Below are 55,573 nucleotides of genomic sequence, written 5' to 3'. Positions count from 1 at the left end.
AATACAAGAGTTGGATTTGAGAGATGATGAGGAAGGTTTGGATGAAAACAAGATCATGGTAAGAAGAGAACTCCTGAGGCAGTTACAGGTTATAAATGAGAGAAATGAATCCCTATTACAACAAAAGTCAAGAGCGTTATTGATTAAGCAAGGGGATTCGAACTCTAAATTCTTTCATGCTTCTATCAAATGGAGAAGGATGAGGAACAAAATAAAAGGTGTTAATTGTATTCAATCTGGGAGTTGGGTGGAAGAACCAAACAAGGTAAAAGAGTTGGTCTTGGAATTTTACAAAAACAAGATGTCGGCAATCGAAGATATCGGGGTTAGGTTGGACAATGTGGTTTTTAAGGAGATATCCGATTCTGAAAATAGGTTCTTGACTGATCCGTTCGATGAAAAAGAAATAAAGGAAGCCATCTGAAATTGCGATAGTCATAAAAGTCCTAGCCCAGATGGGGTAACCTTCAGCTTCATTAAAAATAATTGGAATATTTTAGAAAAGGACATGATGGGAGCTGTAAAATTCTTTCATAAAGAGGGGATGATTCCAAAGGGTTGCAATGCGTCCTTTATAACGTTGATCCCAAAATCGGAGAATCCCCAATCCTTTGAAGAGTATAGACCTATTTCTCTTGTTGGTTGTTTGTATAAGATTTTGACGGAAGTGCTAGCTAATAGGATTAAAAGGGTCATTGCAAATGTAATAGATGAGTCTCAATATGCTTTTCTGTCTAATAGAGGTTTGTTAGACAGTGTTCTGTATTGAATGAGGTTGTGGACGATCTGAAAAAAAGGAGAAAGAGCGGGGTGATAGTGAAACTTGACTTTGAGAAGGCATATGATTCGGTAAGTTGGGAGTTTTTATTTTATATGAAGGGAAGACTAGGATTCTGTGGGAAATGGGTTCAATGGATTAGAGTCTGCCTTGAATTAGCTACAGTCTCGATTTTGGTAAATGGTAGCCCAACAAAGGAATTCAAACCAACTAGAGGCCTTAGACAAGGGGATCCGCTGACACCGTTCTTGTTCCTGATTGTGGCACAAGGTTTAGATGGTTTAGCAAAGCAAGCCACAAGAAATAACCTGCTTTCGGGTATTAAAGTAGGGGGCAAGAAGGTGGAGGTAAATTTGCTACAATTTGCGGATGATACTCTTTTCGTGTGCGAACCAAACGTGCAGAATATCATGTGTATCAATGCTATTCTAAGATGTTTTGAACTAAGTTCAGGCTTCAAAGTTAACTTTCACAAGAGTAAGATTGGGGCAATCAAAGTAGATAGGTACGAGGTGAAGATGTATTATGAAATTCTTCATTGTGGTTTAATGAATATCCCGTTCACCTACCTAGGTTTACCTATAGGTGGCAATCCATCTAGGTGTTCTTTCTGGGAACCAGTGTTATTAAAGATAAGAAAGAAGCTTTCTGTTTGGAAGGGTAGGAATTTATTCTTTGCGGGAAGAGTGTGCCTTATAAAATCTGTTATCAACGCCGTTCCACTCTTTTATCTATCCTTCTTTAAAGCCCCAACTGGAGTGTGTAAGGAAATTATTAAGATACAGCGAAAATTTCTGTGGGGGTGGGGAAAGGAAGGGAGGAAAATTGCTTGGACTAGTTGGGAAAATATCTGTAAAGCGAAAGAGGAGGGAGGTCTTGGCATTAAACATATTGATTTGTTTAACAAGGCTCTCTTGGCAAAATGGCTGTGGAGGTTAGACTCCACTAAGTGTGGACTTTGGAAGGAGGTCTTGGAATCTAAGTATGATTTGAGGAGGTTGTTGAATTTATGTACACCGAATCGAAATAAGTTCACATCTAGATGGTGGAATGATTTATCTAAAGTTGGCCTATCGGACCAAGGCGACAATTGGTTCAATCAGAATACAACTTGGAAAGTTGGAAAAGGGGACAAGATCAAATTTTGGGAAGATGAATGGCTAGCTATTGGCCAACTCAAAGCAAGGTATGATAGGTGATAAGTGTCTAATTTCAGTAATATTTCATATTAAAATATAGACACTTATGAGGATTTATTGCTAATTTACATATAAAAGAATCCCTAATTTATGAATTTATATCTTTTTACATTTTTTATGATCTTTATTTGAATAAGAGTATTTTATTCCCAAATTTGGTGTTAATTGCAGATTTCTAAGGAAGATTGGAGATTTGGATTAAAGATGAATGATTTGAGCTAAAAAGATAAAGATAGAAGGTCCCAAAATAGAAAAAGATGCAAAGAAAGATTGGGCCCTTTTTATGTTTTATCATTTAGCCCATTAGCGCGACACAATAAACAACCTAACCCTAGAAAACTAGGATAAATAGAGGGCTAGAGGCTCAACCTTAGTGTGCCAGATTGAGAGGAAAACACCATAGAGTGAATTGTAACCCAATTGGGAGAGTGGAAGGTGATAGAAGTATGCGTGGCTAATTCTACCCTTTGGGATTGGGAGTAATATGCTCAAACTCTTATGTATTGACGTGATATTTTATATATTAATATTCAGTTCTTGATTGATTATTGGTATTGTTGTTTTACTTTTAATTTTCCGTGACAAATTGAGAATCTTAAATCTGACCGGGAGGTATTTTTAGGGTTCAGACTTAAACAACAATACTTAACATATTTAAGTGCTAGGAATAGACTTGAAATGTTAATTGCTATTAACGTTTGAGCTTCGTTCTAAGTTGTTCTTATAATTATGCGAGAGATCGATAGTTAGGGAACATTCTTAAGAATTTTATATGCGAGGAATCGATATAAATGATTTTTATACGGACATCAATTTCAATTAAAGAACTTAATATTGACATGCTAATCAAAATACATGAGAGTGAGAGAGATGAAACCTAATCCCTATTTTTCCAATTGAAACAATTAATTCTTTGTCTGTTTTCTTATTGATCATCGCCAACACAACCACTTTCAATACACTTTTAATTGTTTTGTTCTATATTTAGCGATTATTGTACTTGATAATTCACTGTTCCTTGTGGGATCGATATCCGTCCTTAGAGACAATTATTACTTCTGACAAACGTGGTGCACTTGCCGTAAAAAGTCATCAATAGGTTGTACAACAACTCTGAGCTCAAAGATAAGACTATCAAAAGTCTTGGCAGCTGGAATACAGGTGGGTGAGAGTGGAAGTTCAATTGGAGAAGAGAATGGTTTGAATGGGAGAAGACTTTGGTAGATGATTTCATGTCAGTAATATCATTGACGTCATTTCAAGCAGATAATGAGGACGTAAGGTTATGGAATGACCCTCCATCATACACTTTCTCGGTTAAATCTGCTTATAATAAGCTAGTTAATCACAGGCAGGGGGGGGGGTATCATTGTTTGGTTCTCTCTGGGATCTGAAGGCAATGCCCTCAGCATTGTTCTTTGTGTGGAGAGCTCTCTCGAATCGGATTGCGACTAAACAGAATTTGCATAAGAGGGGAGTGCCACTAGGGGATACTTTATGCGTGTTTTGCGGAAGGGAAGAGGAGACTTCTTCGCATATCCTCCTCTTATGTAGGGAGTCCAGTAAAGTGTGGAATATGTGCTCTAGATGGTTGGGAATTAGTTCGGTGAATCACAACGTGTTGAATAACCACTTCGAACAATTCTCTAGCATTTGTTTTAATAAGGAAGGTAATAGACTTTGGATGAGTCTTTGGGTGTCAATTATATGGACTATTTGGAAGCATAGAAATAGGGTTACCTTTAATCAAGAAAAGGTAGATGCAGAGGAAATTTTCACTATGGCACAAGTACAATCATGGGTTTGGATGAAACATAAAGATAAGAGAGTCACTTTCTCATTTTCAGACTGGATTTTATCTCCTTTAACCTGCGTAGATGTGGTAACAAGGTAAGTGCTGTAATTTTGTTCTTCCAAACTTTTACATATTCCTGCTTGAAAACCATAGGAATCCGGACAATCTTCAATATTAGAATGTTTTGGTTGGACGTTTTTTAATATGCTTGTAGAAGTCCCTATCTTGTTTATTGTTCTAGAATTGTGTGGTGTGAAGGTTTGGTGCAGGTCCAGCCGTGGGGAGCAGAATTTTTTCAGTAAAAGGGAGTACACAGAGACAAAGCACTTTAAAGGAAGAGGAGCTGTTTTTACGTTTTTAATTATTAATGTTATTAATGTTTTGTAAGGTTGAGGTTGAAAGAGTCTTTACTTTGTGGGGAGGCTTTGGCATGATGCTGAAGACTAAGCTGGAAGTGGTTTTAAGCTTAGGTTATAATGAGAATCTCCGTAACTGGTGTAGCCATGATGGATTACCTTATTGTATGCTTCGGTGGTAGGACTGAGACTGGAGTTGCAATCCAGTAATAAAGACCTATGCTGCACTGGTGATGAAATGACATCTTATTTTTTACAGCTGAATTTTTAGTTGGGTTGATAGAGTAGAGTTTTTTTTCAGGGATAAAAGAGAATGGTTATGGGTGAAGCGTGTATTTTGTTTTGGGTAACAGGGAACCATTATGTTGTGTAAGTTTATCCTGCAGGTTGATGGGGGTTGTTTTTTGTTTTTTGGAGCCAAGGTGTGCTTGGTTAAGTAGGTTTCTTAAAATATTAGTTTTTAAGGTTCTTGTATAAGGGTTGAGACACTCCTAAAGTGTCCCTAATTTAATTTAATTGATTCTTTGCTGAAAAAAAATAAAAATTCATTACATTTGCACGAAATCAATTTCAGGCATCTATTAAAACCATTCGCGTTGACAACGGACTGGAATTTATTTCAATGAATGATTTTTTCTCAAAAAAGGTATTGAATGTCAACGCACTTGCGTCTACACTCCTCAACAAAATGGAGTAGTAGAACGCAAACATAGACACGTTTTAAACACAACAGGAGCCCTCCTATTTCAGTCCAATTTACCATTAGAATTTTGGGGAGAATGCGTTTTAACTACCACATATATCATTAATAGCTTGTCATCACCTTTACTAAAAAATAAATCACCTTTTGAGCTACTGTATAATCAACCACCTTCACTTTTTCACCTAAAAACTTTTGGTTGCCTCTGTTATGCAACTGTTGTTTCACCTAAGCAAAAATTTGATCCGCGCGCCTGAAAATGCATCTTCATTGGTTATCCTCAAAGTCAAAAAGCATACAAATTATTTGATATAGATGCAAACACTTTTTTTACAAGTTGGGATGTCATCTTCCGTGAAAGTGTTTTCCCATTTTGCCAACAGTCACAAACACAATCCTCACCTCCATTACAAGGTATTTTCCCACTATTGACATTGACTTACCCACTCTTGTCCAACATTCACCATCTTCTCTTACTCATCACAATGCACCTGAACCTCCATCCAACCAACCTTCTTCTCCTACTCGTCACAATGCACCTGAACCTCCATCAAACCAACCTTCTTCTCCTACTCGTCATAATACACCTGAACCTCTAGTAGACCAACCTTCTTCTCCCATGCCAAGAAGTCTAGCACCCATTACCAAACCTTCTCCAACCGACCTTCTTGTTCGATGATCCAGTCGCACATCAACCCCACCTTCCTGGCTTCAAGACTACGTAATGGGATCCCAAGCCAATCATTCGAGCACTGCCCAAGATCGGCCGAATGGAACCAGGTATCCTATGCATAATTTTCTTTCTAATTCACGATTTTCTTCTAGACATAGTGCATATCTTACTAACATCACAGCCACCAAAGAACCTCACACTTATGCTCAAGCTATCCTTGGTCCAAATTGGCAAAAAGCAATGGACGAAGAGCTTTCTGCCTTGCAGCTAAATCAAACGTGGACCTTGATCCCGTTACCCGTTGGGCAGAAACCCATCGGATGCAAATGGGTCTATAAAATAAAGTACAACTCAGATGGTAGCGTCGACAGATATAAGGTGCGCCTTGTCTCAAAGGGGTACACTCAGATTGAAGGTGTCGACTATTCTGAAACTTTTTCACCAACAACAAAATTAATAACTTTGAGGTGTCTCCTCACCATTGCAACAGCTAGAAATTGGTTTACTCATTAGCTAGATGTGCAAAATGCCTTCTTACATGGCACATTGCATGAAATTATTTACATGGACTTGCCACCCGGGCATCATCGATAGGGGAGCACATTGTATTTCGACTCAACAAATCCCTTTATGGTCTCAAACAAGCATCTCGAACATGGTTTTCAACATTTTCTCATGTGATTAAATCTATAGGATTTCAACAGTCCAAGACATATTACTCTCTATTCACAAGACAAAATAATTCATCATTTACTGCCCTTTTGATTTATGTGGATGATATTCTTTTGACAGGAAATGATTTGACAGAAATTCAGCGTGTTAAAGATTATCTATTACAACAATTTTGCATTAAAGATCTTGGAGACCTAAAATATTTTCTAGGGATTGAATTTTCCCGTTTCAAAGCTGGTATTTAAATGTTCCAAAGAAAATATGCGTTTGATATTTTGCATGATACGGGACTCACAGGTGCTCGTCCAGACAAATTTCTAATGGAACAATACCTAAAACTCACAACAGACGATGGAGAGTTATTAAAGGATCCAGTCAAATACAGGCAACTCGTGGAACGACTGATATACCTCACGGTTACTCGGCCCGATATACCTCACGGTTACTCGGCCTGACATAGCATTTTCGGTTCGGACCCTAAGTCAATATATACAGGATCCACGAAAACCTCATTGGGATGCCGCAATTCGAGTCCTAAAGTACATAAAAGGATCACCAGGACAAGGATTGCTATTGCCATCCGAAAATAATGTGACATTGACAGCTTATTGCGACTCAGACTGGGGAGTTTGTCAGACAACTCGGAGATCAGTATCTGGGTATAGCATTTTTCTTGGTTCTTCTATTATCTCACGGAAGTCCAAAAAACAGACAAACACATCAAGATCATCAGCGAAAGCAGAATACTGCGCGATGGCCAATACTTGTTTGGAGATAGTTTGGTTGCGATATCTGTTGCAGGATTTAAAGGTGCCATGTAACTTGCCAGCTCAACTTTTCTGTGACAATCAAGCGACATTACAAATAGCAACAAACCCAGTATTTCATGAACGAACAAAACACATTGAGATAGACTGCCACATTGTGCGAGAAAAATTACAAACTGGGATAATCAGTCCTTCATATGTACCGACACACAGTATCAGCTCGCAAATAATTTTTACGAAGGCACTGGACAAGGAACGATTTTTGACGCTACGACACAAGTTGAGGGTTCATGATCTTCACCTACCAACTTAAGGGGGAGTATTAAGGAAATAATAATTATCAAATTATATGCAATTATTGTATGCAATATTGTACGATATTGTACCCAATTATATGCAATGTAATTAATTTAATAATGATAGAATCTCATGATTAATATCCTACCTAATTAGATTGTAATTTAGGGAGAGAAACTCCTTATATATTTCTTATACCCATAAGAGAATAATAAACATCTATTCTTCTTACCATTTTTTATTATTTTCTTATAACTATAGCAATATAAAAGCGATATAAATGAATCGGAGAAAAAAAAAAGAGGATGGATGTATAAAAGATGTAGAAGACGAAAAAATGCTAAAGAATAAAACAACATAGTATAAAAACATTTCTATTCGCGACCTAATATTACACACAAAGAACAATGATTCTAATAAAATTTGATATTATATATAACATTTATCATACCTTATGATTTTGCGTCAACCAATATAGTATACACAATGTTAATTTTTTTTTTTTCACAATCATCCCTATTTTGTAATGTTTTCAATTAGTCATCGATGGAACGATTTAAAACTATGCACAGAATGAGAATCGTGTAAATGTGACTAGTATTGAGTTTGATTGCCTTGCATGGGTTTCTTCTGATTCTTGAGCACATGTTAGTTTTAAACTCCAATCATATAATTAAAACTATTTTAGGCTTTTAAAATAGCAAAACATTTTTTGTTCAAAAATAAATAAATTAAATGAAAGAAAGTAGCTTACATCACATTGTTTCCACCGTCTTGTACTAAAACTAAAAGTAAAAGTAATGGGTGTTGTTTAAGTAGAACTTCATCGAAACTGTTAATGTACATTAATCATGCAATATTTAGACAAACACTAAGCACCAACTTTTGTGAGGGGTGGGGACATAATAATTTTTGAGACACTCATATTAGTTTGTTGTGAACGATGATAAAATTTATACGAATTGCATTCCTTTATTCGTTTGTCATTTTTTGGTGGAAGTTTTTTGAGACACTCATTTTTTGGTCAAATTAAACTAAAGCCAACAGAAGCAAAAGGATACCACAAATTACAGAATGATCACATGGGTTCAATGCATTGGTCATAAATAAACAAGAACAAAATCTAAGTATTTAATCTTACATATATCATAAACAAATCTACGTTTCCAGATAATTAAACACTGATACTCCCACCAGCTCAACACTAGCTAGTACCTGCAACAACCCACAAATTTTTTCACTTCAATTAAACCAAAAAATTCCATAGTTATAGTGAACCAAATAGATCTACTTATATAACTTTAGCTTATGTATATAAAACACGAATTTAATTTTCATATATACATGATCCATGCAAAGTATTTTATGTCATTAACTATATTGAGAAATATTTTGAAAAAAGAACTTTGAAACTATATTTGTATATAGTATAAATAGATCTTTTATTTAACTGTAAATAATTTGTTAATTACTTATACAAGTTTAATTTTAATTTATAAAAAGGTGAGATATCGTGTGTAGAGCTTATATATGTCCCTATAATCATTCTTCACGTCGCGAGTTTCGAATATAATATATAAACATGTAATATACCTGTTACTTGACTCGTTTATTTATTAAGTTAGTTTTTCTTAATTGAAGTGTAATTTTGTAAATTGTAAATAAATTATAAACTTTTTTAAGCAGTCGACTATAAATTTAACTCAACTTTATAAAACCGATTTATAAAGTGAGATTTGTACTAACTTATATACTATGAACTGATCTTATCTATAATCGACGTAGCATCTTTAATACATTCTCTTACGTCGAAAACTATTAACTCGTGCGTGAGAGATTGTATATATTTATGAATGATCTGATCTGATACGGATAACACGATAAACCTAACACACTCTTGTTAGAATAAGTTCTAAATTGCTCTAATACCATCTTAAAAACTAGTCTTTAAATTTAACTTAACTTTTAACAAAATGATGTTTTGACTCACTTATATACTATGAACTAAACTTATTTTTGGTCAATAATATATGATTTCTAATTATTTTTTTATCAATACATTAATTAGAAATTAGATATTTCGTCTTCCTTCTTTTTCATATCGAACTCATGCAAGAATCATGTAGTTACTTTTAAACTCATTCTTTTCATATCTAACTCATGCAAGAATCATGTAGTTAGTTTTAAACTCAATTATAGCTATATGATAAGAAGAGTGTCAATACAAAACCGATTGTCTTTGACAGCTGACAAGTTGATGATCATGTGTATGTCTTTATGTATACTCTTATATATTTTCATCAAATCCTACAATTATAGCTACACATAATTACATGTAGTCTCTGTAAAATGAAATGATATTTGTATAATTTATAAAAAGGAATATAACAATGTGATAGAAAAAGATAAAACACAAAAAAATAATATTATATAAATTATCTTATAATTTTATTGTATAATAAATGCACGATTTCCTTTAATCAAATTAGTTAACTAGTTGCCTTGTTTTTTAAAAAAAAATATTAACTAGTGTCACTTTAAACTAAAATTCCTTTTTCTAACATTTCTCTAAAATCGGGGGTTGTTTTGAAGAGATACCAATAAAAGTTAATTAAGAAGATGATGAACACAATTAGAGTTTTGAAAATTGTGAATAAAAAAGTAGAATAATAAAGAGATAAATATGTAGTGTGGCTTTTGTCCCCTCTTTTTCCCATTGGATTGGCTGGCAAAAGGTCACAACAAGAGAAAGCAATTCGTAATTGCCACTTTTTAAGATTGATGAGAAGATGTTATTTTGACTTCCATGCTTGGACTTTTCTGGGTTATTTTGTAGGAGGGACCCAAACTTAACAAATAATTGGTCCATGACTATCATTTGGAAAATGACCTCCTTGCTTTAAAATGCATGCATACATCTCTCTAGTACCATATGCGTGGCTGTAAATTCTATGCCATGATTTGTTAAATCGATAAGATGTGGTTAAAAAAAAGGTTTTACATGCATGATATTATTTATGGGTGGTAATACGGGCTGATCCATCCCGCATAGACTCATCCCGTGTTCGACCCACAAAATGTGAGTTGGGTTGGTCCGTCCTGAGAATGGAGTGAAGATTTATTTCATTGCCTGTTCTGTATAAGAGGTAACTTCCAGACTTGTGAGGCAGCACGCATAAGGATTTCTTTTTTAAATTAAAATTTTATTAATTATAAAAAACTTATTCCTACTGTTGAAAAATTAAATTTTTTTATCACTGTTTCAATTCATTCAATTAAGATAAAAATGTAAATTCAAGAATGAGGGTTGTTAGAAGGTTTGATTAAAAATAATTAAAGTTTTGCTTTGCATATATTTTTCCTATATATGTATGTAAATGTATAAGAATATCTTATCAAAGTTTTGCTACAAAATATTTTAATGAAAATGACTAATTTTTAACTATCCTATTGAAATCTCTTCTTTATATTATTTTTTATTAACAAATTTTAAATGTAAGACTTTACTTAAAATTAAACCTAGTGTCACTCTTCATACTAACTCCATGGCTAAACTAAAGACATGCTCTAAAGTTCCTTCTGCTTGCTTTTTCTTTTATGATCTGGATCCCCTGACCTGGTTTGGTTGTATTCGATTAAACATAATTGATTTATTTAGGTTTGTCAAACTGTACTGTTCTAGTGGGAAGTTAGTAACAAACTTTTGGGAGGAGAGGTTATTCATTTCTATGTTATTTTGTACATGGATACCCTAAAGTGGTTCTTATTTATTTATTTTTTATTGTTTATAAAAAAAACTAACTCTTTTAAATGATTAAAAAAAACATTATTTTTTTAGTACATTAAATTCAATTTTTTCTTAAATAAAATAAAATAAAATAAATGTCACAATATAATAATAAGTAAATGGGATATGATTTTTTTTTAAAATAAAATAAATTATTTTTTATTTATGCGAGCCAACGGATCAACCCGTTCCGCCCCATTATTGGCCCACGTGGGCTCTGGATTATGCGGGACGGGTCAAAGCGGGTCAGCGGGCTAAATTAGTGAACCCACTCTACACTTTTTGGTAGCGGACTGCGGGTCAACCCGCATTGTCCGTCCCGCATTGACATTCCTAATATTATTGTAAGAGTTTTTTTACCTAACCATTTGTTGTAAGGAAAATATTAATTGTATATGAACAATTAAGTGATTAATATAATTTTAAAATTATTTCATTTTAAGAATTTTTTTTCTCCATCTAATATGGTAAAATATTCTCAATACAATATTGTTAAAGTATAAACACTCTTATATTAAGAGTGTACATAAAAACATATGTGTATAAAGAAGAAAAAACAATAGTAGAAAGTGTTTGTCATAAAGTTTTTTCTGATTGACATATATATAGTGTTTGACTGAAGAAAATTGATTTAATAATACACAGATTATGAATTTAGCCTTAAGATGATATACTGATCTGTACCAACGGATAAATATATGATTATTAAAGATTAGATTCACAAAGCAGAATGTCTATACTATTAATATACAGATTGTTATTAGAGAAAAACGTATGCAAAGTTGCCAACAATTAACACTCTACCCTAATCAGTGAATGTGAGTAGCATCACTCACCTAAAATCATCTTATTACGAAGTTAAGGTCAATATTCTTTCAGACTTAGAGAATTAATTGTAAGAAATCCTATGTGGAAACGTTGAAGATTAAACATTAATTATCTATTCGTGTTCCAATCCATAAACAGAAATATTGGTATATTTTTACTTTGTTTAAAGATATTTTTATAAAATATTTCAACTTCAATTAATATCTAACATTTAGTAATAATAATATATACTTTTTTTTATTAAAGAATATATATTAAGAAATTAATAAAAATTTAGTGATGAGAAAATAAAGCCTTTATTTTTTTTTTCCATAGATGAGGAACACTCTTAAACTGGATGCAATCCATGATTTACTGCAAATCTTTTGCTAATAAAAGGCATTGCAGGAAAAGGGATTTTGGAACTGCCATACCTTAAATTGAAAGGAAATAACTTGAGTCATTGCCTTCATTCATGTGATTATCATCAAGGTTTAGTCCTGCTGCACTCACTTCCTGACCTTCTGGTTTGTGATTCTTAACGTCAAGATCAGGGTGGATTTTCCTCTTCAACATCTTCTTCATCAGCTACACAGCATTACAAATTTTACTTAATCAAACTAATTCAAGCAAATCTGCAATCTGTGGTTCCAACACTACATACATACATACACATAAATTCCAAGAAACAACCAAAAGTTTTACATTGTAATATATATTAGTTCAATGCAGTAAAAAGTCTGTGCATTGTAAAAAATGTTTTTTTTGTTGAATAAGAAAGTGTTATAGGGCATGATTTTTTTTGGGTAGTAACTTACTTTTTTTATATCTTTCATTGGATGGGGATTCTCCTTAACGCGGGGAATGAGCTTCTTGGCAAAAGAGAGTCCATGTTTTGCTTTAAGGTTTGGTTTTTCACTTGAAGCAAGGTGGCAGACTTTGGCAGGGTTAAGCTTTATCTTGACATCAGAATCAGCTAAGAAGAGATCAGCCAATGTGATTCTCTCTCCTTTCTTCTTCTTTTCATCAGCCTCCACATCGTATGATTCCATCACTTCATAAGAAATCACAGATGGAGCCACAACGATTTCGTTGAAACTCCTAACCACATCCACATCATCATAGTTTTCACTAACAATATTCTCAAGGCTGTGCTCAAATGTGTTGTATATCAATGGATTCAGTTCCTCCTGCTCATCCACCATGATGCTGTCCTCTCCTTCACCATCTTCTTGTTCAACTTCAATTTCCAAAGCAAAGTATTCTTTGTGAGGGTTGATGGACTTCAAGGGATCATAGCCAAGAGTGCCAATGGTTAGAATTCCGTCTTCCCATCCACCAAGTGATTCAGTAAGGGCAACTTGTTTCAGCAAAGCTTGGCTGTCCGCGTTGTTAATTATAGGTTCAGTCTTTTTCATGTTTGAAGCAAACCCATCTGAGTGAAACCAAAGGATTCATTAGAAGAGAAGATGACACTAGTCAAGGTTGATTAAGTATGGATCATATAATCCCATTGACTTGGTTAAACAAAGTTCATCAGAGAAGAAAAGTTGCCACTCTCTTGAAAAAAACAGAAGAAAAAGAACTAACAACCTATATATAATCATGAAGATTTGTTTATAATGAGGCTTGTGAAGGATGAGATTTGTTAAATTGCAAATGAGAGAAGTTATAGAAAGAGGGTCAAACCTTTCAGAGAGTTATGATGAAACCTTTTCTGCACCCAATTGAAGATCTGTGACAAAACAATTCACGAAGATAACATGAATACCTATAAGAACACTACATATGATAAACTTCCAACCTCCAGATAAAGGACTAAAGGAAAAGTAGTACAATAAGTTGAAAATATGCATGAGGAACAAAATGGTTGTGTGCATGGTTTCAATTCAATCACCTTCATCGTTTTTTCTCGTTCAGAAAAGCTGGCCAGAGAATGGGGCTGTGCTGGGTAATATTGAAATGGAGTGAGGGAGTGTGGAGGTCAACATAATAAGGAACAGGAATAAACCCGCAAAGAGGACCAACATTGGTGGTTGAACTAGGCTGTGCCACGTGGTCACTGGCCCCCATGTTGTTCAGCCATGTTCATATGTCCGTAGCATAGTATGCTTGAAGAGTCATCATGTTAGTCTTCTCATCAGTACTTGTTCACCTTCACGTTGCACATGCTGATGGGAAGTTTTCATTTACAGAAACGTTTGGTGTTGTTTGTTTGTTTTAGATTTTCGTGGAATTGGTTTTGCAGTACTATTGATGACATATAATTGAGAAATGTTTTCAAATTAATTTTAATCACAAATTTGATATTGAAAGCTACGTTACGGTGTGGGAAATTATATTGATTTTGGTATAGAACTAGTAGGTCTCTTCCTGGATGATTAGTTTCTCTTTGTTGCCAACGTTTAACCCAAAATTTGCATGGGTCATTTTAACAAGCAGTTGGGATGCAATCTAAAATCCAGCTCGTATTGGTCCAGCTCATTTCCTAGTAATTGTTTCCTGTGTGTATTCATTAAAATTGGTTTAGTGATAAAACAAAATTGAAACAGTTGTATAAGATACTAAATTCGATCTTCATTATTGTAAAAAAGAAAGAGAAAAAAGGTTATTAATGAATGATAAAATCAAATGACTCCTTAATTCAGGAGGTTAAATTCATATTCTACAAAAGAAATTTGTTATGTGATTTCCTAAAAAAGAGAAATTGTTAAGTAGTATGTATACAAATTTGAGTGATAGTATCAATTATGACCATGTCTTTTCCTATTATATTTTTATGTTTAACTTTGTAATCTGAGTGATGATGGGAGCATGACAGGCAGAGACACACGTACATTCACTTTCTAGCTTCTTTCCCACATCCCATTTTCCTTTTCCCCCTTCAAAGCCTACCTAATCTTCACTCTCACTAATTTGTTAGACATGTACAGTCTTCCTTGCCATGTTAAGTATAATTGGTACACTAGCTTGCAGTTTGGATCTTCACCTAATTGGTTATATTGTGGGGGTATCTTTGTTCTATAATAATAAATTAAGCATGTGAAAAAGTGCCTATCCAAACAGCTCAGAAAAGAAACAACTGTCTAGACTAAGTTCGTTGAAGGGTTCAAAGATTCAGAATGTTAATTCTAGTAATGATTCAAACATGCATATACTTGAAACCCCTCACCCCACAATTAATTAAGCCTTATAATTAACTTATGTGTTATACTTATCTACTAGTTGAATAAGACATTAGAAAATCAAACATGGAACTCTGAATTTGAAAAGGTAGGTTCTTTTGTTTCAAGATGCATTGTCCTTATATGATTTCTCAATGGTGATTAGGTTCAATGGTCCATTTGGGATGCAAGTCATGTTCGCATAATTGACCATATAATAAATGAAAGGCAAAACACTTTCTTAATCCAACTTCATTAGCTTTAACTTAAAACTTCATGGTCCAAAGTTCTTCTAGTATACCACATGAAAGAGAGTTTTAAGGTTATCTCTAAAGGACGAGATGACACATAGTCAATGTTTCAACCTCTCAACAATGTATCTCGCGTATCATACCTAAACTAAGACAAAAAAAAATGAATTTTCTTTAAAAAAACCTCAAAAGTTTAGATTTTACATTCCATTCGAACTTCATTCTACTCGAATTTGGGGACAAGTGTACTACCAGACTGCTGAGTAGTCAACAAACATGTCGTGTCAACAACTCTCTCGACCTCTCAGCATGTCTTACAAAACACACAAGAGATCTTAAAACGTCTAACACTCCAAATAATCTGCAAATCATGATTAATAAGTAATTGGCCCGTTTTGCGTCCTACGCGCAAGCCCATACCAACAAAAGTCCAACCAGAAGGTATAAATAGAGAGACACCCAAGAGACAAAGATAATGATCAATCAATCGTAACATTTACAAATTATACTTGGACTAACTTGAGAGCATCGAAATATCTTTATAGGTACCCCACCACTGATTAAAACTGAAGAAGAATGGAAGAACTGAATAACTAAAATACCGTGAAACCTAAAGACCGACGAAAGGAAATAAGCACTCGTGAAAAAATCCGACTTTATAAGAACAAAGTTAATGTCACAATTGTCAAATAGATGTGTCATATGTCATGTTTGATGCATATGCAGTAAGTTTTTGTCAAAACGCAAGACCCACTTGAAAGTAATTGCTTGAAAATTTTGGATAACCATTAGGAGTTATAAGCTCATGCCATTAGCATCCAAAATAAGTGGTAAGGTTTTCTCTTTTCAAATGAGAGGTCAAGGCCTCACTCAATCAATTCATAACGATTGGATTAAAATGCTTAAATATTTGCTAATAGAAGTGAGCTTTTCTTTCATACACATCACCATTTAAAGTGCTCCAAATTTGACTGTACATCAATTAAATTTTAGTTTAGATCACTAGCCTCTGCATGCCTAGATAATCAGGAATTTATTCTACCTTATCTTCCTAGGTATATACTTTCAAATGCTGTCAATTCAGAGACAAAATAACACTGAGTTTTGATGAGTAAGGTTGATAATTAATAGTTACATATTTGAATAATTCGTCGCTTTTCCTTCTTCAGTCCCCCCCTTTCACCATAATGCGACAGTGATAACCTTTTCCTTTCAGTACCATTCAAAACTGTTCAATCTTACAACTATAATTCATATAATCCACATAAAACCCACTAATTTGAGTTATATAATAGCATTATGACGTGTTTGAAACACATTTTTCACAAGAATGTGTAATAGAAAAAAAATTTAATTTCTGGATAAATTAAAATTAACTTACGCATAAATTAATTTCAACAAACTTTTTTAACCAGTTTTACAGACTTGTTATTTTTCATTTGTGTATTAACTAATGTTGTTATGTTAACAAACGTACCGAGTCAACTATTGTTTAATCAAAACAAGTAATCGTTTTCTTATGTACTTATGAGATATGCTGTAATTCTATTATCCTTAATTAACCTTTTACGACAATAATTTGCTTATATGTTCATATAGTTTGTTTAAAATAAAAAAGGACAAGGTAAAATAATAACAAAATATAAATTAGAGTTGAGTTGCAAATAGTGATAACAAATGTTAGGACCAATCTTGTTCCATGCAAACCTTAGATTTACTATAGGAAAATGTTTTATTAACTCACTCTGCACATTACACACTTTTTTTACGCTGCCCACGTGTACAAACATACAGAACACATGGTACTGCACAAGACAACGTCGATTTTTAGTGAAAATCGATGTAAGTGTTAGTATATGCGAGGGTAGAATGGTGATTTCAGAGTTTTTCTTTGTTGTGAAAGCGGAAGAATTTGGGGCGAAATCCTCCAAAGAAGGGCATAGTCGTCGGTGGTGAAAGAAGGGTACGTCCGTCGGAGTGAGGGAAGAAACCGTAGAAGGTGTCATCTAATCAGATAACAAACATTGGTACCGTTGTCGTCGACATTGCGGAGGGAGGGAGAACGGTAGAACCTTTAATTGAAGGTAAGAGCATATATCTGTTGTTGTATGGCCTTCGACATTGAGGTAAACGCAAACCGAAATCGAACGTTGATGAATTGTTGATTTGTTGTTGTGTGCATTAATGGTTGTTTGTTGGTCCATGGTAGGATCGTGGGTGGGAGTGAGTTTGGGTTTGTGGCACATGTTCATGCTGTGAATAGGTAACCAGTTTTTTGAACCTGGGTAACCACTTTTTAGAACTTGGGTAACTACTTTTCCCGTTCAGTGAACTCCAAAAAGAGACAAGGCAGCGACAATTAATTTCACCTACATTTGAAATGTTACAGCGGTTATCACTACCAACCGCCATAAAGCACCAGTGGGTTTGGGTTTGGTTTTGTGGCACATGTTCATCCTGTGTATAGGTAACCAGTTTTTTGAACCTGGGGGTAACCACTTTTCCCGTTCAGCAAACTCCCGAAAAGAGACAAGGCAATGACAATTAATTTCACCTACATTTGAAATGTTATAGCGGTTATCACTACCAACCGCTGTAAAACACCAGTGGGATTGGGTTTGGTTTTGTGGCACATGTTCATCCTGTGTATAGGTAACCAGATTTTTGAACCTGGGTAACCATTTTTCCCGTTCAGCGAACTCCAAAAAGAGACAAGGCAATGACAATTAATTTCACCTACATTTGAAATGTTACAACGGTTATCATTACCAACCGCTGTAAAGTACCATTGTGGGTGAGATTGGGTTTGGTTTTGTGGCACATGTTCATCATGTGTATAGGTAACCAGTTTTTTAAACCTGGATAACAACTTTTTTGAACCTGGGTAACCACTTTTCCCGTTCAGCAAACTCCAAAAAGAGACAAGGCATCGGCAATTAATTTCACCTACATTTGAAATTTTACAGCAGTTATCACTACCAATCGTTGTAAAGCATTCCACCGAAAACTTTTGCCATTTCACCACCACGGCGCTACGCCTATGCCACTTATGCAGCGTCAAAAGTGTGTAGGGTGCAGAGGGTGTTAATATATCGGGACCCTTTACTATATTTGATTCATACTACTCAGTTATTATTTCATTCATTTAAATTATTAAAATGTAATCCTTTAATAAAGGAACTCCGCATAGTTATAATTTAATAATTAATTGCTTAATCCTTAAACCACACTCTTTAATTCACAACATGAACTTAACCAAGTGAAAATCCTAAATTTGTTTCTAGCATTTAGAAATATTGGGTGAATCGTTTCAATTGATATTTGTTGTACATTTTTGTTGCTTTGATGTTTGAATAGTTTGAGAAAAGAGTATGTTAAGACTTTTTTCTTGTTTGTAGAAATGCAAAGTGGGTTTCTACTACCTTTTTATAAATTCAATTACGACCTACATTAATATAGTTATACTTATCATTATAATTATTGTTATTAATATAACTAATAATATTATTAGTATAATTAATAGTATTAATAATATAACTAATGTATTATTAATATAATTAGTATTGTTATTATATTAATTAGTATTGTTATTAATATAATTAATATTATTATTAATATAACTAATATTATTATTAATATAACTAATATTATTATTAATATAACTAATATTATTATTAATATAACTAATATTATTATTAATATAACTAATATTATTATTAATATAACTAATATTATTATTATTATAATTAATATTATTATTAACATAATTAATATTGTGATGTTATTTTTAATATATTTATATTATTTATATTATTAATAATATAAAATAATATTAATAAAAATAATTATAATAATAAGTATAACTATCATAATAATATTAATTATATTAAGAATAATATTAATTTTATTAATAATAATAATAACATTAATAATTAATAATAATATAAATAATACTTATATTTTTAATCGTAATATTAATTTGAATATTATTAATATTAATTACAATAATAATGTTTAAAAAATACTAATATTAATAATATTATTAATAAAAATATTATTAATAAAAGTAATAAGATTATTAATATTTTTAATATTACTTACATATGCGATATTATAGATGTGAATCCATGAATAAAATGGATGTGAATCCGTGGATAAACCATGTGAATCCAACTTTCAAGTAAAGTAATGTTAAAAATATTAATAATTATAATTATAATAATAATAATGAAAAATATTAATAATAATAATAATAATATTGATAATAATATTAATAATACTAATAATATTATTAATAACATTAAAAATAACAATAATATAAATAATACTAATATTATTAATCATAATATTAATAAAAATATAAATGTTCGTATACTATTAATTATAATAATAATAATAATTTTAATGACAGTATTAATCATTTTAATAACAATATTAATAATATTAGTAAATATATTAATAATATTCAGTATTATGTTGATTCTTTGGCAAGTCTACATAGTCAAAGTCAAATGTAATTTGGAGTCAAACCCACAAGAATATAGAAACATTTTTTCTTAAAGTTTTATTTCATAACACTCACGTAGAAATACGTACAATAATTTTATTCATTATATATTGATAGTTTGGAGTGAATTTAGCTTGTAAAATTAAACAAAAACAAAGTAAATGATGATAAGAGTTCAGTTAATAAGATTGAGATTAAAGTTAATATTTCTCACTTGTTTGTATTTTGGATAAATAAAATCATATAATGCTTTGAACTACTTGATATTGAATAAAATAAAGAGTCATTTACACTGATTTCTCAAATATGAAATTCTTAAGAGCATCTCCTAAGTAATGATTATTCGGCTATTTAACACTTAGTACGAAGAAAAGATGTTATGAAGCATTTGATATATCAAAACTTATTCCTAGCATCAAAATATATCAAGTGTTTGCATTTAGGTCAGTTTCTCATAAATATTTTCAGTCAAATCCAAGGATCTTATTCAAGAGTAGAATCAAACCTTAAGCATAAAATGAAAATACCATATTAAGTAGGAACATAATATCATATATAAGTAACATCAAAATACATAAGAGTTTAAAAAGATTACATTAAATATCAAAGAAAGGAAACTAACTACTCATGGTAGTCATTACAAGCACCAAAAGATAATGGAAATAAAGAGAAGAGAGTTGAGAGCTTTTCTCCTTCATGTACGATTTCTAGGGTTTTCCAATACTCCCTTTTTTCTCTATTTCTTCTATATAACCCTTTTTTTTTGTCTTTGGATTAGTGATCAATCGAGCAAAATCCCACTTAAGCAAAATCCTTGAACCAAAATCCCCCTTTTTTCTGGAGTATTTTCGCTTAAACGAGACATGCGCGAAACCTGAGCACTTGGGTGAGCCTGCATTGGAACAAGGGTTGTATGTGGAGCATTCTCACTTAGGCGAGAATAATATCACTTGAGTGAGTCTTGGGCGAAGATCAGGCGAGCTGGGTCGAGCATGCACTGGAACAAGGGTTGCCTTTACAACATTCTCACTTGAGCGAGTCTTGGGCGAAGATCAGGAGAGCTTAGGCGAGTCTAACACTGAAACAAGGGTTGCCTTTAGACAATTCTCGCCTAAGCGAGACTGGCTCACTTGAACCGTCTGAGCGAGATTTCTTGAATGTCCAAGGCCTTGTTTTCTATCTTCTAAAGCTTTTATATTCATCCTCTAGCCCTTTGCTCAATCTTTCATTAATTTCTTGAAAATAACACAAAATTGGGATCAAATGGTTTCATTAATCTTAGGATTCAAAAATATATTGCTAAATTCAATGCTTCACAAATTAGGGTTGGGTGATAACTTGATCAACAACTAAAATCATAAGTGTCTAGCTTTTTTAATGAAATTTCACTAAATAATGACATTTATCATATTATTAATATTATTATTGTTTTTATTATTAATAGTATTATTAATATTATTATTGATAATAAGTGAGTAATAATTTGTATGTAATGTTCAATTTTTTTACAAATATAGATTTGTGGGAAATGATGAATCTACATACAAATAGAGATTCATGGATAATAATATATGAGTAATATAGAATTTACTTACGAATATAGATCCGTAAGTAATGTTGAATTTAAATATGGATACAATTATGTGGATAAAACTGAATTTTTGTAGTGTCTAATAGGTGTTAGTTATGATTGGAGATCAAAATTTGTTGGACAATGTAGAATCTAGATAAGTTATGTAAGATGGTAGTATCAAATGTAAAATTTGAAGTTTTTTTTTAGAAGTTGTGGAGTGTTTAGGACTTTTTTTGTGTGTTTTTTGATAGATAATAAATAATTATAATTATTATTACTTCACTTTGTGAATCGTTATTATAGTATGATTGTGATAGTATGTTAGCACATGAGTAAATAATAGTTTAAATATGAGGCTAAGATAAGATAGAGAGACAAATCTCTTAAAAAATATGAAATATTTTATTTTTCAACTTCTATTCATATTTTGCTCAATAGTAAAACACAAAATAATTCATTGTTTCTTCTCTTTCTCATATTTTATTTGATTTACGAATAAAAAAAATGATACACAAACTCATTGTTTCTCACCCGTTTTTTCTATTAAAAAGAGGTTATTGCATCATTTATTTATTTATTTTGATCAGCAATAAAATAAAAAAATAAATAGGAACCACTTCAGGGGTGGTCCAACCCTTATACATAAATACCTGACAATAACTCTTATTAGAACGCCTGCCTACCCGTTTGTCAAATGGGCTACCAAACCAACACTACCCAACATTACATAATCAACCTCATACAATCCAAAAGATTTATAACCCAACTAGAATACATGAAATAAGAAAAACGAGATTTTGCATGAATTCAAGACCATACCTTAACTTGCATCGAAGCGAACACCTCAGACACATCTGCCATTCCACTATTAAAGATGACCGAGTTCCTAATATTCCAAATTTCGCTCACAATGCCAACCCAAATTGAACCCCAAACGTCGTTAACCGAAACAGAAGCCTGACTCATCCTGAATTGTTCAAAATTTGACTTAGGGTCCTTGTGAAAAACAAACGACACTCCAAGTCACTCAAAGCACAGACATCAGATACGCTAAGCAAACCTGCAAACAAAGAACAAGTGACACGACTCCTCCTCCTCCTCCTCCCCACACAAACAACACAAAGAATTTTCCACTGCCACTCCACGCCTTACCAAATTAACCTTTGAGGCAATCCTATTCTCCACCACCCTCCAAGCAGTGAACAAAGCAGAAGGCAAGGCTTTATACCTCCACAACTTACAGTGCTCAGGAGAAAATTCCCCTCCTCTACCCCGCCTTACCTAAACATAGGCAGAGTTGACTGAGAAAGTTTGACTTTCCCCAACCTTCCAAACCCAACAGTCTACCTCCCCCAAAGTCAACTTCGCCTCTTGCAATAACTGAACTAGCTGTTCCACCAAAGACTTCTCCCAGTTGAAAAAGGATCTACGCCATTCCAGATTCCACACCCAAACACCATTATACCAATATCCAAGCTCAGCCACTTTTGCGTCTTTGGCCGAACTTATAGAGAAAAGTCTTGAAAAAACTCCCTTCAAATTCCCGCAGCCCAACCAATTGTCCTCCCAGAAAGATATCTCCTTACCGTCCCCCACTTTCCACTTAACCCCATATTCAAAACTTCTACCCCAACCCTCTGAATTCCACACCTCCTTTAGATCTTTCCACCAGAGAGAACCCCTATTAAACTTGTTGTCTTCTCTCAGACTTCTCCAACCTCCGTACTTAGAATCGAGAATCTCTTTCCACAAACCTCCTCTATCCATGCCCAGTCTCCAAATCCAGTTTCCTAACAGTGCCAAGTTAAGAATCCTAAGATCAATGATTCCAAGACCTCCAAAATCCTGAGGCTCGCACACCTTATCCCAAGAAGCCCAAGCAATCTTCCTTCCATCAGAGCCCCACCCCCAAAGAAAATTCCTTTGGATCCGAACTAACTTGTCTACCACCAAAGAAGTAGTTTAAATAAAGACATAACAAATAACGGGATTGAAGAGAGAATAGACTTGATCAAACATCCTCCCTACAATCGACAAACACCTGCCTTTCCACCTAGCTAATTTACTCCGGACTTTCTCTACCACCCCGTTCCAACAAGCGCTGCGCTTATGACACCCTCCTACCGATAAACCCAAGTAAACAAAGGGAGTTACCATCACATTACAATCCACCCAATCTGCTTTTCAAGAAATTCACCTTAAGCCCAGAAGCAAGCTCAAAACAGAGTAAAATCGCCTTAATGTTGAAGATACTTTTGGTGTTAGCTTCACAAAAGAATAAAGTATCATCAGCATATTGCAACATATTCACCTTCACTCTAGCTCTTCCAACCTCCAAACTATCAATCAAATTCTTCTCCTTTGCCATCCTGGAGACTCCAACCAACCCTTCTGCTACTAAAAGGAAGAGAAACGGAGCTAGTGGATCATCTTGGCGAAGTCCCTTTCTAGGAGTAAATTCCCTAGTTGGGCTACCATTCACCAACACAGAAACTGAAGCGGATTCTAAGTAACATTTTATCCACCGAATCCATTTAGCACAGAAACCCAACTGATCAAGCATATAATAAATAAAATCCCAACTAATCGAGTGATATGCCTTCTCATAGTCGACTTTGAAGAACACACAACTTTTCCTCTTTCTTTTATATTCCTCCAGCACCTCATTAGCTACTAACACACTGTCCAACAAACCCCTACCTTCAAGGAAAGTCGACTGTCTCATATCGATAACGTTACTAATTATCTTTTTCAAGCGTAGTGACAACGCTTTTGAGATAATTTTATACAAACAACCCACTAACGAGATAGGTCTGAATTCGCCGAGTTGCTGAGGGTTTTCTACTTTCGGGACAAGACAGAGAAAAAAAGCATTTGAACCCCTAGGCCAATGACTTTTGGAAGCAAAATCCTTCACTGCTGACACCACATCCAACTTTATAATTTCCCAGCAGAACTTTAAGAAACCAAAATTGAATCCGTCAGGACCAGGACTCTTTGAACTGTCACAATTCCACATCGCAGCTCTTATTTCTTCTTTAGTGAAGTCACCAACCAACAACTCGTTATCAGCTTCAGAGATAGAATTAAACCTTACATTGTCCAATCTAACCGTACAAGCTTCGTTCCTGGCGAACCTATCTTCGAAATAATCCCTGACTTTGTCCTTTATTACAGCTTTATCCTCGCATCACCTTCCATCAACAAACAGCCCATGTAACTCATTCCTCGCCCTTCTCCATTTTACAGACGAGTGAAAAAACTTTGTATTAAGATCACCTTGTTTCAACCACTTCTGTCTTGCTTTTTGATAGAAGACTGCCTTTTGCTTACACTAGTGCAAAAAGATTAAAAGAATACTCCTTATTAAGTGCGGGTTTGCGATTAAACGCAATTGTAAAAAACGCGGTGGCATTTTTTAAATTAATTTGATTTACAAATGCGGTTCTAGAGTAAAACCGCATTTGTAAATCATTGGCATTGATTTAAAAATGCGGTTTTACTCTAGAACCGCATTTGTAAATTCTTTTTACCCTAAAATTTGAAGCGCGCCACTCAGTTTCAGACTTTCACTTTCTTCTCCGCTCTTCGTTTCCATTGTTCTTGCGCTCGCGTCCTCTCTGCATTTTCACCATTGTAAGTTTCGTTCATTCATTCATTCATTCATTTTCGTTCCTTACTTCGTTGGCATTGGCATTTTCGTTCCTTACTTCGTTGGCGCATTTGCATTTTAGGTTACTGTTCCATTGGTCTTCGCTGGTCTGTCCCTGCTCCGCCACCGCCACCGCTTCCGCCGCCGCCTTTGTCGCGTGCTTCTGCCACTCCGATCACCAGCAACTTGGTTCACGGAAAGGTTGGTGTTGTATTTAATTTTTTTTGAATTTTTATTTAATATTTTGAATTTATATTTTTGTGTATTATAATTTATATATTATTATATATAAATTTGTATTATATAATTTGTATTTTCTTAAATTTATATTATATATTTAGTTAGTTGTTAATTACATTTTAATAAAAGTTTTATGTTATGTTAGTTGTTACTTTTAGAATAGAATTATCGTGTTTGGATTGAGTCCGGGGGTGTTCGACCCTCGGCAAATGTGTGAGATAGAATACTAATTATTAGAAAATCCTAACTATTCCAGAATATATAATGGATCGAGGTTGGATTAATGTTGTTCGTATAAGTGATGAGTACGAAAGGGGAGTAGAGGAATTTATACAATTTGCGCAGCATAACGCGATTATTAGTGGTCATGATGGAGCAAAGATCAGGTGTCCGTGCGTTAACTGTTTGAATGGAAGGATACTGGATGTGAATATCATGAGGGAACACCTGCTATGTGATGGGTTTCTTCAATCTTATACAACTTGGACATGGCATGGTGAATTATTAAATTTACCACGTGTTTCCGTAACTGAAGAATATGTGGGTTCTATCATGGATGAAGCAGTACACGATGATGGAGATGATGATCGATTGGAGGACATGATTCGTGATGTGGGAGCTGAGTGTTTTTGAAAAGCGCATGGATATGGAAGTATGTCAAGAGATGCAGAGACTCATTTGTATCCTGGATCAACTAACTTCACACGATTGTCGGCGGTGTTAAGATTGATGAATTTGAAGGCAATAAACGGATGGACTGATAAAAGTTTCACGGAATTGCTCCAGCTATTGAAGGATATGCTTCCAGAGGGAAATACTCTACCTAATCGTAATTACGAGGCCAAAAAGATTCTTTGTCCAATGGGTATGGAGTACAAAAAGATACATGCATGTCCTAATGATTGTATATTATACTGGGAAGATTTTGAATTGTTGAAAAGTTGTCTGAGGTGTGGGTTATCACGTTATAAGTTGAAACAAAAAGATGATGATTCTATTGATGAGATGGAAAAGCATGGACCCCCAATGAAGGTTATGTGGTATCTTCCCATCATTCCAAAGATGAAGCGTTTGTTTGCAAACCCAGACGATGCTAAGAATCTTAGATGGCATGTAGATGAGAGAAAATGCGATGGCATGTACCGACATCCAGCTGATTCTATTCAATGGAAGAAATTTGATGATGACTTTCCAGAGTTTGGTAAAGAATCAAGAAATATGCGACTTGGTTTAGCTACAGACGGAATGAATCCGTTTGGTAATATGAGTACAAATCACAGTTCATGGCCTGTATTACTAGTTATTTACAACTTACCGCCTGGATTGTGCATGAAGCGAAAATACATGATGTTGTCTATGATGATATCTGGTCCGAAACAGCCAGGGAATGATATTGATGTTTATCTAAGTCCCCTAATTGAAGATTTGAAGTTAATGTGGGACCAGGGTGTTGAAGTATTTGACGGATTTGCTAATGAAACTTTCAAGCTTCATGCCATGTTATTTTGCACCATCAATGACTTTCTGGCATATGGTAACTTATCAGGTTATAGTGTTGATAAGTGTCTAATTTCAGTAATATTTCATATTAAAATATAGGCACTTATGAGGATTTATTGCTAATTTACATATAAAATAATCCCTAATTTATGAATTTATACCTTTTTACATTTTTTATGATCTTTATTTGAATAAGAGTATTTTATTCTCAAATTTGGTGTTAATTGCAGATTTCTAAGGAAGATTGGAGATTTGGATTAAAGATGAATGATTTGAGCTAAAAAGATAAAGATAGAAGGTCCCAGAATGGAAAAAGATTCAAAGAAAGATTGGGCCTTTTTTTATGTTTTATCATTTAGCCCATTAGCGCGACATAGGAAACAACCTAACCCTAGAAAACTAGGATAAATAGAGGGCTAGAGGCTCAACCTTAGTGTGCCAGATTGAGAGGAAAACACCATAGAGTGAATTGTAACCCAATTGGGAGAATGGAAGGTGATAGAAGTATGCGTGGCTAATTCTACCATTTGGGATTGAGAGTAATCTGCTCAAACTCTTATGTATTAAGGTGATATTTTATATATTAATATTCAGTTCTTGATTGATTATTGGTATTGTTGTTTTACTTTTAATTCTCCGTGACAAATTGAGAATCTTAAATCTGACCGGGAGGTATTTTTAGGCTTCGGACCTAAACAACAATACTTAACATATTTGAGTGCTAGGAATAGACTTGAAATGTTAATTGCTATTAAACGTCTGAGCTTCGTTCTAAGTTGTTCTTATAAGTATGCGAGGGATCGATAGTTAGGGAACATTCTTAAGGATTTTATATGCGAGGAATCGATATAAATGATTTTTATACGGGCATCAATTTCAATTAAAGAACTTAATATTAACATGCTAATCAAAATACATGAGAGTGAGATAGATGAAACTTAATCCCAATTTTTCCAATTGAAGCAACTAATTCTTTGTTTGTTTTCTTATTGATCAGTGCCAACATAATCACTTCAAACTCTTTTTTATTGTTCTGTTTGTTATATTTAGCGAATATTGTACTCGATAATTTACTGTTCTTGGTGGGATCGATATCCGTCCTTAGGGACAATTATTACTTCTGACAAACGCGGTGCACTTGCCGTAAAAAGTCATCAAGTGTTAAGGGTCACAAAGTGTGTCCAATATGCGAAGAAGACACTGCTTCTCAAAAATTGAAACATGGAAGGAAAACGGTATATCTTCAGCATCGGAGGTTTCTTAGAAGTCATCATCCTTACCGGAGGTTGAAAAAAGCCTTTAATGGACATTAAGAGGGCAGTGGTCCACCAACTCCATTAACTGGTGTTGAGGTTTACGAAAAGGTAAATAACATAGACCACACCTTCGGTAAGTAAAAAAAAAAAGTCATTTGTGACAAATATTTGGAAGAAGAAATCAATCTTCTTTGATCTTCCGTACTGGTCGAGGTTAGAAGTCAGACATTGTATAGATGTAATGCATGTTGAGAAGAATGTGTGTGATAGCTTAATTGGTACACTTCTTAACATTAACGGGAAGACGAATGATGGTCTAAATGCTCGTTTAGATTTGATTGAGATGAACATACGCGACGAGTTGACACCCATAGAAATCGGTAAGCGTACATATTTGCCCCCAGCCTGTTACACAATGTCAAAAGATGAAAAAATTAGTTTTTGTCAATGTCTAAAAGGTGTGAAAGTGCCACAAGGACATTCCTCAAATGTGAAGAGCCTAGTGTCAATGCAAGATTTGAAGTTAATTGGGTTGAAGTCTCATGATTGTCAAATCTTGATGCAATAGTTGTTGCCGGTAGCTATCCGTGGGATCTTACCAAAAAATGTTAGACATACCATAACCCGTTTGTGCTCATTCTTCTCTTCCATCTGTTGTAAAGTCATTGATCCCTCAAAACTAGATGAACTTCAAAATAAAATTGTTGTTATCTTGTGTGAATTGGAGATGTTTTTTCCTTCGTCTTTTTTTGACATCATGGTTCATCTAGTGGTGCATCTGGTAAGAGAGGTTAGATTGTGTGGACCAGTGTACTTAAGATGGATGTATCCTTTTGAGCGGTATATGAAAATTTTGAAAGGTTATGTGAAAAATCATTATCGTCCAGAGGCTTCAATGATTGAAAGGTACATAGCTGAAGAAAGTATTGAATTTTGTTTAGAGTACATGACAAAAGCAAATCCAATAGGTGTTCCAGCTAATTCATGGCACCACAGGCGTTCTACAAGTAAATGTTTACGTGGTGTGAATATTGTAAGCAAATCTCGATCAGAAGTCTTGCAAGCACATTTGTACATATTGAATAACACAGATGAAGTTGTACCTTACATAGAAGCTCATAAAGCCATTGTGAAGGCAAATAACCCAAGACAAGCAGAGAAATGGGTCTTGATGGAACATAATAGAACTTTCATGCCTTGGTTTAAAGACGAGGTGTTCAAGGATTCAACGGCATCAGAGACCTTGACCTGGTTGGCTGCTGGATTGAAGTTTGATGTGAATAATTGTATTCAGCGTACGAAGTGAATAATTGTATATTTTACACGAAGTCCATGGATGAAAAGAGTACAATTCAAAATTCTGGTGTTACTCTTAAAGCCGAGTCAATGCAGTTTTCGACTTCGAAAGATACAAATCCACTACTTGGATCAATGGCATACTATGGGTTTATAGAAGAGATATGGGAGATTGACTACACTAAGTTTTCCATTCCAGTTTTCAAGTGTAAATGGGTTGACAATAAAAGTGGGGTTAAAATTGATGATTCAGGATTCACACTAGTGGACTTTCGAAAGATAGGGTATCGAGATGAGCCATTTATAATGGTTCAACAAGCATCTCAAGTTTTCTACGTGAAAGATCCTGCGTCAGAACATTGGTATGTCGTTTTACACGGCAAAAAACAAGGGGAGACCATAGATGATATTGAAAATGGTGACCCCTGTTCATTCACACCAAAGATAATTAATAAAGATGACGATGTAGTTGATGATGTACATGCAACCCGTAAAGACCACAGTGAAGGAATTTACATATGAACTTTCAACCCCCATGCAACCTGTAAATAAGCATTTTAGATTTAGATTTTTATGTATTATTTTTATAAGATTTTAATTCGATGCAGATTAACTAATGTTTGTTACCTAATTTTTTTAACAGAGACATGGATGACGATCAGACCCCACTCAAACCTCGATCCGGACGAGGCAGCAGAGGACCTACTAGATTGAAGCGTCTCGCATTGAGACGTGCTGCTGGTGAGAAGACACGTGTTGACATTGACGTCAACACTGGAGTGGCTTTTGGTCCTAAGGCAGATGAGTTTATGAGCTATCTTGGAGTTGTTTCTCGTGAGAGGCTCTCCATTCTGATTAATTCATGGGATGAGGTGTCAGAGGTCGACCGTAACATGATCTGGGAGGATGTTCTGGTAAGCTTTACATTTTGATATAATGCTTTTAATATTCATTGATTAATTTTAATTTGCTAATGTTATTTTGCAGGCAAACTTTGAAATTCCTGATGTGGAACCGCTTCGATCAAAGATTATATCCAATATCGGACTCAAATTTCGTACCTTTAAGTCAAGACTGACTTCGAGATACACTTTTGGCGACCTTAAAGACGAAAATTCATGTTTAAAGTACAAACATATTGATGAAGAGACATGGTGTCTTTTTAAAGAAAGCCGTGAAAATGAGGCTTGGATGGTAGGTGAAGTAACTTTTTTGTTTATATAACATTAATAAGTTTATCTTATTTACTTCAGTTTGTTTATTTCAATTATGACAGGATCGTCAAAAGAAAGCTCAAGAGATAGCTTTGAAGAATCTTACCCCGCACGTTATGTCTCCTTCGGGGTATCGAAAACTTGAGCAAACACTGATGGTGGAAAAGGAGAAATCTAAACAGGGGACGTTGTCTGAGAATGTTGAAACAGGGGTCACTTCTCCTCCATCACCACCTTTTCGCCATGTAAAATGGAAGAGGGCCCGAATTAAAAAGTCAGGTGCACCAAGTTCTGAGCAATCCGGGGTTATCATCGAAAAAATTGTAAGTTATTTTTAGTTTTTTTTTCATTTATTTTAAAGCATTAATTATATTAATGCTTGAAAATATGATTTTTGTGTACTCTTGCAGGATTCCTTGGAATCCGACGGTAAATTTTTTGCTGAAGGTCGTCATGATATCCTAGTTGAAGCAATTGGACGACCTGAGCTCCCTGGTCGTGTTCGTGCAGCTGGACAAGGGGTCGGAATTAAACTATATTTTGGAGTTTCAGAACGACAGTCATCCACCTCCTTTAAAGAGAACGAAACTCAAATGAAGACTAAGATACGTGAAGAATTAATGGAGGAGATGAGAAAGGAGACTGATTTGATGTGGCTAAAGATGAAAAAGGAGAATGATCGAATGCGACAAGATTTTCTATCGTAACAAGTTTGTGCTGAGCCGATTAAACCCCTAGTTAGTCCCACTCTCAAGAGCACAAAGGGGAGTTGTGTGGCTCCTCCAACATCAGGGGATGATATCAATGGGCAGACGGAGGATTGTGAGCTACTGGTAGTGGGTGGCAAACTTCCTCGGGTAGTGGCCCTTGGGAAAGTCTATCAAAATGCCACCACCTTACATAACGTTCCTCTCTCCCCTGATGTGGCAAAGGTAACAGTTGAAAAAGTACGATTTCCTAATGCTCGTGTTCCACTACCTTCAGATGAGGTAACCACTGTGGCCGATGCATTTCAGACATTCGTTGCCTGGCCCAGAGAGCTCATTCGATCTATGCCCAAACCTCATGTAATAATTTCATTTCATTATATTATTTTTTATTTATATTTATATATTACATGTAATTTAATACAAATGTTGTTGATCTTGTAGAAACCTTTTCGGCCACCAAGTCCGAAAAAGAAGCGTGAGGTTCCAGTTGACGATCCTCTAGCTTCCTTACGTCTCATTGTTAGTCAGATTGACAATGAATATTTTCCAGTTTCGTGGGATGATACATTTTTTCAAATAAACACTGAACTGCCACTGATGATTTACAACACAGATTTATCAGAATTTATATTTGGGAAACAGGAGCTCAATATAAGTATAATTCAATTTTTTATGATGTAAGTATCTTTACCTATTATTCAATTTACTTTATGTTAAATTATTATTGATTATGCTTTAACTAAAAACTTATAGGTTTTTACATAGATTCTGTATCACTGAGGGGAAGGAAAATATGTATGGATTCTTAGATCCTGCATATACTAATCTCGTTGGACCAAACTCATCTGAGACTCAAGCATACATCACTAACACCCTGGAAAAAGAGGGAAAACAAATTTATTTATGCCCTTATATTAATGAGTAAGTTTAATTATATGTCATCAATTATTATTATTTCATGTTTTAAATATTTACTAACTCTTTTCATTGATGATATAGGTATCATTGACAGTTACTTGTCTTATCAATGGTTGATAAGACTGCTGTGTGGTTCTGTTCCCTACACAAGAAGATTCCCACAAAATTTAAGGATATCATTGATACGTAAGTACATTATAAACTGAACTTTGTATATGTTACTAATTAACCATCTACTAACGAAGTTTTTTGTATTAACCAGTTCATGGCGTGGATATAACATCCTAAAAGGTCGATCAAGTTCAAATAATTTGAACTGGATAAGAATAAAGGTTTGTAATTTTTTTCTTTCTCTATTATCATTGTTTATCAATATACTAACATATTACTTTTTATTGAATTATAGTGTAATAAACAACCAGGAAGCTATGAGTGTGGCTATTACATTATGCAATGGATGATTACCATTATAAGACTAGGTGTTAAAACTGGTTGGAAAGAGGTACTATATATGTTAAATCATTTTTATAATTCTTGAACATATATATATATATATATATATATAAACTAATTTATGTCAACTTTGCAATGCAGTTATTCACATAAGAAACACCAATGAATGAGGAAGGCATTTCATATGTTAGAGATTCTTGGTCCACATATTTCATAAATTTTTATAACTCTAGCATAGGTAAACAATAGTGGTTTTATGTATATGTAATTTGATTACTTGTAAATGTACATTTTGATGATCTCAATTGATTACTATATTTATGTATTTGTCTGGCTGGGTTTGATCATTATGCAGGTTATTAATTTATATGGTTTATGCACAATACAAACTGCACTTTAAAAAAAAACACTATTTACAAATGCGTTCATTTACCAAAACCGCATTTGTAAATGTGATTTACCTATTTACAAATGCGGTCATTTACCAAAACCGCATTCGTAAATCTTAAACCCCTAAACCCTCATCCCTCATTCAGAATAATATACAAATGCGGTTATTTAAAATAACCGCATTTGTATATCTCCGATTTACGAATGCGTGCTGATCAAATGCAGTTCTATAACCGCATTTGTAAATGTAAAATAGTCGCATTTATTTTACATTTCTGCGCTAGTGTTAAACAAAACTTTATTAAGTTCAGCAAGGAGCGACCTTCTTTCCTCCCTTTCTGAATCTTCTAATCCTCTATCATCGTCCTGCACGTCTAACTCATTAATTCTCTTTTGTAACTTCTCTCTATCAAGGTTATTGCATCACAATCATTCAAAGATTCATTAAAGTTTAATGTTCATAATCATTATTGTTTAATTGGTTATGAATTTATTCTCATTTTTATTGACATTCATATGGGAACAGTCTTCCGAAGCAGAATTCTAAGGGAACCACTTGCTGGAATTTGAACTGTTATTTAAAGGGATTACCAATACTAATAGAACAATTGCAGAGTTTTTAGAAGAATATAAAGGAAAGCAAAGATGGTGCAGAGTCCATTGATTTAGCACTCAAACCTCTTGGCTATTTTTAAATCAAAGAATTTACCATTTTTAAATTGATGTAGTGAACCACTTAACATTGCTATTTTGGGATTAATATCTTTGAATTGAATTTAGAATTCAAAGGATTTTATCTTATTCTTATTATTAGAAATTATTATACATTCCATATTTACATTAAAATTAATTATATTTCATAAATAATATTGTAAAAATCAGGTGCATAATTAATTATGTCTATGCATAAAGAGACATAATGAGTAATGAACATCTTTCTTTAATGCCATTGTTTCTTTATAAAATCATTTTCAATAAATTAAATATGTTAATCTAAACAAAAAATATTATTAAATTAATATAAAAAATAATTCTGATGAAAAAAGTGACACATAAAAATATTTTATTACAAATAATTATAATAACATTTATATATATAATTATTATCCTTTACATTGTTGATTTAAATTTGTCTTAAAATTTTTAATCACTCTGTTTTACCTTTTTAAATTGAAACAAAATCAGGTGGACATGGACAATAGAGTGTGATTTTGGCATTGATATCCAGATCCAGTTCCTGATGAGAAGAAGGTGCACTTGAATCCATGGACAAGAGTGTGCTGGATGTTGGTCTTGGTGGTGCTCAAGGATATGAGCCTCAGAGCTTTCTCCAACTCCCCAAAGTTGGAAGGAAATCTGCCAAGCGGCTTGATAATAGCATATGGGGTGCTTGGTTTTTCTTCAGATTTTACTTCAAGCCACCATTGCTTGAGAAGTCCAAGGCCAAGGTTGTTAGGGACACCAATGGTGTTTCAGGGTTCGATAATGCTGATATCAAGCTTGATTTTCATGGTTCAACACGACATGGAAAACATGTACATGTGGATTTTCAAGGAGAGGCCGGAGAATGCATTGGGTAAGATCGTTCAAATCCTCAATGTTTGCATGGCATTGAGGTTGTTCCAGCACCCAATCTTATGAGTCTTTATAAGGATGAACAGAAGAAGTGGATTGAACTCACTGGACGTGATTTGAACTTCACAATCCCTCCAGAAGCTAGTGACTTCAGTTCATGGAGGAATCTTCCCAGCACGGACTTTGAGCTTGAGTGACCACTTTCTCTAATCAAGAGTGTTCCAAATCCCCTTCCAAAGAAGCTGCTTAATAGATCTGTGCTAAATTTATCAACTCCTCATCTATCTAACCTGGAAACGGTGATGGGATAAACCTATCTTCTTCCATTAGCAGCAAGAAAAGAAAGGACTTTTTCTTTTATAATGATGAAGAATGAGGATGAACAAGGTTACTTGATCATCATTCGTTGATCTTCCCAGTGTGAAAGTTACATGGAGGAATCATAAAAGTTTCCTGAAGATGTCAACATAGAAGCTTACTATGATGGGTCAGGATCTGTGCTTGAGATAACGGTGTCTAAGCTTCTTCCAGGATCAGAAGAGCATGAAGTTCGAGTTTGCCTTCGCCAAAATGTGGGGGGAATGATCTCATGTTGACTTGAGTTAGGCACCGTTATTCATTGTTCCAGTAAACTTTGTACCATACTGTGCATTCTATAACAAAATGAGTTTACATATTATTTCACTTTTATAAATTAATAATTTTATAATTAATCATCTTTAAATTTTAATTCATAGATATTTTTATTAAAATTAAACTAAAAATATTTTTATAATTTATTATTACTTAATTGATTTTTTTTTTCTGCCACATCAAACAAATATACTACAAACATATTGATGATTTAAAATATGCTAATAAGAAGAAAAAAATTAACTTTTTATGTTAATATAGTTTTGTTTAGTTCAAACTCGATTGTTTTATTTCATTTAATATTAGTTTAACTATATTTTTTTAAATATAATAATTAAAATATTTTTTAAAATTATAAAATTGAAATATAAATGAAAATTATAAAATATGTGTCTTATCATATCCTTATATTAGTAAAGATTATATATTTTTATTAATAACAAAAATATGTTAATATTGATATTATTTTAATATAATATCTAACTTAGTTAATATAATAATTAATTATTTTTTATCTTAAAGTTAATTATTATTTAATATTTGTATTTATAATATATATATATATATATAATTATTGAGTTATATGTCTTCATTAATGTCATATCATATCTGAACGGGGAACTAAAATTAAATTTTTATTTTTAATAAAGATGTACTTACATGATTATTGAAGTTTATGTTAATAGTAATAAATAATAATAATAATAATAATAATAATAATAATAATAATAAATTTTGTACATACATGATTATTGAAATACGTTAATTTTTGTACCTTGAATAGGTCTGGGTTGCCTTCAGAATTATTTTTTATTGGGCTGTGGCTGAGTTCAACTTTGGACAAGTCCATAATATTAAAATCGATATTATTTATTTATGTTACAATGAAGTGTGTCACAAATTGAAAAGAGAGAGATAGAATCTCCTGTGGTTAAAATAAGTTTAAAATGACATAAATATATTTTGAATTTTTATTCAATCAAAATTAAGATATGCTTTAAATTGAATAAAGAAAAACGAACACCATTCTTTATATTTTACAATGAATTCATTTGGGAAGACATATATTCTTTACATTAAATTTTAAATATACTCTTTTTATGTGTCAACTAACCTTTTTAAAAGATTCATCACTTAAGACTTTGGTATAAATGTCAACTAATTGCTCTGTGGTGAAAATGAGAAGCAAATGGATGAGACCATTCTTCAATTTTTATCTAATAATGTGACAATCTATTCCTATGTGTTTCGTACGCTCGTGAAATACTGGATTTGTTGTAATGTATCTTATTGATTTACTAGTGCAAAAATTGCATTTTACACTGGTTTTAAGAGGCATTTTACACTACTGGTCCTGCCACCTGTGTAGATGTGGGTGTTGTAAAATGTGAATTACATATTACACCGGTTAAGCCACCAGTGTTATATGTAGCCCCATATTACACCGTTTACTCGAGTCAACCGGTGTAATATAGGGGCTTAAAATGTGCAGGGGTAAGTCCCTATATTACACCGGCTGACTCGAGTAACCGGTGTAATATATGATCAATTTTGAGTTACGAATGAGGTCACATATGACATCACATCGGTTAAGGTAACAATTGGTGTAATATGTGTAGGTTGTGAAAGATAGGAAGAATGGGATCGTGGAATAAAATGAAGATGTTCAGATTATGGAGGATATGAATGTGGATTCTTATAGATTTTTCATATCTTGGTCAAGAATACTTTCGAATGGAAAGCTAAATGGAGGAATAAACCAAGAAGGATCAATGAGCTACTGTTAAATGGTTTAAAACCATTTGTGACTCTTTTCCTTTGGTGTCTTCCTCAAACTTAAAAGATGAATATGGTAGCTTCTTAAGTACTCACAGTGTGAAAGTTTTTCAGGACTATGCAAAACTTTGCTGCAAGGAACTTGGAGATAGAATGAAGAACTGGATAACTTTGAATGAGCCATGGACTTACAACATCAAGGGTTATGTAGCAGGGACAAAGGCCCCAGGTCGATATTCTTCTTGGTCAAACCTTGATTGCAATGGTGGTGATTCTGGGACTGAACAATAAAGAGAAATACAACAATCCTATAAATTATATGACAAGGGATTTTAATACAGCTAAAATAGAAGCTGTTTTCAGTTTTATGTCAAGTGGAGTTTTTGCAGGTTTTGGAAGTATAATAGCATTCATAGATTTTGCAGGGCACCATACCTTAACTGATTTCTAATTGTATAGGAAGGGGGTAGGCTGTTATATGTGGTGCAATGCTCTAGGATGGGTATAAGTAAGATGAGGAAGTAGTGGAGGCAGAAGAAGGTGTTAATGCGGAAATCTCTATGGAAAAAAAACATGATGAGTAGAGCCATATGTGATTTAGTTTGGGTGCTTGTTATGATAATAGATAAATATTTGTAATATGTTTGCTTTGTTTGTTTTAAGTATGATCTTGTATAAAGGTTGAGACACCCCTAAAGTATTCCCTTTATTTAATTCATACTGATAAAAAAAGATTGATACATATGTTATCAACACAAAACATCAAAACGAAAGATATACAAACCTTAAGTGTCTCATTCTATTTTATTTATTTCTTGTTAATAAAAGAAAATAGAGATACAAATCTTAAACGAGACATATTTTTCAGAGTATATCAATATAAAAGCGATATAGATGTATCGGAGAAAAAAAGGGTAGATGTATAAAAGATATAGAAGGCAAAAAAAAATGCTAAAAAAATGAAAACAACATAGTATAAAAACATTTCTATTCGCGACCTAATATTACACACAAAGAACAATGATTCTAATAAAATTTGATATTATATATAACATTTATCATACCTTATGATTTTAGGTCAACCAATATAGTTTTTTTTTATCAGCAATAATGATCGAATAACAGGAACCACTTAAGGGGTGGTTCAACCCTTATACATACCTAAAAAATGAGACAATTTCTCTGGTCTCCCAAACCGGTAGATAGAACAAACAGATCTACCACTAAAAAACCCGTACAGCCCGTACAATTTCAAAAACTAACCCGTACAAAATCAAAATTAACCTGTACAAAATCAAATCTAACCCGTACAAACCCAAATAGACTCAAAACCAAACCCAATACAATCTCTTTGCACCCACAACAAGGGACAAAAAGAACAACAGAAGCTTAGAACAACAAATAACCCAACCGAAGGAGTAACTCTTATAAAAGCTCACTTTATTGAAAACATACCAGCTTTAGGATCAATGCACCACTCAGAGTAAGTAAAACTAGCAGAAACAGTTTTAGAAGTTACCCAAGACCAAACCTTTAATTGTGCCAAAGTGAACACTTCCGTAGGATCGATCACCCCTCCTTGGAATATATGTTTATTCCTGTGCTTCCATAATTCACTAACTACAGCAATCCAAACACAATTCCAGACTACATTAACCTGGACAGGAGCATTTAGCAAATTAAAATGCAAAAGTGAGTTGTTGGGACAACATGGTCAACCGACGCAATCCCTAACCATGTATAACACTGATTCCAGACTAACCAGGCAATCCTGCAATCAAAAAACATGTGTTTTGTCGACTCCACAGTCATCCTGCAAAAACTACATAAATTGGTATCCACCAAAACCCCACGCCTCTCCAAGTTATCTTTTGTGGCAATCGAATTAATCAACACCCTCCAAGTGATAATTTGTGCTGAGGGCAAAGCAGTAGTCTTCCAGAGGAAGACAAACTCACTTTTTCCCTCCACAGGGCCTCTTAAAATAGCATAGGCAGATTTTACTAAGAAACCACTATCCTTACCAGCCTTCCAAACTCGACTATCTACAGAATTCATGATAGGGGTCTTTCCATGCACTTCTTGTAACAGCTGGACTTCCTGATATATTTCCCGATCAAACAGACCTCTCCTCCAAATTAACTTTCACTCCCATCTATCATTAACCCACTCCCCACAAGACTGTAAACTACCTTCTTTAATACCACACAAAGAGAACAATCTTGGGAATTTACTTTTCAGATCTTCATTGCCCACCCAAACATCTTTCCAAAACAAAATATCCTTCCCGTCTCCCACTCTCCACTCGCAACAATTCTCAAAGGATTTACCCCAATCCTCCATGCCCAAACCCCCTTCAAGTCTCTCCACCAACTGGAATCCTTAGCATTACTCCTTTGTTCTTGCAAATTTCTCCAACCTCCGTATTTAGATTCAAGAATTTCTTTCCACAGACCATCCTTCTCATTCTCCAAACGCCAAATCCACTTTCCCAGCAGAGCCGCATTGAAAAGTCTTAAATTCAAAATTCCAAGACCACCAACTTCTCTAGGCTCACACACCTTTCTCCATGAGACCCAGGCTACTTTCCTTCCTTCATCTCCCCATCCCCACAAAAATCTTCTCTGTACCTTTTCAAACTCCTTTAACACAGCAACAGGCAGTTTGTACATGGATAGATAAAACAACGGAATGGCAAAAAGCACTGACTTAATAAGACACACTCTTCCTGCCAACGAGAGAAATCTGCCTTTCCATCTACCCAACCTGCTCTTAACTTTTTCTAATACACCATCCCAAAACGAGACTCGCTCCCCCAACGAGCAACCCCAGATATTTGAAGGGAGTTTTCATCACTTCACAATTAAGGATTGCAGCATACTGCTGAATCACAGTATGATCAACCCCCACCCCTCCAATACTACTTTTTGAGAAATTAACCTTCAAACCAGAGGCTAATTCAAAGCAGTGTAGAATAACCTTCAAATTGCAGACCGATTTAAAATTCGCTTCACATAAAAACAGAGTATCATCCGCATACTGAAGCATGTTTACCTTTACCTTTCTAACCCCAACCTCCAGACTTTCCACTAAATTCTTCTCTACAGCTTTCCTTACAATACCTGTCAACCCTTCTCCCACAATAAGAAACAGGAAAGGCGCAAGAGGGTCGCCTTGACGTAACCCCCTTTTAGGGTAGAACTCCGAAGTAGGACTCCCATTTACAAGCACTGACACAGAGGAAGATTCCAAGCATGATTTAATCCATCCAATCCATTTTTCACAGAAACCTAACCTTCCTAGCATATAAAATAAGAACTCCCAGCTTACAGAGTCATACGCCTTTTCGTAATCCACTTTAAAGTAAACACAACTCTTCTTCCTCCGCTTCACCTCCTCTAAAACCTCATTAGCAACGAGGACACTATCCAACAGGCCCCTTCCTTCCAGGAAAGCAGATTGCCTAATATCAATCAACTTACCCATCACCTTCTTCAGTCTAAGAGACAAAACCTTTGAAACGATTTTGTATAAACAACCTACCAAAGAGATAGGTCTGAAGTCGCTTAGCTGCTGCGGGTTGTCAACCTTTGGCACCAAACATATGAAAGACGCGTTTGACCCTCTGGGCCACCTGCCTTTATCTGCAAACTCGTTCACAGCCTTCAAGACATCCTCTTTTAAAATCTCCCAACACACAATGTTATTTTTTTATTTTATTTTCACAATCATCCCTATTTTGTAATGTTTTCAATTAACTAGTCATCGATGGAAGGATTTAAAACTATGCACAGAATGAGAATCGTGTAAATGTGACTAGTATTGAGTTTGATTGCCTTGCATGGGTTTCTGCTGATTCTTGAGCACATGTTAGTTTTAAACTCCAATCATATAATTAAAACTATTTTAGGCTTTTAAAATAGCAAAACATATTTTTTTTCAAAAATAAATAAATAAAATGAAAGAAAGTAGCTTACATGACATTGTTTCCACCGTCTTGTACTAAAACTAAAAGTAAAAGTAATGGGTGTTGTTTAAGTAGAACTTCATCGAAACTGTTAATGTACATTAATCATGCAATATTTAGACAAACACTAAGCACCAACTTTTGTGAGGGGGTGGGGACATAATAATTTTTGAGACACTCATATTAGTTTGTTGTGAACGATGATAAAATTTATAGGAATTGCATTCCTTTATTCGTTTGTCATTTTTTGGTGGAAGTTTTTTGAGACACTCATTTTTTGGTCAAATTAAACTAAAGCCAACAGAAGCAAAAGGATACCACAAATTACAGAATGATCACATGGGTTCAATGCATTGGTCATAAATAAACAAGAACAAAATCTAAGTATTTAATCTTACATATATCATAAACAAATCTACGTTTCCAGATAATTAAACACTGATACTCCCCCCAGCTCAACACTAGCTAGTACCTGCAACAACCCACAAATTTTTTCACTTCAATTAAACCAAAAAATTTCATAGTTATAGTGAACCAAATAGATCTACTTATATAACTTTAGCTTATGTATATAAAACACGAATTTAATTTTCATATATACATGATCCATGCAAAGTATTTTATGTCATTAACTATATTGAGAAATATTTTGAAAAAAGAACTTTGAAACTATATTTGTATATAGTATAAATAGATCTTTTATTTAACTGTAAATAATTTGTTAATTACTTATACAAGTTTAATTTATAAAAAGGTGAGATATCGTGTGTAGAGCTTATATATGTCCCTATAATCATTCTTCACGTCGCGAGTTTCGAATATAATGTATAAACATGTAATATACCTGTTACTTACTCGTTTATTTATTAAGTTAGTTTTTCTTAATTGAAGTGTAATTTTGTAAATTGTAAATAAATTATAAACTTTTTTAAGCAGTCGACTTTAAGTTTAACTCAACTTTATAAAACCGATTTATAAAGTGAGATTTGTACTAACTTACATACTATGAACTGATCTTATCTATAATCGACGTAGAATCTTTAATACATTCTCTTAGGTCGAAAACTATTAACTCGTGCGTGAGAAATTATATATATTTATGAATGATCTGATCTGATAGCGGATAACACAATAAACCTAACACACTCTTGTTAAAATAAGTTCTAAATTGCTCTAATACCATCTTAAAAACTAGTCTTTAAATTTAACTTAACTTTTAACAAAATGATGTTTTGACTCACTTATATACTATGAACTAAATTTATTTTCAGTCGATAATATATGATTTCTAATTATTTTTTTATCAATACATTAATTAGAAATAGATATTTCGTCTTCCTTCTTTTTATATCGAATTCATGGAAGAATCATGTAGTTACTCTTAAACTCAATTATAGCTATATGATAAGAAGAGTGTCAATACAAAACCGATTGTCTTTGACAGCTTGTCAGCTGATGATCATGTGTATGTCTTTATGTATACTTTTATATATTTCCATCAAATCCTACAATTATAGCTACAAATAATTATATGTAGTCTCTATAAAATGAAATGATATTAAAATTTGTATAATTTATAAAAAGGAATATAACAATGTGATAGAAAAAGATAAAAACACATAAAAAAGTAATATTATATAAATTATCTTATAATTTTATTGTATAATAAATGCACGATTTCCTTTAATCAAATTAGTTAACTAGTTGCCTTGTTTTTTTAAAAAAAAAAAGATTAACTAGTGTCACTTTAAACTAAAATTCCTTTTTCTAACATTTCTCTAAAATCGGGGGTTGTTTTGAAGAGATACCAATAAAAGTTAATTAAGAAGATGATGAACACAATTAGAGTTTTGAAAATTGTGAATAAAAAAGTAGAATAATAAAGAGATAAATATGTAGTGTGGCTTTTGTCCCCTCTTTTTCCCATTGGATTGGCTGGCAAAAGGTCACAACAAGAGAAAGCAATTCGTAATTGCCACTTTTTAAGATTGATGAGAAGATGTTATTTTGACTTCCATGCTTGGACTTTTCTGGGTTATTTTGTAGGAGGGACCCAAACTTAACAAATAATTGGTCCATGACTATCATTTGGAAAATGACCTCCTTGCTTTAAAATGCATGCATACATCTCTCTAGTACCATATGCGTGGCTGTAAATTCTATGCCATGACTTGTTAAATCGATAAGATGTGTTTCAGAAAAAAAGGTTTTACATGCATGATATTATTTATGGGTGGTAATACGGGCTGTTCCATCCCGCATAGACTCATCCGTGTTCGACTCACAAAATGTGAGTTGGGTTGGCCCGTCCTGAGAATGGAGTGAAGATTTATTTCATTGACCTGTTCCGTATAAGAGGTAACTCCCAGACTTGTGAGTCAGCACGCATAAGGATTTCTTTTTTAAATTAAAATTTTATTAATTATAAAAAACTTATTCCTAGTGTTGAAAAATTAAATTTTTTTATCACTGTTTCAATTCATTCAATTAAGATAAAAATATAAATTCAAGAATGAGGGTTGTTAGAAGGTTTGATTAAAAATAATGAAAGTTTTTCTTTGCATATATTTTTCCTATATATGTATGTAAATGTATAAGAATATCTTATCAAAGTTTTGCTACAAAATATTTTAATGAAAATGACTAATTTTTAACTATCCTATTGAAATCTCTTCTTTATATTATTTTTTTATTAACAAATTTTAAATGTAAGACTTTACTTAAAATTAAACCTAGTGTCACTCTTCATACTAACTCCATGGCTAAACTAAAAACATGCTCTAAAGTTCCTTCTGCTTGCTTTTTCTTTTATGATCTGGATCCCCTGACCTGGTTTGGTTGTATTCGATTAAACATAATTGATTTATTTAGGTTGGTCAAACTGTACTGTTCTAGTGGGAAGTTAGTGACAAACTTTTGGGAGGAGAGGTTATTCATTTCTATGTTATTTTGTACATGACTTGGATACCCTAAAGTGGTTCTTATTTATTTATTTTTCATTGTTTATAAAAAAAACTAACTCTTTTAAATGATTAAAATAAAACATTATTTTTTTAGTACATTAAATTCAATTTTTTCTTAAATAAAATAAATGTCACACTATAATAATAAGTAAATGGGATATGATTTTTTTTTTAAAAAAATAAATTATTTTTTATTTATGCGAGCCAACGGATCAACCCGCTCCGCCCCACTATTGGCCCACGTGGGCTCTGGATTATGCGGGACGGGTCAAAGTGGGTCAGCGGGCTAAATTAGTGAACCCACTCCACACTTTTTGGTAGCGGACTGCGGGTCAGCCCGCGGGTCAGCCTGCATTGTCCGTCCCGCATTGACATTCCTAATATTATTGTAAGAGTTTTTTTACCTAACCATTTGTTGTAAGGAAAATATTAATTGTATATGAACAATTAAGTGATTAATATAATTTTAAAATTATTTCATTTTAAGAATTTTTTTTCTCCATCTAATATGGTAAAATATTCTCAATACAATATTGTTAAAGTATAAACACTCTTATATTAAGAGTGTACATAAAAACATATGTGTATAAAGAAGAAAAAACAATAGTAGAAAGTGTTTGTCATAAAGTTTTTTCTGATTGACATATATATAGTGTTTGACTGAAGAAAATTGATTTAATAATACACAGATTATGAATTTAGCCTTAAGATGATATACTGATCTGTACCAACGGATAAATATATGATTATTAAAGATTAGATTCACAAAGCAGAATGTCTATACTATTAATATACAGATTGTTATTAGAGAAAAACGTATGCAAAGTTGCCAACAATTAACACTCTACCCTAATCAGTGAATGTGAGTAGCATCACTCACCTAAAATCATCTTATTACGAAGTTAAGGTCAATATTCTTTCAGACTTAGAGAATTAATTGTAAGAAATCCTATGTGGAAACGTTGAAGATTAAACATTAATTATCTATTCGTGTTCCAATCCATAAACAGAAATATTGGTATATTTTTACTTTGTTTAAAGATATTTTTATAAAATATTTCAACTTCAATTAATATCTAACATTTAGTAATAATAATATATACTTTTTTTTATTAAAGAATATATATTAAGAAATTAATAAAAATTTAGTGATGAGAAAATAAAGCCTTTATTTTTTTTTTCCATAGATGAGGAACACTCTTAAACTGGATGCAATCCATGATTTACTGCAAATCTTTTGCTAATAAAAGGCATTGCAGGAAAAGGGATTTTGGAACTGCCATACCTTAAATTGAAAGGAAATAACTTGAGTCATTGCCTTCATTCATGTGATTATCATCAAGGTTTAGTCCTGCTGCACTCACTTCCTGACCTTCTGGTTTGTGATTCTTAACGTCAAGATCAGGGTGGATTTTCCTCTTCAACATCTTCTTCATCAGCTACACAGCATTACAAATTTTACTTAATCAAACTAATTCAAGCAAATCTGCAATCTGTGGTTCCAACACTACATACATACATACACATAAATTCCAAGAAACAACCAAAAGTTTTACATTGTAATATATATTAGTTCAATGCAGTAAAAAGTCTGTGCATTGTAAAAAATGTTTTTTTTGTTGAATAAGAAAGTGTTATAGGGCATGATTTTTTTTGGGTAGTAACTTACTTTTTTTATATCTTTCATTGGATGGGGATTCTCCTTAACGCGGGGAATGAGCTTCTTGGCAAAAGAGAGTCCATGTTTTGCTTTAAGGTTTGGTTTTTCACTTGAAGCAAGGTGGCAGACTTTGGCAGGGTTAAGCTTTATCTTGACATCAGAATCAGCTAAGAAGAGATCAGCCAATGTGATTCTCTCTCCTTTCTTCTTCTTTTCATCAGCCTCCACATCGTATGATTCCATCACTTCATAAGAAATCACAGATGGAGCCACAACGATTTCGTTGAAACTCCTAACCACATCCACATCATCATAGTTTTCACTAACAATATTCTCAAGGCTGTGCTCAAATGTGTTGTATATCAATGGATTCAGTTCCTCCTGCTCATCCACCATGATGCTGTCCTCTCCTTCACCATCTTCTTGTTCAACTTCAATTTCCAAAGCAAAGTATTCTTTGTGAGGGTTGATGGACTTCAAGGGATCATAGCCAAGAGTGCCAATGGTTAGAATTCCGTCTTCCCATCCACCAAGTGATTCAGTAAGGGCAACTTGTTTCAGCAAAGCTTGGCTGTCCGCGTTGTTAATTATAGGTTCAGTCTTTTTCATGTTTGAAGCAAACCCATCTGAGTGAAACCAAAGGATTCATTAGAAGAGAAGATGACACTAGTCAAGGTTGATTAAGTATGGATCATATAATCCCATTGACTTGGTTAAACAAAGTTCATCAGAGAAGAAAAGTTGCCACTCTCTTGAAAAAAACAGAAGAAAAAGAACTAACAACCTATATATAATCATGAAGATTTGTTTATAATGAGGCTTGTGAAGGATGAGATTTGTTAAATTGCAAATGAGAGAAGTTATAGAAAGAGGGTCAAACCTTTCAGAGAGTTATGATGAAACCTTTTCTGCACCCAATTGAAGATCTGTGACAAAACAATTCACGAAGATAACATGAATACCTATAAGAACACTACATATGATAAACTTCCAACCTCCAGATAAAGGACTAAAGGAAAAGTAGTACAATAAGTTGAAAATATGCATGAGGAACAAAATGGTTGTGTGCATGGTTTCAATTCAATCACCTTCATCGTTTTTTCTCGTTCAGAAAAGCTGGCCAGAGAATGGGGCTGTGCTGGGTAATATTGAAATGGAGTGAGGGAGTGTGGAGGTCAACATAATAAGGAACAGGAATAAACCCGCAAAGAGGACCAACATTGGTGGTTGAACTAGGCTGTGCCACGTGGTCACTGGCCCCCATGTTGTTCAGCCATGTTCATATGTCCGTAGCATAGTATGCTTGAAGAGTCATCATGTTAGTCTTCTCATCAGTACTTGTTCACCTTCACGTTGCACATGCTGATGGGAAGTTTTCATTTACAGAAACGTTTGGTGTTGTTTGTTTGTTTTAGATTTTCGTGGAATTGGTTTTGCAGTACTATTGATGACATATAATTGAGAAATGTTTTCAAATTAATTTTAATCACAAATTTGATATTGAAAGCTACGTTACGGTGTGGGAAATTATATTGATTTTGGTATAGAACTAGTAGGTCTCTTCCTGGATGATTAGTTTCTCTTTGTTGCCAACGTTTAACCCAAAATTTGCATGGGTCATTTTAACAAGCAGTTGGGATGCAATCTAAAATCCAGCTCGTATTGGTCCAGCTCATTTCCTAGTAATTGTTTCCTGTGTGTATTCATTAAAATTGGTTTAGTGATAAAACAAAATTGAAACAGTTGTATAAGATACTAAATTCGATCTTCATTATTGTAAAAAAGAAAGAGAAAAAAGGTTATTAATGAATGATAAAATCAAATGACTCCTTAATTCAGGAGGTTAAATTCATATTCTACAAAAGAAATTTGTTATGTGATTTCCTAAAAAAGAGAAATTGTTAAGTAGTATGTATACAAATTTGAGTGATAGTATCAATTATGACCATGTCTTTCTAAATATTATGTTATATATAAATATATTGTAATTGAAATTTGAAATAAATAAATATATTTAATTATATAAGTGAATTCGTTCAAAGGTCTATCACACTAAAATTATTAATTTCAGAAAAAAAAAGCATATTGCGTCTATTCATTACCTTAAGTAAAGTACATCATGATTGAATTGTTAATTGATATTTATATATTAAATATTAATACTTTTTTTTACCAAAATATAGTTTAATTTTAAACAGATTGACGACAAACGTCTAATTGATTTTATAAAAGTTTATAATGTAACGTAATTAACTAAATTAAAAAGTTTAAACTTAATTTCCTTTTAATGGAATTTGTCATATAGTTAACTATTTAGTAAAATTTTAAAGATTTATGCAAGAAGCTCATTTCTTGCTAATATAAAAAAAATTACTAATAAGACTTAAATTGTTAATTTCACAAATTGCTAAATAAATTTTAGGTTAAATATGTTTTTTTCCTATATTTTTTTATGTAAAATTGTTACATAAATCAATTTCACGTAAAAATATAAAAACGAAAAATATATTTATCACTAAATACCATCAATTTTATAGAAACCTAGCAAGAAATCAACTTTGAATCAAAACTCAAAATTGTTTTTTTCCAGACGAAAAGTTCAGATTTATTTCGTTGTTACAGTGAGGAGTGAGTAGGACATTGAAGGTGAAAGTTATGGTTGTGGCAATATATAATATGTGAGTATGAGTTAACTAATGATAGAGTTTGGTGTTAAGATTATAGGTTAAGGATTAGGTGCCACGATAGTATCGTCCTGAGTTTTGGTTAAACTTTTTATTTAGTGGAGATTTTTCCTCATACAAATGTTATAAAAAAGGTTATTGTATTGTCTTGAAAATTAGTGGTCTTAATACGTGATTAGTGTTGGAGTGTCACATAATGATTTTGATTCGATGTGTAAATAACTTTGTTAGAGTTATATGTAGAATATTTTTTCCGTAAATTTATAAGTACAAGTATTGGTAAAAATAACTAGAGCTAAAAAGTTAAAACAAATTAAGAAAAAGTTTTAAAGTAAACTTCAATAAAATTTAAAGGTGAAAGGTACCACACTTTTTGTGTATAAAAAACTTAAAAGGCGAAAACAACAATAACAACAAAAATAATCTATATTCAAGGATTATGATTTATCAATGTAAATTTAAAATCATTATTATAATAATAATAATAATAAATCATATTTGACACGTATACAAAGAGGTGTAAACTATGTTACAAAATTCACTAACCAATAATTCTATTGTTGCAGTTTAACAATATAGTTTTCAAGGATGCTAAGGTAGAAGCAGAAGAGGTTTTATATATGACACAACTTAAAGCATGAGCAGACATGAAATATACTCTATCATGTTTTAATTATTCTCTTTCAGATTGGTACTTATATCTAATTCAGTGTTTGAAGTGCATCAGATTCAGTGTTTGAAGTGCATCAGGTAACTTATGGGAGTAAAATCTGATTAATGAATCGGTGAGATGATAAGAGTTTTTGTTGCTGGATTTATGTTAATTTATCTGCACTTGAACTGGTTGTGGACTATGAAAGGTACATGGTTGTAGGTTGTTTCGGGAAACAATCTTTTAGAGCGGTCAAGAAAGGTAACTATTTGTAGAAGTTACTTGGCTAGTTAGCATAGGGAAGCAATTGGTCTCTTGTTTTCTCTTGAAGAATCAACGGAAGGACACTACCTGCTGGTATTGTTTTTTGTGGTTACCAAACATTGGCTCTACGAACTTATTGACATTGAATTGAAAAGTAAGAGGAATTATGTTGCTCAAATGGTATGATTAGACGTAGGAAAGATATTTGCAATGCTGGTATATAATTCTTATACAAGCCTTTAAATTTTTTTGCTATGTTGAAAGATATTTTGTATTTACTCTTTTGTTTGTCATTTTGCAAGAAAGAGAAAGACCTTGTTGGGAGTTATATAGGTGCAACTGATTTATATGAGTTATTTATGTTGTTGAAACAAGTTGTGTTGAGCAATTAGATATAAGTTTTTTTTTAAGAGGATTAAAGTATTTCTTAAATACTTTTATTTATTCATTCTTTCTTAGTTGATAAAAAAACTGGTGAAAACCTTTCCACACTCTTATTTAAAATAGTATATTCTGCCATGTTTACTTTTATGATGTAACTCTAACGCTTAATTTTAAAAAAAAAATATATGTGTTATTATTCTCATTTCTCATAAATAATATTTTGACTAATTTTAATTTTTTTTAAATTAGATCCAACTTGAATACTTGAATACAAGACTAGAAGAAACCAGAAATGTTTCATCTTTAAGACATAACAATCAATGGTGATCCTATAAAACTAAATTGAAAGGTGAATAAGGGAAGACTTTACGGACTGGGGTTTCTTGGAGCCCCCTAATATTTTTTCTATTCAAAATTTAATATATATATATATATATATATAAAATTAAGAGAAAAAAAAGAATTTTTTTTATCAACAATAAAAAATAAATAAATGGGAACCATTTCAGAGGTGGTCCAACCCATATATATAAAGAGTTAGCGTCTTACCAACCTCCTATCAAAGGACACCTTCCAACTTAAATAAGGAACAACCAAACTAAACTCAAGAAAGCATTAAACAACCAGCCTCATACAATCCACTAGGTTCAAAACCCAGTTGGGGTACGTAAAGGGATTACAACAGGACTTTGCAAAAATCCAAGACCAAACATACCTGTACTAGTGCCAATACTTTGAGCGCATCTACCACGCCCTTGTCGAAGGTCACAAAGTTCCTATGTCTCCAAATTCCACTCACAACACCAACCCAAATCGCCCCCCAAACGTCATTAACCACATCAGAAGTCGAACACAACCTGAATTGTTGGAAGTTTACCAAGGATCCTTGTGAATAACCAACGACACTCCTAGCCACTCAAAACAAAGACACCACACCCGCCAGGTAAACTCACAGACTGAAAACAGATACTTGGACGACTCTTCCACCTTCCCACACAAACCACACGTCGGATTCTCTACCACCACCCCTCGCCTTCCCAAATTTACCCTAGTAGCAATCTTATTCTCCAACACCCTCCAAGCAGTGACAAAAAAAAAGAATTATTGATGTAAGAATTATATAATAATATTGAAGTACCATTTACTTTTATAAAACATTTTGTTATTATTTTATATTATGAAAATATTATATTATATTAATTATAGATATATTTTATTTCTCTTTCATATTATATATTACATATAATTATTTCTTTCTTTCTAAACAAATCCAAATATTCAATACAGTTTTTTTATTTTAAATGTTATAAATAACTATATTTACAAGTATTTATTAACAATCCCTTAATATTTATTTGATTATAAATTATTTTATCATTAAATATTTTTTATTAATCTTTATAAATGTGTAAGCTTAATTATAAACATCATACAAGAAGTTGTCACACAATTTGAGTTTCACTAACAATTACTCTCTTTTTAATTTCTTATACTCCTTCCATTTACTTCTCATCTTTTGGATTTTTTCAGAAATGGTGAGGTTTTAACATGTTGATCTAAACTCATTATGATATAGTTATTGAAAAAACAAAATAAGATATTATTGTTTTCAAAACAAGTTGTCAATGCGTAATTATTGTCATAACAGAATACGAAAATATAGTTTGAACATATTATTGACTACTTTGGTCTGATGAGTAATAAATTTATTATTATTTAATAATTTTTGGAATATAATTATTGGAAAAATCAGAATTAATTATTTCTTCTCTGTGTAGATATAAAATGAACATTTGTATGAAGATTAAACATACAAAATGGACATTTGCAGAAAAAGTAAATATACAAAAGAAAATAGAGTAAATTATAATAATGACACATGTAAGATTAAGATTATAATATTTGTTTATCTCATTTTAGGAGCGTAATATTTAATCTCATCCAACAAAAATAAAATACAATGTATTTCTAACGTTTGTTGAAAAAAATAATGTTTCTCTAACCTTTCAATAGGATTTTTAATCTCACAATATGATGGATATCGATTCTCTAATTTATTTTCTACGTTGTTTTTCTCATTTGTTTGTTCATCTCTTTTTCACAAGTTTCTTTTATATATAAAGAGAGAGAAATATTTCTTTATAAAAAAATATATCATTAATGTTTGTCATATTTTCAAGATACCTTGAAAAGACTATCTTCAACTCTTTGGAATGTCCATCATTCATAAATTCAATGAATCAAGTACCAATTGGTCTCCCATCAAGTAGGAATTTTCAACAACAATTAATGAGATTTACCTAAAAATTATGATTGATATGTATAAATAGTTGCTATATATTGTGATTTAATTTTGATGAATGGCTGGGGATCAAGATTCATAACCTTAATAACTGCTATTAAGTCCTTCGCTACAATATATGTCTCATGATTACGGTGGCACACTCTCAATGAGAATGAAAGGACAAATACAACATTAACGTCAACAATTTTATTATTCAGACATGAATTTTTCCAATTCATCACTAAACAAATACCATTTTTGTTTCATGACTGTGTGATTTGACGAATTTTTGCAACCATAGTGTTATTGGTGTAGGATTAGAAATCGATGTATATTAAGTGTGTGTTTGGATTGGGGAGTGGATGTGTAAGGATTTGAGGGAGTGGATATGTGAGGATATGAGAAGAAAGTGCGAAGAAAGTGAGGTTGTTTGGATTGAGGTATGTTAGGGTGGATGTGTGAGAAAAGTTTATGGGAGTTTGTGAGTGATATGATGATTGTGAGAGAGTTTTTTTTTTTTTTTAAATTGTTAAATGTTACTTTACAAATTTATTCATGCCTATTAATGTTTTTTAATAATGAAATGAGCTATTTTTTTTAGAAATAAACAGCTTTCACATATTTCGTAGATTTAAAAATAAAAAATAAAAAATAAATATATATTAAATATAAATATATATAATTTAAAAATTATAATTAGAAAAAAATATATATTCAACAAATTAAATAAAAATAAAACTTCAAAAAATTTATTAAAATTTTAAACATGTATTATAAAATTAGAAAATAAATAAATAAATAAATTAAATCTTATATAAATAAAAGATAATATTTTTTATTATTAAAAACCATATAATAATAAAAAAAATATAATGTAATTAACAGTAGAAAATAATTTCATAAAAAACTATTATCAAATAAATTACAAACTCATAAATATAATAATTATAAAAAATATATTAATATAAACGCAACAAAAAATTAAATAAAAAGAGAACTTTAAATAATTTCTTTAAATATTAAATATATACTATAAAATTAGAAAAAAAAATCACATCTTATATAAATAAATAAAATACTATAATATTAGGAAAAAAAAAGTTTACCGTCTAAAATATATATTATAAAATTAGAAAAAAAAATCACATCTTATATAAATAAATAAAATACTGTTTTTTAATATTAAAAACTCTTGTAGATGAAAGAGGGTAAATTCATAAATAACAGATGCTGTGGCTTTCCCTCTACATCTGTTCATCTTGAGGGGAGAGGATATTTACTGTTCACAGTATATCCTCTCCTCCTCTTCCCTGCAAAACCTTGGATCCAAACCAGCGATATTCTCTCACTTCTTTCCTTGTGAACAGTACATCTATGGAAGCAAACAGAGCCTAAATGAAACAATAAAAAATTATAGCTACTTACTATATGGATTGAAATATTCCTTAAATGATTCATATATATATATATATATATATATATTATTGCTGATAAAAAATAAAAAAATTATGATGCGTTTAAAAAATTCCATCTAAAGCACCTTCCACAAACTATCTAAATTAATGACGAGGTTAGATTTGCAATTTCAAAAGTTTACACAACCGCTTTGTAAATTTTCTAAAAGAGAACCCTATAGCAATAGAACGTGACATTTGAGTTTAGGATCTCACAGTAAGTGGTTAATTAAATTTCAATATTTTAAAAATAATTTTTATTTCCTGAAGTAAATATATAGATATATACAAGTTGAGTTCCTAATATATTAAATGAATTAATTTTTATTAGGATTTTTTTTTAATTTGTATTAAACTATTCAAAGACATTTTTTTAGTAAATTTACTCATGAATGTACCATGAAGAAGCTACAATACGCAGAAAATGGTGAGGGTTATGTAAAGATGAGCTTTCAGTGGTGATTCATGTTTTTTAGTGAAGAGAGATGAACAAGAAGAGGGTATATAACACAACACAAAATTTTCAATATTTTTAATGAAAGTTTAAAATGTTTTTTACAAGTAAATTTTAAGGTCAAGTTTATTTGGAAGTTTGAACATTGAAATGTCAAAGAATATCCGACCACGAGATATTGGTGGTTGGTGCACAGTCACATTAATGAACTACTTGCTGTTGTTATTTTCCATTCTATCGCTATGTAGGAAAACTTTTTGATGTCTGTGGACTAGGGTTTCATGCTCCTTATCCATCAAAACATAATTGAAATAAGAAATTATAAATTTAACCCCTAATTCACCTTACTACTCAGGTCACTACTGTTTAATTTTGATAATTTTTCTTGCATTAACTTCTATAATGCATTTCTCTTTTCTAATATTCAGCTTGAAGGAGAAGATAGTGATCAATATTAATGCTAAAACTACAGGTACAACACTTGTGGGTAAGATGATGAGTTTTTCTTCTTCCACAAGTAGTGAGTACGAATATCAATTATCAATTTGGTGGCGAGATATTTGATATATATAAATATTACTCACGAGTGAGTTACTTAAATTGCTGTCTTCACCCTTTTGGAGACTGTTGTGATTGGGACTCATCAAAGTTTTTTTTCTTCTATTTTTTTATAGAATTTTGTGGAAAAAGCTTTCTTTATATGGCCACAGCAAATCCACCCCCACTTGATATCAAGATCTTCACGTACAAAAATGTGTAGTTAATATTTACACGGGCATCAAATAATTAACAAATCACAATTCTTTTTGTTTTTTTAAATATGTATCTTTATAGGTGAAGAGAACCTAGATAATATCTGAGACTAGTAGTACAATTGTTCATGTATCGGTGATTCTTTGATTCTTTTCTTTGAGTCTCCTCCCACAAATATTGATGCTCAGTCGAAGTTAACCTGAAAAAATGTACTCTGACTATCAAGTAAATACTAGCGTACCTTACACCTCCGTAGATGGTTTATTTATAGTGTTGGTCATGGACCCTTCTTATGATGTGCCAGATTCCAGTTATTCGTTGATGTGCATCATGATCCCTGGTTATTAGGGAGGTATATTGATACATAAGTATCTTGAAATATCTGAAGAATATTTGGGTCAGATATTTACCGCGTATTCTGGGATACGAATTATGACTCATTAAGGGCTAATGTAACTGTCGTTACTGCCATCATTTATTGCATGTTTTAAGGTATCTTTTGACTCGGATGGTCGGTCACCTCGGTTAAGATCGACTCGTCGACGGGTACAAAATACAAACAATTTTGTTCAAGTGGATAAAACTAGTAAAAACAAATAAAGTTTCTCATCAATTTGAGACTATAGTGAGGATGATGTATTTATCTTCTCGCTTGTTTGTTGTCCACTAAGGACGGTATAAGCTATAGTCCAATGAAGTCTTCCTCAATGCTGCAGTGTCTGCCACAACAACGTACTTTAATTTGTAGCCATTTTCTGAAGAAGATAATTTAGAATATATTGATCTAAAAAGTAGGTCCATAATTCATAGTGTGATTGTGTGAAGCTGAAGAGGGACAATGTAGGAGGCAAAGGTTCCACGAGGGCAAACCAGACATTCACAAGAAGAATGTTCCATGAAAGTGAAAGCTTAGTTGGAGAAGGTTTCCAAGAAGGCTTGGCCAAGAGGAAACAAAGTTAAGGGGGCATTTGGATGACATTCAAATGATGGTACTATGTTTTGACTCATAGCTAATTGTCTTGTTGTAGCATTGAGCAAATGCTTTGCACCAATTGGGTTGCACCCTTCATCTATTGTCTATTAATGGGTCTTGGTGTTGCCTTAAAAACAAATAA

General features: G+C 32.7%; 4 protein-coding genes and 1 pseudogene across 4 annotated transcripts; 1 reads left to right on the top strand and 4 right to left on the bottom strand.

Annotated features, from left to right (window-relative positions):
* Positions 1–8,304: 8,304 nt before the first annotated feature.
* Positions 8,305–13,865, bottom strand: LOC137818633 (protein TILLER ANGLE CONTROL 1-like). The gene is made up of 5 exons (XM_068622167.1): positions 13,729–13,865; positions 13,521–13,566; positions 12,650–13,266; positions 12,266–12,419; positions 8,305–8,452 (listed from the first exon to the last, which is right to left on the bottom strand). The coding sequence occupies exons 1-4, from the start codon at positions 13,732–13,734 to the stop codon at positions 12,267–12,269; spliced, it is 822 nt and encodes a 273-aa protein (XP_068478268.1). The 5' UTR covers positions 13,735–13,865; the 3' UTR covers positions 8,305–8,452; position 12,266.
* Positions 13,866–20,534: 6,669 nt separating this feature from the next.
* Positions 20,535–24,345, bottom strand: LOC137818045 (uncharacterized). The gene is made up of 6 exons (XM_068621265.1): positions 23,499–24,345; positions 22,674–23,269; positions 22,387–22,607; positions 22,146–22,293; positions 21,977–22,039; positions 20,535–20,645 (listed from the first exon to the last, which is right to left on the bottom strand). Exons 1-6 carry the CDS (start codon positions 24,343–24,345, stop codon positions 20,535–20,537), a joined length of 1,986 nt encoding a protein of 661 aa, XP_068477366.1.
* A 9,529-nt stretch (positions 24,346–33,874) lies between these two features.
* On the top strand, positions 33,875–35,131 carry LOC137818044 (uncharacterized; annotated as a pseudogene).
* Positions 35,132–37,142: 2,011 nt separating this feature from the next.
* On the bottom strand, positions 37,143–38,997 carry LOC137818043 (uncharacterized). Its single transcript, XM_068621263.1, has 4 exons — positions 38,788–38,997; positions 38,702–38,710; positions 38,395–38,596; positions 37,143–37,219 (listed from the first exon to the last, which is right to left on the bottom strand). Exons 1-4 carry the CDS (start codon positions 38,995–38,997, stop codon positions 37,143–37,145), a joined length of 498 nt encoding a protein of 165 aa, XP_068477364.1.
* Positions 38,998–41,230: 2,233 nt separating this feature from the next.
* On the bottom strand, positions 41,231–46,773 carry LOC137819646 (protein TILLER ANGLE CONTROL 1-like). Its single transcript, XM_068623551.1, has 5 exons — positions 46,618–46,773; positions 46,410–46,455; positions 45,539–46,155; positions 45,155–45,308; positions 41,231–41,378 (listed from the first exon to the last, which is right to left on the bottom strand). Exons 1-4 carry the CDS (start codon positions 46,621–46,623, stop codon positions 45,156–45,158), a joined length of 822 nt encoding a protein of 273 aa, XP_068479652.1. The 5' UTR covers positions 46,624–46,773; the 3' UTR covers positions 41,231–41,378; position 45,155.
* Positions 46,774–55,573: the final 8,800 nt, after the last annotated feature.

This window comes from Phaseolus vulgaris, chromosome 10, assembly GCF_000499845.2.
Source record: "Phaseolus vulgaris cultivar G19833 chromosome 10, P. vulgaris v2.0, whole genome shotgun sequence".
Taxonomy (NCBI): Eukaryota; Viridiplantae; Streptophyta; class Magnoliopsida; order Fabales; family Fabaceae; genus Phaseolus; species Phaseolus vulgaris.
This window is presented reverse-complemented; position numbering and strand designations above follow the sequence as displayed.

Excerpts from the sequence above, each read along its gene's own strand:
- LOC137818633 (XM_068622167.1), bottom strand. Across the intron at positions 13,267-13,520 it reads TCATCATAACTCTCTGAAAG|ATGGGTTTGCTTCAAACATG; the intron begins GTTTGACCCTCT and ends GGTTTCACTCAG. Across the intron at positions 12,420-12,649 it reads CAATGAAAGATATAAAAAAA|CTGATGAAGAAGATGTTGAA; the intron begins GTAAGTTACTAC and ends AATGCTGTGTAG.
- LOC137818045 (XM_068621265.1), bottom strand. The coding sequence starts at position 24,345 with ATGTGGAATTGTGACAGTTCAAAGAGTCCTGGTCCTGACGGATTCAAT. Across the intron at positions 23,270-23,498 it reads TTTCTTGAAAAGCAGATTGG|ACAAGTTAGTTCGGATCCAA; the intron begins GTGGATTGTAAT and ends CTTTGGTGGTAG. Across the intron at positions 22,608-22,673 it reads CGAAGTTGACTTTGGGGGAG|GTAAGGCGGGGTAGAGGAGG; the intron begins GTAGACTGTTGG and ends GCCTATGTTTAG.
- LOC137818043 (XM_068621263.1), bottom strand. The coding sequence starts at position 38,997 with ATGAATTCTGTAGATAGTCGAGTTTGGAAGGCTGGTAAGGATAGTGGT. Across the intron at positions 37,220-38,394 it reads GTGCATTGATCCTAAAGCTG|TCCCAGAATCACCACCATTG; the intron begins GTATGTTTTCAA and ends TTTATTGTTCAG.
- LOC137819646 (XM_068623551.1), bottom strand. Across the intron at positions 46,156-46,409 it reads TCATCATAACTCTCTGAAAG|ATGGGTTTGCTTCAAACATG; the intron begins GTTTGACCCTCT and ends GGTTTCACTCAG. Across the intron at positions 45,309-45,538 it reads CAATGAAAGATATAAAAAAA|CTGATGAAGAAGATGTTGAA; the intron begins GTAAGTTACTAC and ends AATGCTGTGTAG.